The sequence below is a fragment of the Archocentrus centrarchus genome, chromosome 24 (assembly GCF_007364275.1).
Source record: "Archocentrus centrarchus isolate MPI-CPG fArcCen1 chromosome 24, fArcCen1, whole genome shotgun sequence".
NCBI lineage: Eukaryota > Metazoa > Chordata > Actinopteri > Cichliformes > Cichlidae > Archocentrus > Archocentrus centrarchus.
In genome coordinates this window covers 16,737,495-16,808,576 of record NC_044369.1, presented here as the reverse complement: position 1 = coordinate 16,808,576, position 71,082 = coordinate 16,737,495, and the positions used below count along the sequence as shown (strand labels likewise).

The 71,082-nt window shown below is 39.3% G+C and overlaps 4 protein-coding genes across 15 annotated transcripts; 2 read left to right on the top strand and 2 right to left on the bottom strand.

Moving 5' to 3' along the window:
• The first annotated feature begins 12,689 nt into the window (after nt 1–12,689).
• ylpm1 (YLP motif containing 1) lies at nt 12,690–46,377 on the top strand. 7 transcript variants are annotated; one of them, XM_030720879.1, is made up of 24 exons: nt 12,690–13,563; nt 14,415–14,639; nt 14,731–14,781; nt 15,388–15,426; nt 16,532–16,720; nt 17,272–17,783; nt 17,943–20,618; nt 20,830–20,953; nt 21,206–21,347; nt 21,433–21,522; nt 22,532–22,703; nt 22,814–22,837; nt 22,954–23,144; nt 23,246–23,406; nt 23,493–23,555; nt 23,759–23,878; nt 23,962–24,138; nt 24,219–24,302; nt 24,422–24,505; nt 24,620–24,694; nt 37,096–37,147; nt 38,251–38,378; nt 38,810–38,994; nt 39,468–39,717. In XM_030720879.1, exons 1-23 carry the CDS (start codon nt 12,964–12,966, stop codon nt 38,954–38,956), a joined length of 6,126 nt encoding a protein of 2,041 aa, XP_030576739.1. In that variant the 5' UTR covers nt 12,690–12,963; the 3' UTR covers nt 38,957–38,994; nt 39,468–39,717. The 7 variants fall into 7 exon arrangements, with proteins under 7 accessions (XP_030576739.1, XP_030576741.1, XP_030576740.1 ...); XM_030720881.1 differs by lacking the exon at nt 14,731–14,781; XM_030720880.1 differs by lacking the exon at nt 22,814–22,837.
• Nucleotides 43,267–48,527, bottom strand: LOC115773938 (prospero homeobox protein 1-like). The gene is made up of 4 exons (XM_030720886.1): nt 47,178–48,527; nt 46,613–46,714; nt 46,077–46,271; nt 43,267–43,434 (listed from the first exon to the last, which is right to left on the bottom strand). Exons 1-4 carry the CDS (start codon nt 48,525–48,527, stop codon nt 43,267–43,269), a joined length of 1,815 nt encoding a protein of 604 aa, XP_030576746.1.
• Nucleotides 48,528–49,375: 848 nt separating this feature from the next.
• Nucleotides 49,376–58,089, top strand: LOC115773939 (dihydrolipoyllysine-residue succinyltransferase component of 2-oxoglutarate dehydrogenase complex, mitochondrial-like). Its single transcript, XM_030720887.1, has 15 exons — nt 49,376–49,505; nt 52,887–52,920; nt 53,214–53,256; nt 53,581–53,645; nt 53,741–53,815; nt 53,936–53,991; nt 54,083–54,191; nt 55,403–55,549; nt 55,705–55,784; nt 55,917–56,014; nt 56,096–56,226; nt 56,321–56,394; nt 56,524–56,607; nt 56,739–56,906; nt 57,032–58,089. Exons 1-15 carry the CDS (start codon nt 49,443–49,445, stop codon nt 57,164–57,166), a joined length of 1,362 nt encoding a protein of 453 aa, XP_030576747.1. The 5' UTR covers nt 49,376–49,442; the 3' UTR covers nt 57,167–58,089.
• Nucleotides 58,090–62,752: 4,663 nt separating this feature from the next.
• Nucleotides 62,753–68,356, bottom strand: LOC115774731 (leucine-rich repeat-containing protein 74A-like). Of its 6 annotated transcripts, none has more exons than XM_030722124.1 (13): nt 68,120–68,356; nt 67,455–67,621; nt 67,142–67,249; nt 66,913–67,006; nt 66,727–66,776; nt 66,519–66,597; nt 64,537–64,622; nt 64,254–64,448; nt 64,057–64,152; nt 63,710–63,838; nt 63,447–63,551; nt 63,219–63,304; nt 62,753–62,837 (listed from the first exon to the last, which is right to left on the bottom strand). In XM_030722124.1, exons 3-13 carry the CDS (start codon nt 67,172–67,174, stop codon nt 62,801–62,803), a joined length of 990 nt encoding a protein of 329 aa, XP_030577984.1. In that variant the 5' UTR covers nt 67,175–67,249; nt 67,455–67,621; nt 68,120–68,356; the 3' UTR covers nt 62,753–62,800. The 6 variants fall into 6 exon arrangements, 5 of the variants coding, with proteins under 5 accessions (XP_030577984.1, XP_030577981.1, XP_030577985.1 ...); XM_030722121.1 differs by lacking the exon at nt 68,120–68,356 and adding an exon at nt 67,710–67,720; XR_004019206.1 differs by lacking the exon at nt 68,120–68,356 and adding an exon at nt 67,710–67,720 and having other exon boundaries at nt 62,781–62,837; nt 64,031–64,152.
• Nucleotides 68,357–71,082: the final 2,726 nt, after the last annotated feature.

Below are 71,082 nucleotides of genomic sequence, written 5' to 3'. Positions count from 1 at the left end.
TTACAGTAAAGAGTCACCAGCACATTTGGTTTTGTGACGGGAAGAGAGGACTGTTGTGTTTAAAGTGGAAGTTGTTCACTAATTGCTCACGGGTCACAGTTTTTGCTTGTGTGCATGCTGATTTTCTAAGCCAAGTAAGATCATTACACACTCTGTGATTAAAAAAAGAAAAAAAGATTCAGTTCAGATTATCAGATTGCAAGCTAATCTGCTTTGAGTAATATATTACCTGGAAGAACAAAATGGAAGACAGGTTAGCATATGAATATACCATTCACATAGGCAATGTTAAATAACCTATGGCTAGACACTACCTGGATCTTCATAAGAGTAACACATCCATATTACAAGTACTGACAGCCCACTTTACATCTACAAAGGTGAAAGGCAAAAGCAACTTAAGCAAAGGCAAACGTCTTTTCCTCATATCACTAAACCTCCTTTAGACCACTACACCTGGCCCAAACTTTGCACTTTCATCACAAGATTGCTACTTAATGACAAAAGGGCCATTGATCTGCAAAGTTAAAGTCCCTCACGAAGGATTCAGCTACACCTCAATGTTTTTAAGGCTGTGCATGACAATAAGGCTCTTTCATTGCTAGCCACTTGGAGTTTTTCAAGTTAAGTGAGCCACGGACAAATCCAATCAGTAGAGCGCACACCTTGCCCACCCAAATTTTCTATGTGCCGATACTACGCTACAATAGATACCACCAAATATTGTCACACTCCATCGGGTTCAGTTGTATTTTGTTTTGGTGTTAGTTGTATGTCACTGGCTTTATTTCTTACTTTACAGAAGTGAATCTTTTTTTTACTTTCTGGATCATTAAATTCAGAATCTTCCTTCGATTGAGAACAAACTTTGTTATATGACAGAATTCATGTTGCACCCTAATTCTTTTTAAAGGATTCTGACTCATCCTCACAAGGTTAGATGCAAATATATTAATATTGCCCCCAATCTCACAATGTTAAAGAATCTGTTTTAAAAAACAGGATCCAGAACGTGATCCGGATCAATCAATTTTCTCTTGTACCACCCCCAACAACTCCAGAAATTTTCATGAAGATCTGTTCATTATTTTCCGAATTATCCTGCTAACAGACAGACAAACGTAACCAAAAACATAACCTCCCACCTTGGTGAAGTAACCAGCAAGAGCTGCAGCTATTCAAACCTCTGACCATGATACACCAAATCTCTATCTGTTTGTTTTATTGGACGCCAACTCCTCCCACACAATCAGGAGATGAGCGACTAAACTCGGCACACAGGTACATTTTAGTCCCCCAAAGGTTCCTATCTACAGCAGATGTTATGATGTCATCATGTTGCACAGCAACCACCCAACAAACCTGGTTTTAGCACTTGTGTCCCTACAACACTTTAAAATAGCATCCTAACATTTTTCTTCATCACAATAACAACTAATTTATAGCCACAAAACTTCAGTTAGTCGAGATATTTTATGATATCATCATGTTGCCTGGCAGCCACCTAGCAATGTGACCTGCTTTTAGCATTTATACACCAGGAACACTTACAAAAGCATAGGATTCCTTGTGGTTTGCATGCGTGACATGTTATGATGCAATCTTTTAAATGAATTTTATTTTAGTTTACTTTTCTCAGTGTATATGTATAGTGTTTCAAAATGGACACAGCGTGCTTGCTTAGTTGGTGATAATGGTCTTGAGGTCACTTTTTATTATTACAGTGTAATTTTTCATATTCATAGCAATTTACTCTGTGGAGGTGTTATGTTTAACATTTATATAGCATAATTACACCAAAAAAAGGGAACACACTTGATAAAAGCTAACATCAAATCAAATGAACAAAATAAATTGCCATTCAGCTGAGAAACTTCTCTGAGAAAAACATTACAATTGCAATTATATGCTCTGTGAATTATTAACGTTTCCTCGTTTCATAAGGAATCGGGTTGTGCATATAGTATGTATGAAAAAGAATTGTAGCAACAAGTAATGGTAAATACACTCACTCATACACACACATTATATTACCAGACTGGGGGGTGTGGCAGGTAGCTGTCTGCACTGTAGTTAATTGCGCAACGGGAAACGGTTCTCTAATTTATTTCTTGCCTGTCCATACAAGAGTGATCATGAAACCCCATTCATTTCACAGAACACAATTTTCATATTTAATGAGCATGACTCCAATACAATTACAGTAATTAGTCAAATCTCACTCACGGCCAATGGAGCTCGCCACCATTATTAGTGGATCTTATTAATGATGTTGCACATGTGGTGCTCATAGGGTAATTGAGGGCATGTGTGGGTATGGGAACAGGGCTACGGGAGATTGGAAGGCAGTGCCGCTCTCATCCTGCTTTCTGTCTTTACCAGGCCTTAAGTTAAATGGAGGTCTGCTTGATATTAACTGTGCGACGCTTAAACATGGCAGCCAGCAGCAGTAAGTTGCCTTGTTGTCAGTCACTATTAAAGGAGCATAGGTTGAATTTTACATACATTCAGTGTGCTTCGATCAAACTGCACCAAGAAAAGAAAGACAGATCGGCTTGTTGCTCTACTTGTCTTGTATTTCACATCCTGTTTTATGTCATTTCAGGACAGTTCAGAGCATTACTGCTGTGCACAAGATCCCAGGGGATCACAACAAAAAAAGAAACAAAAGGTGGAAATCGAAGGAAGAAGCCTATTTACTGTGAGTGATGATACTGCAGTGTCTGACATTTTGGAGGTTTGCGGAGCTCCTCTTTCTAGACTGATCCTTATTAAACCTGTGAGCAGTGTTGGTATCTGCAACAAGCACGTGCTCTGCAGCAAGTGACACCCCTTACATGGAGCCATATTGCTTTGCAGGTATCTATAGTTCTAATGAGAGTATTTTCTAATGAGGAATTATATTCAGAAATTTGACATATGTCAACTTTTTAATGCCTTTCAAAAGGGAAGCTGCTGCTTCCTGGTGTCTATGTTCATGTTTATAAGCAGGCAATCGTTTTAATCAAAGAAAAGTGACTTAATGGCCTTTTATCCAATTAAGGGCAGTGTCACCGCTAAGTTAATGGGTGTGACGCTGTAACAGAAAAGCCTCCATTAACACAGCATAATTAGCGGAACATAGTGGAATTAGACAGTGCTTTGGTGTTTTTATAATTAAACACCGGAAAAGACAACAATTAAGCCAAATCTTAAACCCTCCCAATCCCATTGAAGCCAGAGAGGACATGTTTTGTTTGTGGAAAGCTCTTGAGATGGGGCTGGCTGCCACCACCGCGTGAAGTTTGAATTACAGTTCAAAGACAGGAGCTGAAAGTTGAGGGAGGTCATGGCAACAATGTGTGGGATTACAGTTTGTTATGCACAGTTTGTTATAGAGGCCAGAACAGCATCTATTGTGAATTTCACAATTTTATTCCTGCCTGTGGCACTCTGCATAAAACTGTTTGTTTTTTTTCTCACTGGAACACAGTTTCAGTACAGAATGGACTTCCATATGGCGGGATACTGCTGCTGCACAACAAACAGACAGCCACAAGACCTAGATCTATTTTAGTTCAATCCAAAATAAAACTTCACGAGACATTAATATGTCCGACAGCCCACTGGCTATTATGCTCTTCAGTGCCATGTGCCAACACAGTGCAGAGCAGCTACCTTAACTCTGCTCCCAGTGAGGTCGATTATCTCGTCAATAGTTTTACATCCTCACTGCGTTCGACTTTGGATACTGTGGCTCCTCTGAAAAGGAAAGCCTCAAATCAGAAGTGCCTGACTCCGTGGTATAATTCGCAAAAGCACAGCTTAAAGCAGATAACCCAAAAGCTGGAGAGGGAATGGCATCTCACTAAATTAGAAGATGCTCATTTAGCCTGGAAAAAGAGTTTGTTGCTCTATGAAAAAGCCCTCCGTAAAGCTAGGACATCTTACTATTCATCATTAATTGAAGAAAATAAGAACAACCCCAGGTTTCTTTTCAGCACTGTAGCCAGGCTGACAAAGAGTCAGAGCTCTGTAGAGCCGAGTATTCCTTTCACATTAACTAGTAGTGACTTCATGGATTTCTTTACAAATAAAATTTTAGACATTAGAGAAAAAATTATTCATAACCATCTCAAAGATTATTCTTCATGTTCGGCTGCTTTCAGCACTGCTGGTATTTGTTTAGACTCTTTTGCTCCAGTTGATCTTTCGGAGTTAACTTCAATAGTTACTTCCTCCAAACCAGAAACATGTTTGTTAGATCCCATTCCTACTAGACTGTTCAAAGAAGTCTTTCCAATTATTGATGCTTCTATCTTAAAAATGATCAATCTGGCTTTATTAGTTGGCTGTGTACCACAGACCTTCAAGGTGGCTGTAATTAAACCTCTGCTTAAAAAGCCATCACTTGACCCAGCTGTCTTAGCTAATTATAGGCCAATCTCCAACCTTCCTTTTCTCTCAAAGATTCTTGAAAGAGTAGTTGTAAAACAGCTAACTGATCATCTGCAGAGGAACGGTTTATTTGAAGAGTTTCAGTCAGGTTTCAGAATTCATCACAGTACAGAAACAGCATTAGTGAAGGTTACAAATGATCTTCTTAGAGCCTCTGACAGTGGACTCATCTCTGTGCTTGTCCTGTTGGACCTCAGTGCAGCTTTTGACACTGTTGACCATAACATTTTATTACAGAGATTAGAGCATACTATAGGTATTAAAGGTACTGCACTGCAGTGGTTTGAATCATATTTATCTCATAGACTCCAATTTGTTCATGTAAATGGGGAGTCTTCTTCACACACTAAGGTTAATTATGGAGTTCCACAGGGTTCTGTGCTAGGACCAATTTTATTTACATTATACATGCTTCCCTTAGGCAGTATTATTAGAAAGCACTGGATCAATTTTCATTGTTATGCAGATGATACTCAGCTTTACCTATCAATGAAGCCAGATGACACACATCAATTAGTTAAACTGCAGGAATGTCTTAAAGATATTAAGGCCTGGATGACCTCTAATTTCCTGCTTCTAAATTCAGATAAAACTGAAATTCTTGTTCTCGGCCCCACAAATCTTAGAAACATGGTGTCTAACCAGATACTTACTCTGGATGGCATTACTTTGGCCTCCAGTAACACTGTGAGAAATCTTGGAGTCATTTTTGACCAGGATATGTCCTTCAATGCACATATTAAACAAATATGTAGGACCGCTTTTTTGCATTTGCGCAATTTTTCTAAAATTAGAAACATCCTTTCTCAGAGTGATGCTGAAAAGCTCATTCATGCATTTATTACTTCTAGACTGAACTATTGTAATTCGTTATTATCAGGCTGTCCTAAAAGCTCCCTGAAAAGTCTTCAGCTGATCCAAAATGCTGCAGCTAGAGTACTGACAGGGACTAGAAAGAGAGAGCATATTTCTCCCATATTGGCTTCTCTTTATTGGCTCCCTGTTAAATCTAGAATAGAATTTAAAATCCTTCTCCTCACATACAAGGTCTTGAATAATCAGGCCCCATCTTATCTCAAAGACCTCATAGTCCCATATCACCCCAATAGAGCACTTCGCTCTCAGACTGCTGGCTTACTTGTGGTTCCTAGGATACTTAAGAGTAGAATGGGAGGCAGAGCCTTCAGCTTTCAGGCGCCTCTTCTGTGGAACCAGCTCCCAGCTTGGATTCAGGAGACAGACACCCTCTCTATTTTTAAGATTAGGCTTAAAACTTTCCTTTATGATAAAGCTTATAGTTAGGGCTGGATCAGGTGACCCTGAACCATCCCTTAGTTATGCTGCTATAGGCCTAGGCTGCTGGGGGGTTCACATAATGCACTGTTTCTTCTCATTCACCTTAGTTACTTTGTTTATACTCCACTCTGCATTTAATCATTAATTGATATTAATCTCTGGCTCTCTTCCACAGCATGTCTTTTCTCTCCCCTCAGCCCAACCGGTCGCAGCAGATGACTGCCCCTCCCCGAGCCTGGTTCTGCTGGAGGTTTCTTCCTGTTAAAAGGGAGTTTTTCCTTCTCACTGTCGCCAAGTGCTTGCTCATAGGGGGGTCGTTTTTGACTGTTGGGTTTTATCAGTATTATTGTAGAGTCTTTACCCGCAATACAAAGCGCCTTGAGGCGACTCTTTGTTGTGATTTGGCGCTATATAAATAAAATTGAATTGAATTGGATTGGCTGACCAAAGACTCAGTTATTGCTGTTTTAAATCATATTCTATATGACAATGGAGGCCTTGACACTGACGTTACATCATGATCAAATGTAAATGGACTGGTTTGTGGACTCAGCATCAGCTTCCACACGGCTTTCAGGCTCACCATGAACAAACCAATTATGCCCACTGCAGCATACTGCGGGGCAGGCCTTATTAGTGATGTGCTAATGTGACATTAATTGCTTTAACTTTTTCACTCCATTAAGATGCTGCTATCTGTTCCAGGAGTCTGGCCAGATGGTTTATCGGCCCTGCTCCTGCAGTGGTGCTGCTAATGGACTGAAGCGTGGTGTAAAACAGCAACAGGCCTCCCCCCCAACAAATCTTGTAACTAAATAGCAAATGTGGAGAGATACAAAATACCTGTCTTACTGTGAGAACAAGGATGGCTGAATTACATTTCACTCATATATTGACCTCGAAAGAAAAAAAAATACCCTCCAGTCTCAGACGGATGACATTTGTTGTTTTAGGGCACTTTTAAGATTTTGTTGCAAGCAGCGGCAAGTCTTCATTCAAAATATTGGCAGCCATTGACTATATGCTGAAAGTGAAGCTGCTGCATTGAGCAGTAAAGCCAAGACCAGGGTCAAATGCTAAATAAGAGGAAACTGGCACAGGAAACACCCAGGGGAAGAGTCTTCCTCTGTGTCCTTATTCTCTTCTTCTCTTCTCTGGCCTTCCTCATGTGCGCCCCTCCTCCATTCAACCTCTCCACCTCCTCACTACCATGATGTCAAACCTCCATGACCTAGGCCAAGATCGATAGAACAGTTTAAAGAGGATGGACTGCGCAAACAGAAACAATAGATCCTGCCAATGAGGGTGCCTTGACCACTGATGGCCTCTGACTATTGTAGTAGCATTTGATCAAGTCTAACATCGATGGCTGTCTGTACTTTGGGACAGATTTTGGATCTTGTCAGTGGGCCATCAGGATCATGAAATCTACAGATATTTGGGCCCAAAGTTGAGTGGTCGATTTGTAGATTATTTCCTGCTATGGATGAGGATGAACGAGGAATCCGGAGCTGCAGACAGGTATCGGCAAATCAGCATCTGATAACAGCGTCCAGCTGTACAGTGTGTACATTCACCCTGTAGAGTCTGCATTGGCTAAAGCATTTGTTTCTCCTCGTAAGAAAAATTTAGAATAATCACAGCTAAAGCTGCAAGAGATTTGGCAAATATAACAGCTGATCAGCAATATAACCAACAATATTTATTCGTCAGTAACCATTCAAGTCATTGATCAAGTGTTTCTCATTTTGGACCATTTTAAGCTAAAGTGTAATGGAATATTTTTTAGGAAATAATATGGAGATTATTTTGGTATAAACATGATCTTTAACAGCTTCCCTAATCGCAACAATCAAGGTATAAAAGAAAGGTGATGAAATGATGCAATAAAACTATAGTCAGTGATTGTTTATATATTTTATGAGTTTGATGTCATTACATCTACAGGCCCATCTCTTGGTAAACAGTCACTAATGTTCAGCTGTAAGTGTAACCTGCCAGTGGGAGGGATGAAACTGGACTTCAGCTGGGAACAATAAGGGTATGTCGGGCATTTGGTTGTATAATAACTGTCAGACTTTCAGCAGAAGCTGCAGCAGAAAAAAAATAAAATTGTCTTTCTATTGCTGACTGCTGACTGTTTACATCAAAACTATAATCAACCAGTTTTGCAGAAGAATCAGAAACAATGAAGCAGAACCGGAGACATTTTTATTCCACATATTCTTCTGCTTCATTAAAACCCGACACCTACGTTTACTGCGATGCAACTGAAGTGCCATTTCTGTCAGAGACTGGGGTGTCTTACGTGAGCTAAAACAACGTCAAGTGGGATCTGCAAAGCTCACATTTCTTTATATTTAATTTTTTTTACTTTATCCCAAGCAGTTCCTGAAGCCACACAAACTTGATAATATTTTTTTCAAATACACATTAATACGGCCTGCTTTACTGGTAAGCACTCCCTCCACATAAAGGAATATACTAAGCATATAGACTAAAGCTAAGCGGCCAATGCAGTGAAAACTTGGTGCAATCCATTCAGGCTGCATAAGTATGAGCAAGATTTATAGGGTTTTTTTTTTTTTTTTTAATGTGGAACACAACCATTCCTGCACTTTTATACAGACCACATTAGCAGATAGCATCTTTCTGCTAATGCATACATTTCTTTAGTGAAAACAAAGACATTACTCACATACATTTACACAGCATGCATATCAAACATAGCACTTTGTAAATGCACAATGTGCTAGTCATAATTCTGCTTATCTCACATGTGTGGCAGGTCATATTTTAGTATATATAAGCCAGCCCATTACTGCCTCTGTAAGTTATATGCAACAACACATTCTGCTGAACCTGGAAGCAGCAAGCTGCTTGTATTAATCAAAGAAGCCACTTCCCTTTTTGACACAAAGCAAATAGTCATAAATGCTCGTATCAGCCTTTCTAATAGTGTGAACGTTGCAATCAGATTCATGGTGGCATAAACTATTACATTTCACCTTTATCATATCCAACAATCACTTCTTTTCCCCCAGTATCGTTTATAACAGCCAGACAGCTTGTTGCTTAATGAAATTCAAAGCACTCTATCGGCTTGAGGGATCTCACACTCCGTTTACTTATATTTACATATATTTTTGTTTTTCAACAGCAGGCAAGCAGGTATGATGAATGTTTGGCCGCAGTCCTGCTGAGACATGGGGCTCCCCACAGAACTGATCTGTGATCAGGCAACAGTAATGCTTTACTGTGAAGTCTGGGGAGGTTCACACCGTTTTATTACGATGCAAAAATAAAAACTTTTTCCTTTAAAGCAATGTGTGAGTGATGGAAAATATAGGGTTTTAATCATTCAGTTTAAGCAAACAGATTCAAAGAAAATTATAGGAAAAATGTAAGCAGCAGCTAGAAACTCAGATGTCAGTGAACGCTTTGATGCTGTCCGTGTTCCTGTGAAAGTAACTACAGCGCATTCTTCTAAATCAAATGTGGGAGGGACTCATCAGACCTCTGCTTTGTATACTCCCCACATAATTTGTAGGACTTTGATTAATCAATTAATATTCTTTTCTCAAGGTCTTCTCATAGAGCTCATCATTAATAAAAACCAGACATTCAATTAGCAGCCAAATCTTGATTGCCAATTTTGTCACAACAGTCTCCTTTTGTATGCCGTTTTCCCCCTTTCGTCATAGTTGGGAATATGGCAAGGGTAGGAAGAATTAACTAATTTCATTAATCTAATTGTCATCGCTTTCAACCATCCCACTAATAAGTACAAATTAATATGATTAATCAATTTGACGACGTAAACTCATTCAATTACAGTTTTTCAAAGGCAAGTGGGTGTGTTGGGGTGATAGGGAGGAGCGGGCTGGCGAAGGGAGGAGGGCGTGTGAGCAGCTTGCTCTGTGAGGAACCCAGCCCACAAAATTGAAGTCAAGTCGGGCAATTAGTCATTTTGAATGATAAATAAAAGGTGATAAAATGTAGCGGGCAGGCATCCCAGCAACGACAGATCTGATTTAGTGAAACATGTTGCTTTTCTTCAGACCAGTAACAGACTATTGATGGTTTTCGGTTCGTAGACCAGCTTGTCTCTATTTTTTTTTTTTTAAACACAGATGATCTGAAGTAAGAATCAGAGATTGCAGTGTGTGTGTGTGTATGTGTGTGTGTGTGTGTGTGTGTGTGTGTGGGGTCATCTGAACATCTATTGCTTGGGGTACTTTAGAAATGTGTTATCACAGTTTGTCTGACTGAGTGGTCCTTTTATATTTTACACACTGTCTGCAGCGCATGTAACAGAGTACACAACAACACAACTGAGCAGACAGTGCTGCAGAGGCACACTATTGTGTGAAATCCTTTGGTGGGAAGTCAATAAATGTCACAACATTGAGACTTTAGTACTCTGCGCTGTCACATAGAAAAGCAAAAGCATGACCGTGTGCTTACAGAGCAAATCAGAGAGCTACATGCATACATTGCAAGGTCATTAATGTACATGATTTGCTCTTTTGTTCTTTCCTTTAATTTTCTTCACAAAGATTCACATAGTATGAGCTGTGATAGACTGTTGAGTCCAGAGTCTGTTTACTGGCTACCGGGATCTGATTTGTATATTTTGGATCTTCTGTGCTGAGAGGAAGATTTGCTGGAGCAGCATTTTGGGTGATGCCCTTTAATGCACTCTATCTTATCAGCCCAGCATCACTCCTATTCAAACCAATGTCTGATTGAGCAGCGTGATGTTGTTTGGGCCTTACATGGGGAATAGTTTATAGAGGCACCGTCTCTAATTTGTGAATTGAGGTATTATAGAGGAGACAATTAGACAGAGGTTCGATCGGCACATAGAGGCTTGGATGCTGACAGTCAAGAGAAGGCTTTCAGATGTCATACCAATTAATCTATCCGGCCATCAAACAATATTCTGGAAACAAAGTCAGGGGGGGCGATCAATCCACATCACTTTTCTCCTCACCGGGTTATGGGAAAATTGATTTGTCAAACAAAGCATTTTGGAAGCAGTGCATGGACTTGTTCGGGATCCATTAGCCTCCATTGAGCATTTTGTTTAACATAGGATTTTCATCACAGAGAAAATGCCATGTCCTCAATACTGTGAGCTACAACTTTACGATTTCTGATTTCTTTGTTCTTGCTTAGAAAGCTTTACAAACTGCTGAGGAAGATCAAAAAGGGGCTAACTTCTCCGCTGTTGTTTTTCTTTACATATCCAAGAGTCAATAAACACTTCAAATGTTATAGTTGCTTTTAACACACCATAAAAAATATATAACAATAAGCTTTATTCCTCCTATCCAAAAGCATTAGTCCCCAGTGTCACTAATATTGTACACTGTGGGGCTATCCTGCCATCCTATACAGCATGGCTGCCCTGAGCTGTATCATGAATCCCTTGTGCACTGTATTGTCCTAAGACAGAACTGTATCACATTGTGCCCGTCATGCTGTTTTAGAGGGGAGAGGACTTCCTCTATGGGATTTCTCCCACCCCCATCCCCTGATAATGTATCTCTCCCTAAAGGCTAGGCCTCCGTGACCTTGTCTTATTCATCGAGGGCGTCTTAAGTGAAAGAACTGAATCCTGAATGGGCCATTTCCCCTCTTTTAACACCCCTTGAATGTCATCAGTGAAATATGAAGTCATTAGGCGATATTAAAACACTGCTGACAAACTAATTAACGGGAGACATTAAACAGGACCAGCTTGATTAATCCGCTTTAACGATTCTTTTTAAGTGGTTCTGGTCAAAATTAATACAGATTTAGTGGTGATCTTAAGAAAAAATACTCTTATGTGTATCAGACCTCAAGGGCAACCTAAAGTCACTGGTCTTTTACCTACCACAGATCTCATCCTATATGTTGCTAAACCCACTTACAACACAGCCTTGTACTCACTAAGTTGGTTCCTCAGCTGCTGGATGAAACTTTCTGTGGACCATATGTGTATGGACACACACACACAGACACACAGACACACAGAGAGAGAGAGAGAGAGAGAGAGAGAGAGAGAGAGAGAGAGGAGAGAGAGGAGAGAGAGAGAGGAGAGAGAGAGAGAGAGAGAGAGAGAGAGACTGTATATACAATCTTTGAACACAGCCGTGACAGGTGGACAAGTGGTTAAGAAATGATGGCTGGAACTGACACTGCAGAATAATATTAATAACGCAAAAATCCTGAGTATTTTCAGATTATTTCATATTAAGTATTTGCAATACAATATTGCTGTGCATTATTCTTATTGATTTATAATTTTGTTTAGTGATGACTGGTACAATTTGCTTTGTGTCAACTTTCAGTACAAAATTTTCTAATTTTTTGTATTAATAGTAGTAGTAGTAGTAGTAGTAATAATAATAATAATAATTTTTCTTTTCATATGAGATTTTTTTGGTGTCGCTGGTCCCGTTTTTAAGAGGAATGTGCTTGTAAATGTCTCCCTCTTGTGGTCAAAGGACAAATCTGGCAACAGCATAAAACACCAGCAAAAGTATTTATATTGAGCAGCTGTGAGAACACCGCAAGTGGTCAGAAACCAAAGCAAACAAAACAAAAACGTACAATTGCTGATTGGTGTGTTGGTACAAATGCATGGTTCAGTTGATATCTACAGTTACAACAGATGCTCTCAGTAAAGACTTTTTAATTAATCACTGGGCAACAATTATACAATAATAAGAAAAAGACAGTAACAAAAATAGAAAGTAAAAATATTTTATAAATAAAACATTATTATTAAGTTATTATAATTAGCAGTTATATTGTGTTTTAAAGAATTAAAACAAATAATATATTTTAAATGTACTGTTAATTTAAAAATGCGTATACTGCAAATATCTTTGTAAAATACTTCATGACAAAAACGTAACGTTTAGATATCGACCGGATGTCGTCATCTGGCGTGTTTCCGTCATCGGCAGCTCGGCGTCTATTGTCGGTGATTCAACGACGAAACCGTATGAACTTTTAAACATATTTTCACAACGTTACATACTACCCTCGGACGAATAACTGTTACTTAATCTGTGTTGATATCTTTATTCAATGTGTCGGCTCCCGGTCGGGAAATTAAAATGTAGCTGTCGATTTGTTTAAAAACCGTACGCCGACGTTAGCTGTTAGCTTTAGAAGCCGCTCCGGGGTGGACTTTATGTGCCCCCACAAAGGCCGTGTTCTGCGTTCTTTTTAATGATGTATCCCTCTTGGGGAAATTACGGCGCACCTCAGTCCCAAAACTATGGAGGGTCTGGGCCCCGTAAACCGCCGACTGGCAGCCACACCGGCCAGGCTGCCGGGTTCGGCGGTTTCGAGGCCTCGTCCAGCGGCTCGCTGTTTTCCAGTTTGCAGGAGCAGCACCTGCAGCAGATGCAGCAGCTGCAGATGCTACACCAGAAACAGCTACAGTCTGTGTTACAACACGGTGCTGCTGCTGCTGCTGCTGCTCCTCCTCCTCCTCCTCCACCTGCTCCTGCATACAGCGCTGGACTCTCTGGTGGGTATATGGGGTCGTCGTGGCATTCAGAAGGATCTGCACATGTAGACAGCGTTGCTGGCGCTCAGTCTTACTTTAAACAAGAAGAGACTCCGGCACCGACGACGAGAGCACCCCCTGCTCCCAAACAGGGTCACCAGCAGCCTCCTCCGCCTCCACCGCAACCGCATCCCACGGAGACCCAGCCTATTCCTCCGCCTCCAGAGCCGCAGCCGTCAAAGCCACCGGAAAACAGCGGCGCTCCCAAACCCAAAGAGGCATCCACGGCAGAAGACGAGAAATCCTTATTTTTGCAGGTAAATACCTTCTGGTGTGAATTACTCCTAAAATACAGTAAATGGGTTAGTAGGAAATAAAGTGCCCTCATAAGCTTACATTACACTTTTTAACAAGACAACACCATTCAGCAAACGTCCAAGCCAGTGACGAGTAAAATTGATCACTATTATTAAAAGTAAATTTTTAAATTGCTGGTGAAACTTGGAACCTAAATGGATATCTTACTTTGACACGAGTTTAAAATTAAGACACATGTAACATATTCAGCTTGCTTATCTGTTAGTTATAAACACTTTAAAGATAGTGCAACATAAAGGGGCTGCCACAGTGGGTAACTCAGCACGCTTGATTTGGCAGATTTTTATATTCAAGAGATTTAAGAGCATTTTATTGTCATGTGCGCAGTAAACAGTCAGTTACACTGAACAATGAAATTCTTATATAGACTATAGACTCAAGCATGTACACCAGCTTTCCTAGTTCATCAAGAGGTGTATCTGAAGCTGTATTTGCATGCCAACATTATCCAACAGAGGTGCATGTGAAATTGCAGAAGTGGATTGGATCAGAGACTATTAGATCCTTAACTTGCTAGCTCCCAAATAAATAGACTGTGTGATGCAAGATTGTGCTGGTGTGAAAATAGTGCCACCAATATTCTGGTGTGCTTCCAGGTAGCACCTTCACAGAACAACACACAGTTTTTCCAGTAGTGTGAACACAATTAAGGCTGATAATTTGCTCATGTAAAGAAGGAAAACTGTAAAAATAAATAAATAAAAAATCCTGACCTAATTCTCCTGAAATTGTCCATAGTTTATGTGTGAAAAAATGGCTTGACAGATCTTCATGTAATCGTTTCTCCCAGGAGCAGCAGCAGCTCTGGTACAAACAGCATCTTCAGAATCTGAAACTTAAGCAAGAGAAAGCCAAACAGAATCAGAAAGAGGGAGATGGTTCCGTGCCGCCGCTGCCACCCACAGGCAAAACAGTGCCTCCACCTCCTCCATCAGAACCACCAAAAAGCACACCACCACCACCACCTCCTAACGAGGAGCCTCCAGCACCACCTCCTCTACCTGAGGAAGTAAAGGTAAGAATTCCTAAACTGTTGGAGAGATCTGTATGCAGTGAACGTCATTAATTTGCACATTAATATCTGCTTGTCTTCATTTGTGGAAAAGTTGAATGAAGCTATTGCCAGAGAGGAGGCTGTTCAAAATCTGTTGACCTGTGTAAGTGATGTCAGTGTTAGTTGAACACTACAAGTAGGCTTACCCCACAGACCTGTAGCATTATCATAATAATGTCTACTTGAGCCTAGCATGTCAAGGCTTCCAGTTAAGCTTTTGAGTTGCTTTGTGGGTAATGTATAAGGAATAACATAAATGGTTGCCTAATTTGATCATTTTTAAATGATCTGTGATAGGACATACTATTAAATTGGTGCATAAGTCTTAAAATGCATTTTAAAAAGCAACATGCTTCTCTCCTTGTGAATTAAAAGTTGGTGTGTGCTCAAAGGCTATGTGGTAGGTTTTTTAAAAACATAAAAATAATAATGTGCTTTGAATGCTGTAGTGGACAATTTACATTTTCTGCAGGTAATTCTGTGGAACATCTACTTAAATGCAGCGATCATTCATGAAGTAGTTACAGATCAAGTAAAATATCTGTCCCTTTGCCTGGGGATTTAAGAAAGTTGCTTAAATTTATGTATAATGTTTACATTAACAGTGTTTTATTGGATAACCTTTAAGGACACACCAAAACCAGCCTTAAGAGAAATCAGTTTGTTCCTGGATCTAAACATTGTTTTTATTGTTTACATAAATTTACAGAGTGAAAATGTAGGAAAACCACCTACATTTACAGACACAGTAAGTCATACTCCCCATTCTGCCATTATTGTAGTATCCATAGATACACTCACCAGACACTTTATTAGGTACACCTTGGTAGTACTGGGTTGGACCGGCTTCATAACCACCTTAATTCTCTATGGCATAGATTCAACAAGTTGCTGGAAACTGAGATTTTGGTCCATGGTGACATAATAGCGTTACACAAATGCAAATTTGTCAACTGCACATTCATGATGAGCATATCCTTTAACACCACATCCTATCTAGTCTCAGTTTCCCGTTCTTAACAGACAAGAGTGGCACCCAGAACAGTCTTCTGCTGCTGTAGCCCACCTGCTTCAAGGTTTGGTGTATTGTGCGTTCAGAGATGCTCTTCTGCATACCTTAGTTGTAACAAGTGGGAATTGTTGCCTTTTTATTGGCTTGAAGCAGGTCTTCTCTGACCTGTGGTGTAAACAAGGCATTTTCACCCAGAGAACTGCCTTTCACTGAATATTTTTTTTTTTTTGGCCCATTCTCTGTAATACCTAGAGATGATTAGGCAGGAAAATCCCAGTAAATGAGCAGTTTCTGAAATTCTCAGACCAGCCTGTCTGGCACCAACAACCAGAGTAACTTACATCACCTTTCTTCCCCATTCTGGTGCTCTGTTTGAGCTTCAGCAGGTCCTCTTGACCATGTCTTCATATCTTAATGTTTTGAGTTGCCACCATATAATTGACTAATTAGATATTTGCATTAATGAGTAGTTAAACAGGTATACCTAATGAACTGGCTGGTGAGTGTACGTTATCCCAATTCCTGTGTTAACTGCTATGTCATGAATTAAGCAAGAGGTGCAGGACTCAAACACTTTCGTTCATTCTTCCCACTGTAATTGTGATAGTGTTCATAATGACTCTCCCCCAGTTATAACACTTAACCCATTTGTCCAATGTTTAAACAATATGAGCAGTATTTTAAGGAGCTCTTATTGAACATTGTGTTCTCAGTAATGTCTTGCATCCATTGTAAAATAACTTCATCCTCTTCATTATAAACTTCACACAGTTTTGTTCATAATATTCTTTGTGTTTTAGTGTTATACTTTGCTCTAATATTTCCTTGTTTCTGTTCAAAGCCTGAAGTACCAAAAGACCCAGAGGAAGCTGCTCGTCTCCAGCAGTTACAGGCTGCGGCAGCACAGTGGCAACAGGTGCAACAGCAGAGAGCTGGCTTACAATACCAGGCTCTCATGCAACAACACGAGAAACTTCAGCAGATACTGGAGCAATACCAACATCTGATTCAACAGCCTCCAAACCTACAGGTAGGTAAATGGTTAGTGGCATCTTGATGGCCAACAAGTTTTCAGTTTTATGTGTAATGCCTGAGTAATTACTTTGTTTTACATATATAATCTGAATCTGAACACACAGCATATTCCTATGCATGTCAGAACTCAATAGGCTGCTACTGTCGCATCATCACTAAACACAGTGAGCCATTGCTATTAAAGATGATCTGTTTCCTTGCATTATGAGCTGATTTAACCTTTTGTTGTGCTTTTACAGCAACAGCTTTGAATGTAAATTGCAAATTTTGAATCATTTCCAGACCTTTTACCTTCTTAATTAATTTAGAAATAACAAAGGAATAGCTCCAGTCTCTCCATAAAATAGCTTTTGAGTCATTCAGCCCATTGCCTTGGATCTTACTTAAAAAAAAAAAAAAGGTGTTTCATATTAAAAAGCTAAACCCTTCTTTCAATATGTATACAAACCAAAATATGTTTACTAAATACTTGCAATACCAGTATCTATGGTACTATCTGTATGTAAAAGTAAGCAATAAATTATCACCTTAAATCCTCTTTTGTAGTCAATGTCTGCGGAAATGCAGCTAAGGCACTATGAAATGCAACAGCAACAGTTCACACCTTTATTCCAAGACTGGAATCACTCCTTCACCCTGTGGCATGAGCAATTCCAGAACTATCCTCATAAAGACCAACTGCAGGACTATGAGCATCAGTGGAAGCAGTGGAAAGAGCAGATGAATGCAACCAATGCCCATCTTCAAGAAAGAGTTGCCACTCTCACTGCCATGGTACCGTTTGCTTCAAGCCAGTATAATAGTGGAATGTTGGGACAATATGGCCAGTACCCTGCACAAGATATATCTTTGCAACAGCCAGTAAACCCAGGTATGCAGCAGTCCCCTGTAGCTGTTGGTCCAAGACTTCAAGGTCCACAGCCTGCTAGCTTTGTAACACATTCAGAATCACCTGCTGGACCTTCAGTTCGAGGAAGTGGCCCGAGTGGCATAGCAGTCCGACCCCCAGTTTCCCAAGTTGTCCAGCCACCAAGTTTCAACAATGTCAGAGGTCCACGGTAAGGTGTAATTGTTTATTACTATAATTTGCTGTGCTTGGTTATACATTTAGTTATATTTATCTTTTCAAAGGCACGTTTTTAAAAAAAATAGCATATGTAACTTTGTTTTTTGGTTTGTTTTGGTTTGGTTTTTTTCCCAATTTTTTATATTTCCAGAGGAAACAATCCCAGATTTGACCAGCCACAGCAGCAATTTGATGGACCTCCAAGGTTTGACCAGCCACAGCAGCGATTTGATGGACCCCCAAGGTTTGACCAGCCACAGCAGCGATTTGATGGACCCCCAAGGTTTGACCAGCCACAGCAGCGATTTGATGGACCCCCAAGGTTCGATCAGCCACAGCAGCGATTTGATGGACCCCCAAGGTTCGACCACCCACAGCACCGTTTTGATGGTCCCCCTCGATTTGACCAACCGAGGCACCGCTTTGATGGTCCACCTAGATTTGATCAACAACGGCAGCGCTTTGATGGACCTCCCAGGTTTGATCAGCCTCGATTTGGGCAGCAGCCTAGGTTTGACTCCATAAGGCACACTGGCCCTTCACCTCGTCTTGAATGTCCACCAATGCCGCTAGAAAAACAACAGCAAGGTACCCAACCTAAGGTGGAACCAGCCGCTTCACAACCTCCCACTGTAGAATCCAAGACTCCAGGAAAATCAGCTGACAAATCACAGTCTGAAAATGAAAAAGGTGAATCAAAATCAGATAATAAGAGTACTTCTGAAGATATGACAGATGACAACTTGCTTGGAACTGAGGGTTTTTTTGTCCAAAATGACCCAATTCCTCAGACATTACAAACAGACTCAAAACCTGATGATTCCAATGGCAATGATACTTCAAACAATTGTGAAAAACCTGATTCTGTTAACAGTAAGCCATCTGTAACTGCTAGTTCTGTTGTTACATCAAGCACTACAACACAAAATTCTCACAAACCAGATGGAACATTGGTAAACAGCAAACCACCACAGATTCCAAAGTCTTCAGGAATCCAACCAGAGCCACAAGGTTCTGTTCAAAAACAGCCAAGACTAGACCTTCCAAATCCCCCACCTGGTCGGGGCCGAGGCCAGCCCCCAGTGCCTAGCCAGGTGCAAGGACGAGGACGTGGGCAGAGGGGCAGCGGAGAGTTCACGGGACCAAATGCTGTACCAATTGCGGAAGAGTTGGGAGACATGCCTTATGATTACATGCCCCCTGAAGAGAATTTGGGGATGCAAGAAGAGCAAGAAGACTATTATTGGCAAGATCCTTCACATGAACTGTTTGGTGGTGAGGAATCAGAAATACCCCCGGAAGAAATGTGGATGCCAGAAGAACATCACTTTACAGAGGAAGAGTATTATCAAGAGCCAATAGGAGGACCCCACAGGGGGAGAGGCGGGCCACCAATGATGAGAGGAAGGCCTCCGATGGGAAGAGGTGGTCCTCCGATGGGAAGAGGTGGTCCTCCGATGGGAAGAGGCGGTCCTCCCATGGGAAGAGGCGGTCCTCCCATGGGAAGAGGCGGTCCCCCTATGGGTCGGGGAGGTCCACCAATGGGTCGGGGAGGTCCACCAATGGGTCGGGGAGGTCCACCAATGGGTAGGGGAGGACCACCAATGGGCAGAGGAGGTCCCCCTATGGGCAGAGGAGGCCCACCTATGGGAAGAGGGCTACCCATGGGAAGAGGAGGACCACCTATTGGAAGAGAAGAGCCAATGGACAGACACTGGGAAGAACCTGAGTCAACTGAGTACTTGGAGGAAGAAGACCCTTACTGGATAGAAAGGAGACCCCCAATGAGAGGCATGAGACCTCCGTTTCCACCTGGCCGGGGTCGTCCCCCTCGTGGTCACCCTGGTTTTATGCCTCAAGGACAAGGCCGCCCCCCTTACCCACCACATGGGCCAATGGACCATGAGCCATTGGGCCATGGAATGGAATCTGATGATGCCAATATGGATCCATCAAGGCACCCCATGTACCATGGACATGAACCTCCGAGCCATCCAATGCATCCTGATGTGGTACGAGGCAGGCGTCGTGTGCCACCACCTCACGAAATGATGGATCATTTAGAGGAGCCATTGTACGATGAGGAAACGGAGGGAGAATTAGGTTGGCAACCACCACATGGCAGAGGTCCACCACCACCTCCACATGAGATACTAGATCGGGAAGGACTGAGGAGGAGGCCTATGGGTCGAGGAATAGCAAGGGGCATGTGGCGGCCACGTCCAACACATGAGGATTATGAAGAGGGATATAAAGAGGGTTATGCTGTAGATTATGATCATGGGGAAGATGGGTATCGTTGGCGGCCACCACCAGACTATCGTCCTGATGACTATCGTCGTGATGCAAGGTACCATGAGTCTGAGTGGGACATGGAGCATGCTCTCCCAGAAAGGGACTATCCCCCCCGCATGCCACCACCAGAGCCATTCAGAGAAACCCACTGGCAAGAGGAAAGAGAAAGAGGTCACCCATATCAATATGATGAACTTGACCGGGGAAGAGGAGAACTCAGAATTCGTGAATACAGGGATGAGCCACCTTACCGGAAGGATGAGCCACCTTATCCACCCCCTTCGGACTGGGATAGGCCTTCCAGACTTCCTCCACCACTAGAAAGAGGGTATCCAACAGACTATGAAGATCGTAGACCTCGCTATGAGGAACAAAGAGAAGAGCTTCCTTTGGATATACCTCCACCTGCTGCTGCACCTGTCACAAACCTGCCTGAGAGTTCAGTTGAAGCAAGTGGAGCAAATGTACTTGCCCTCTCCCAACGCCAACATGAGATCATCTTGAAAGCTGCTCAAGAGCTTAAACTAATAAGGTAAATTATACATTTACCATTGCTTAGGCTAATAAAAAGCAGTATCTAGCCATGGATATTACAGTGATGGTATTTGCCTAGATTTTGAAAAAAATGTTCTCACATTCAGTTGTTTTGACCTTTTGAAGCTCTGTCAGTTTACATATAGATTTCTCACTTTACTTTATAGTTAAATCTTTTTTTAACTTAATAATTACTTTGGGGTCTACAGGGAATTGCAGGAGGGAAAGACCCCTAGTAGTGAATCCCAGCCTGCACAAACTGATGTTATGCCAGATCTGCCTGCTGGTCTTCTTGGTTTAGAGATCCCACCAGAAGTCAGGAATGTTCTGAAGGTAAATGATAACTATTAACTTCATTATTGTAGTTTACTTATTATGACTGCATTGATGTAAAAAGACTTAAGATCATTGCTTTTTGCAGATTCAAATCCAGTCTCTTTTGCAGGAAGAAGTTAGTAGCATGGGATTAGATCTTTTTATTCTCATTTTTAGAAATTCTTTTTCATGAGTTTTTTTTTCTTTTGCCATTTTCCCCATTTTTTTTATTTGACTGCTAGATCCTTCTAATATCAGTTATGTTCTCAGGGTATGACTGCAACAACTCAGACTGCAGCCGAACCTGTCTCTCTTGATACGAAACCTGCTGCCACACATTATAAGCCATCTCTCCCTACTGTACCGGCAACACCGGTGATTCCAAAGACGGTTGATTATGGTCATGGACATGGTATGAGCAGCATATAATACCTTTTTGTTTGTTTGTTTCCAGATGTTATTGTTGATTTAGTACTGATGAACGCTTAATGTTTTAGAGCCTGGAACCACTGTTGAGCGAATATCTTACGGTGAGAGAATTGTGTTGAGGCCTGACCCAGTGCCATCGGACCGTGGCTATGAGAAGGGTAGGTGTCAGTTCTGTAAAATGTAAGGTTGGGTGATCTGCTCAATAGTCTAATTATCCTGTTGAACCACCAAGGGATCACAGGGTCCACTATTCAAAATGCACAATGTCTGACCAAAACACAAAATTCAGTAGCATACTGGAGAGAGAAAAACATACAAACTGAGAGTTTATTTCTCACTTACAGCATAAGCATAATGCTTGCACATGCCCAGACACTGTGTATAGAAGGTGTTGATCATAAATTTAGGAGTGCAGCTAGGGATGTGCACAACCAGTCGACTAGCCAACTAATCATCACTGTTGTCTCTAGTTGGTACCAGACGTACTAGTCGGTTAACCTAATTGTTAAGATTTTAATTGATGACCATTGCTGGTAAATGGGTGTCCTAAATGTTATGCAGCCATCTGTCACCAGATAGATGTGTAAAGCATGAACATTGTTTGTTGTAACACGTTTTTTTATCATATTTAATGTCAGTTTGTTTTTTTCTTTGTTTTCACTTTGGAGTGTAATGACAATGTACATAATGCACGAGCACAGTGACACGCAGTTAAGCAGTATTTAAAGTATGATTCATTATTGAAGAATACATTCAATGGTTTAAAATGCCTTTGTTTAACAAGTTTTTGACATTGTCCATTAAACATTCCCAAAATTTAACTTGATATCAGGTTTAGACCAGTTGGTTAGTCTAATTTTTTTTTTTTTTTTTTTTTTTTTTTGTTTAGTCAACTAAGAAATTAGTCTCCAGGAACATCCCTAGTTGCAACATGAAGCTATATATAGTGAGGCACACTAAATTCATTATGAATCTCATAAAAATCATATTAATTTAAAGAAAAATCAATAGAGAAAATGGTTAAAACACCCGTACTTTGACTTACCATCTGTCACTAACATTATCTATTAGCACAATTCTAGTAAAATGTATCTTTTATACTTGAACTGAACTTGCTTTTATAGTTTTCTGACAAGTGGTTATTGATTAACTTCTTAATTCTCCTAGAACCACTTGGTCCGAGAGATCCTTACAGCAGAGACCCATATTATGAAAGACGATCAGACCCCTACATGGACCGTCGGGAGTACAGCAGAGAGAGGGAATACAGAGAGAAGCCAGATTACGAACGAGAAAGATTTGACAGGGAGCGCTATCCCATGAGAGAGAGAGATGACAGGTAAGGAGTTTCTTCAGTCTGACTGACAGCCCTTTTTCCTACCTCTGGAGTAGTGTGCTGCCTCTTTACATATTTAATATTGTTTTCTATTTGTCTGTTTTTGATTCAAGCACTCAGACCATGAATGATGAAAGGTACTATATCGCATTGTGTCATACGTTGTGATAGGTCTTAAGTGTGCCTTTGTGCTAGTTTGAACTGTGAAATTCTGTTATGAAATTAAACTTAATAAGGCCCCTATTTTCTGCAGATCTCCACTGGCATCATCTCTACGTTCTGGATACAGGGAGAGGGACCGGGATGCTCGAGATAGGGAGCGAAGTGGCAGTCGTGATCCAGATGAACATTATGGAAGGCCAGGTTATGATAGACCTCCATATGAGCGTGCTGTACTTGATCGCACTGGACCCGAACGTTACAGCCATAGCCCCTCACCTTACAGTAAGTTGAGCATGCAGTAATGCACATTAAACTACCAAAGTAAATATGTAATAAAAAATATGGGGTTAAGAGATCTTTAAATTGCCAATCATATCATGCAGTGGACAGAAGAAGTTATCCAGAAGACAGAGGGCCCCCCACTGCACCTCCAATCCCACCTCCACCTCCTCCACAGCCACCCCCACGAGTCGAGAAGAAGCCAGAAATCAAGAATATTGACGACATCCTTAAACTACCAGGCAGATTATCTCGTCCTGAAAGGGTACCAGTTCCTGCTTAATCTTAATTCACGCATCAATATCTCCTCTTATATTGAGGAGTGCTGATTTAAGTTCTCTATTTAAACAGATTGTCATAATCATGAGAGGGCTTCCAGGAAGTGGAAAAAGCCATGTTGCAAAGCTCATACGGGTGAGTCCTACGGGCAAATTATAGTTTTATGTAATTCCATCGTAAGCTAACTGAACTTTAAGAATAAGTACACAAACAATGAGACACTTACTTATAGACTCTCTTTATGTGTTATTATGTTTTAGCATAAATGTTTTGGGGGGTTTTGTAACAGTGCAAATAAAATCTAAAACACTCTTTTCTGTCTGGTTGACAATGTTAAGGACAAGGAGGTGGAATGTGGTGGTGCACCTCCCAGAGTTCTTGTTTTAGATGACTATTTCATGACAGAGGTTGAGAAAGTTGAGAAGGATCCAGACACTGGGAAGAGGGTCAAAACCAAGGTGAGTCTGACAGATTAATTGCACAGAATATGTATTAAAATAAACATCATGCACAATGTAATGCAGGAAAACCTGTCTTGTAGGTTATGGAGTACGAGTATGAGCCAGAGATGGAGGATACCTACCGGAGCAGCATGCTTAAAACATTTAAGAAAACCCTGGATGATGGCTTTTTCCCCTTCATCATTTTAGACACTATTAATGACAGGGTAAAACATTTTGATCAGTTCTGGAGTGCAGCAAAAACTAAAGGCTTTGAGGTGAGTAATATTCATGAGTGAGTCAGAAAAACATTTCAGCCTGCCCTGTGTTAAAGAGGATTTGTTTCTCTTGTTTCAAGGTGTATTTGGCTGAAATCACTGCAGACACTCAGACTTGTGCAAAGCGGAATGTCCATGGGCGCATTCTTAAGGATATAATGAAGGTCTATAAGATCACTTAACTGATCTTAAATACAGAGATATCTGTGTATTGTGATTGCCATAAGACTAATGTCTACTATAGAGGCAGTGTACACTTCTCAATGGTACATTTTGTATACAGATGTCCAACAACTGGGAGCCTTCACCACGTCACATGGTGCGCTTGGATGTCCGGTCCCTGCTTCAGGATGCTGCTATAGAGGAGGTGAGGTCTTTGAGTCTTGACAAGAATCAGAAAATGACAGTTCTTTGTCATTGATTAAGGTAAACCAATACGTGCTTGTGTTTTTTTTTTTTGTTTGTTTGTTTGTTTTTTTAGGTTGAAATGGAAGACTTCAATCCTGATGATGAGCCCAAGGAACCCAAGAGAGAAGAGGAAGAAGAGAGTGATCTGGTAGGACATGAAAAGCTTAAATTTATAACTACATAGTTCTCAGATTCATATCCACTATTTGTTTTCCCATCTTTCACATAAGGCTTATCCAGTACTTTTACACTAGTCATTAGTGTTGTAATCATGCTGTTTCTTGTTTCAACAAGGTGAGTTTTGCCTCAAAAAAGTCATAGGTTTATTCAAAATAATTTGGCTCATGCTTTCTTGTTAATGTAGTAAAATTTGCAGGGAAGACCAGAGAAAAGCAGGGGAAATAAGTTAGGTCCAAGACTGAGACAGTCAAAAATACTTATGTCAATGCGCTCAGTCTAGTTATAGCTGCAGCAATCCATTAACTAAAGGAGGAAGGTATCCCTTCAGTGTTACTCTTTTATTTTTTGAGGATTTGCTCAAGTGTACACGATTGACTTAGTTCAAAAAAATTTATGCTCAAAGATTACAAAAAGTGAATGTTCTAAATTTTAAATGGTTGCTACCTCATGAGAAATTGTCTTACTTAAGTGTCATGATTTCAGTGAAACCAGACTCTTGTGCTCAGTTTTGATTTTACTTTATTTTTAAGGCACACTTTTATCTAAAGAAATGAAACAAACAAAAACCTTCAGAAATGTCTCATTGTGCAAAAATTTTTAGTGTCAACCGCGTGCTTAATATTTTTCTGTAATTACTACAAGGTAAAAAATTTTCTGATTTCAAAAGGAAGAATTTTAAGTTTTCTGCCAGGTCAGGGCATTTTATGGAGCTTGCTTTGTGCACTGGGGTACAGTTATGCTGGAACCTAAAAGGGAATTCCCCAAACTGTTCCCAGGGCTTTCAAATTATGCCGGCAGCAGGCGCATTTTCCACCCACTCCACCACTCTGCACCGTCTACTTTTTCATTTTCCTAAAAAAAAATGTTTGCGCCATCCGCCGTCTCCATTTCCAGCGCCATGTCGACGCACGTGGCAATATTTACGTTCTTTCAATCTGAGCCATTTGATTGGTGCCATGTGACTAATTATGTCGTCTGCTGCTGTCATGGCTTCGGTCTCGGTCATGAGGCGCCTGCTACTTTGGCATGCCCCCCTGCTACTCCAAAACAATTTGAAAGCCCTGCTGTTCCTACAAAGTTGGAAGCACAGAATTGTCCAAAATAGCTCAGTAAGCTGAAGCATTAAGTTTTCCCTTCATTGGACCTAAGGGGCCACACCAACTCCAGAAAAGTAACCCATATAGCATTATTGAATTCAGTGAGGTGTATCCTAATACTTTTGTCCATATCAGGGTTATAATAGTTTTGGATTTTACATTATAGTTTAGTTTTAGTTAGTTTTTACTTTTTTTTCTCTAATTCAGTTAGTTTTAATTAGTTTTCAGAGTGGTTTTGCTCGTTTTTATTAGTTTTTATTTTTGGTTTCATGCTTAGTTTTAGTTAGTTTCAGTATTAGTTTTAGTATTTTCATACCTAATCAGGTGCAAGATTCAAGGCGCAAAAGTGACTATTGTGTAATGAAAACTTGACAAAAGATACAGTTTAAAGAAATATAGTCAACAACCAACTGTTCACAAGACATGCTAAATTTGTGTAATATTAAGGACACACATGAGCATAACCAGGGAGAAACAAAGAAAAACATGAACTCCCAAACTCAATAAATTCTACAATAAACTCCACAATAAACTTCAGCATCAGTGCAGCAGATTAATAACGCCTACATGTGGTGTTAAACAAAAACAAACTCTTTGAAGGAGTCAAAGCTCAAATCCAGCTGCATCCTGATGTTCTCACCACCTGAAGCTGCTTCTGTTTTGGAGCTAGCTTGGTTAGATGCTCGCTAATTAAACCTGCAGGGTCTTTGCGGCCTCTGTACACAACCTACAGAAGTTGCCGACCTCATGTCCGCATTTATGCTTGTGTAGCTGGATTGTGTGTGTTAATTACCTTGTGGTCGTGTGCAGGTGTTTGTACTCAAAGAACCTCCATACGGGACTCTGCCGCTTTCTCGGCAGACCGCAGCCATTACTTTGCGGACCAGCGCGGTGAGCGCACGCACATGCGCACTCACACAGTTGTCCTGTGGCGCTCCCAGCTTAAACTCGGAGAGCGGAAACAATGATTTCATATCAATCCACAAGGCTTAAAAAAAACCCCAAAAAAACAAGTAAATGAAAGTAAGTTTATCGATTATTTCAGTTAGTTTTAGTTAGTTTTGTAAACTCACAATTCAGTTTTAATTAGTTATCGTTTTTTCCTTTTAATTATAGTTTTTATTTATTTCAGTTAACGACAATGTTTTTTCAATTTCAGTTTTCGTTATTTCGTTCGTTTTCGTTAACTATAATAACCCTGGTCCATATAGTGCATACTTTCATATGAGCTTTTCTGAACTAGTACAGGCAGTCTTGGGTAGAAAGACTGACCTTAGTTAAATGTCTTTCAGTTATATGCATTTGATAAATACATAAATATTTACCATAAAATACCTAACTGAAACATGTTCTGCTTACAGGAGGAAATGGCTCATCCATCAACATTAAAAACAGTCAAAATAATTACTACATAATAAATTGTACTATTTTAGTTTATTTTTCATTCGTTTTATTTGCTCCACTGTAGTACAAACATGAGCTCCTGTCTCATGTTATTCATGGAGACATCTGGTTAAAATTTGTGGTGTCAGAGCAGCTGGCTTTTTGCAGCCTTCGTTTTTCATGCCAAATTATCTTTATTTTTGTATTTAGGTTAGTGGTGTCTTTTTGTTGCTTACCCATTTTTGCCCTTTATGATTTATAATAGTTTTAAAAAATATGAATTATATGAAATTTATGCTATTAAAGCTACAGAAGTGCCTCGTGGTACTATATATCAGTTAATATGTAGCATGAGTACCTATTTAGAGTACCAGTCAAAAGTTTGGGCACACCTTCTAATTCAGTGGTTTTTCATTATTACTATACTAAAGTCATCCAAATGATGAAAGAATATATATGGAACTTTTACATACATATGGAATTATTTAGTAAACAGTGTTTAAACAAACTAGAATATGTTTTATATTTTAGATTCTTCAAAGTGGGCACCTCTTGCTCAGATGTCAGCTTTGCACATTTTGGCATTTTCTCAGTCAGCTTCATGAGGTAGTCACCTGGAATGGATTTTAGTTAACAGCTGTGGCTTGTCAAGAGTTTCTTGAATTTTTTGCCCTCTTAATGTGTTTGAGACCATCAGTTGTGTTGTGAAGAGGTAGAGTTGGTATACAGTGAATAGTCCTATTTGAGTAATGTTCTAATTCATATTATGGCAAAAACTACTCAGCTAAATAAAGAAAAACGACAGTCCATCATTATTTTAATAAATGAAGATCAGTCAATCCGAAAAATTTCATGAACTTTGAAAGTATCCTCAAGTACAGTTGCAAAGACCATCAAACATTATGATGAAACTGGCTCTCATCAGGACCGCCCCAGGAAAGGAAGACCAAGAGTTTCCTCTGTTGCACAGGATCAGTTCATCAGCGTTACCAGCCTCAGAAACCGCAAGTTAACAGCACCCCAGATAAGAGCCCAGCCAAATGCTTCACAGAGTTCAAGTAGCACACACATCTCAACATCAACTGTTCAGAGAAGACTACGTGAATCTGAACTTTATGTTTCAATTGCTGCAAAGAAGCCACTTTTAAGGAAGAGAATGGCTTGGGCCAAGGAACACATGGAATGGACATCAGACGAGTGGAAATCTGTCCTTTGGTCTGATGAGTACAAATTTGAGATTTTTGGTTCCAAACGCCATGTCTTTGTAAGATCCAAAGTACACTTAACCAGCATGGCTACCACAGCATTCTGCAGCGATATGCCATCCCGTCTGGTTTGCACTTAGTGGGACCATCATTTGTTGATGACCTCAAATACACCTCCAAGCTATGTAAGGGCTATTTGATTAAGAAAGAGGGTGATGGAATGTTGCCTGATCTAAACCCAACTGAGATGGTTTGGGATGAGTTCGACCACAGAGTGAAGGCAAAGCAGCCAACAAGTGCTCAGCACCTCTGGGAACTCCGTCAAGACTGCTGGAAAACCATTTCAGGTGATTACCTCATGAGAGAATGCCAAGAGTGTGCAAAGCTGTAATCAAAGCAAAAGGTGCCTACTTTAAAGAATCTAAAATCTAAGCCATTTTTTTTTAACACTTTTAAGTTTACTACATGTTTCCTTATGTGTTTCTTCATAGTCAGGGTGACTTCAGTATTAATTTACAATGTAGGAAAAAAAATTGAAAACCGTGAATGAGGTGTGTCCAAACTTTTACTGGTACTGTACTTAACACTTGACAGTGCAGACCATTATTATGGAGGTGTTATGTCCTTTGTGTTCAAATATAATTATAAATGTGCCAACTTTCTTTGCATATGGCTTCATCTCATTGACATCGACATGATTTTACTGTATGTAAAAAAGATTTTTTTTTAAATCCATTCAATTTTTTAAAAATATGACTTCCATTAACTTTAAAGTAACAAGTAAAACAAAATGCACTATCGCAGTTATGGTAATGTTTGCATGTATGCAGTAAGTCAAAAAAAATTCCAGTGTTTTACACAATAGGTAATTGACAAAATTTTTGAAGTTACCTTTGTTCTTGGTTATTCGTTTATGTACCTGAGTACCTAAACCACCACATTACTGATTTATCTGAGAAGCACCTCTTTGAGGATGGTCTGCTATTTATGAGATTAAAAGATAAAATTATGGATTGTGCAGAAATGTTCTGTGCAGTCAGTCTGTTGACAACCCCCCCCCCCCCCCTTTTCAGGGCTTTTTTGATCCGTTTTCTTAGTTCTGACTACCTAAGACCTGCAGTCCTACATAATACAACCTGTGTGCTGTCGCTTCATTTTTTTACCACAGCCTTACCTTAAACTAAACTGAGTGAATTGCAGGTCTGAAACTGCACCATTGTTGCTCTGAAGTTAAATCAAATTGGGCGAGTATTTGAAGGCCATACTGTTTGATTGTCAAAGCTTTTACAGAAAAAAAGAGTTCTTTCCATTTGTGCTTGTTAATGCCAGGAAAGGTTGAACACCTAAACTTCAAAATTAATTTTAAACAAACAAAACATTTATTGTTTACTTAACCTCCTGAGAACTTTCTGCACCTTATACTTCATTTTCTCAGCAGTGTTTTGTCCTTTGTTAAGCAATGTTATTGTGTTGCTTTGTAAAATAAACCTGTTGCCCCCATATGAGGACATACTTTATTTCTTTAAGTATGTAGCAACTGTGTAACAAAGTAACAACTTCTCATTCAAAGAGGAAGTCTAGTTTTAACTGTCAGCATAAAAAGGTTGATGGGGGGGGTTCGTTGCCCTGATGGCCATGCGGAAGGCAGGCATGTGGCCAATTCTCAACTTTGTGAATGTGATAACTTGAGAACCATGTGACCTAGGACGTTTAAATTCTCACACCATAGATGCATTTACTAAAAATATCGGATGATTTCGAAACTCGGCGACCTTGACCTCGAGGTAAACGTCAGAGGTCAAGGTTTCTGAAAATCTTGTGAACACAATAACTTGACAGCGATGTCACCTATGATTTTCAAATTGAGGCCATAGCTGCATCTACTAAAAATCTTGGATGCCAATCACAGAAGGTGACAGTATTCTCAGGGGTTTATATTTATTATGATTTTAGCATTTGTTATTCCTGTTTCTTACTTAGGCATTTGCTTTTGAATTGATATGGTGAATAAAGTAACTAAGGTTCATGTGCATTCTATTATGTGTTCTAACACTTGTGCTTCCAGGGGATTTGTGCCACCCAAACATTCTACTGCCAGGAGGATGATGAGTAGCAGTGGCAGCTGGCATTATTTTTATACTTAACAGATCCAGCTAATCCCAGATATCTAGGAGAAATTCAAAATGTATCCCAAACAAGAGCTCAGGTCTCAGAACGATAAAACGGCTGCAAGATACTTGAATTCAAGTCACATCAAAGTCACATCACATGTGACTTTGTTAAAGTCAAAGTCACATTTGATGTATTACATTTTTTTCCTTCATTTAAAGCTGAATCCTTAGGCAATGTAATGTAGCTATGGGAAAGCATTTCATATAATCTAGTAAAGGCTCAGACATAAGCTGTGTATGACAGCTCACCTGTCTAAAGTGAAGTGCACAATGGTGTCAATCTGGTCTCTGTGTTGAGGATAATTTAATGTAAATAGATAATGAAGTTACCACTGTTGTGCCCAAAGGTAAACTCACTCATACAGAATTAATTCAGCTGCTGGTCTCTAAACTCAGATCAACAACTACTATGAATACCTGGAAGCTACCGGCTAGCTTCAGCTCCTGTTAATGTTCTTGTCAAAGTTTGGATTATAGCCCAATTAATAGTCTCACTCATTTAGCCTGTCACAGATTTCATCATTGTATTATAAACTACCGTATTTTTCGGACTGTACGTCGCTCCGGAGTATAGGTCGCACCAGCCAAAAAATGCATAATAAAGAAGAAAAAACATATATAAGTCGCACTTTTTTGGGGGGGGGGGTTGATAGAATCCGAGACTCAGAGCACAAATTCCATCTTGAACGGCAATTTAAAATAATAATGGATTAATGAACAGGACGAACACGGTTACACCTACGTTATGCTAACGTAGCACATTCAGCTACATGACGCACAACGAACACGTGTTCGGTATTGTAACGTTGTAAACACACTTCCAAAGTCGGCGATATTCACAACAAAGGTCGTCTTTATTAACAGAAAAACGGCTGCTGTAGGCCACAGCCACGCCAACCACAACTACAACAGCGGAACAGCAACACACACACAGGCAAGCTCTCGGTCTTTTTCTCTCTCCCCATGCTGCCTTCACGAACCTCCCGAACAGTCCGAAATCCCACAACATCAACACGCTCTCTAACTAAGAGAATCGCTACAGTATGTTAACGTAACATTAAGTTATTCAGATAACCATAGCATAAAGAACATACTAACAAGTTAACCAAACCATCAATCCATTGAATTCTTCATCCTCGGTGTCACTTCTAAACAACTCCGTACACTCCGTAGACGAAGCGCCGCTTCCTCTTCTGTGTCGCGTTAGTCAGACTCGTCGTCAGCTGCAGTTCCAATTATTCCAGCCTTTCTGAATCCCAACAGGATGGTTTGTCACTGAAGCCCATGTTTTCTTGATCCATCCAATGACTTCCAGGAAAGTTGGGTGGCGCATTCTCCCAGTTGCCGTTAAGCTGTGCTCTCCATCCATCATCCACTGCGCCCACAGGTTACGCAAGACTGCCTTAAAGCTGCAGTTCACGGAGATGTCAAGTGGCTGGAGTATTTTGGTTCATGTGTTATAAATGTCACATATACGTCGCTCCGGAGTATAGGTCGCACCCCCAGCCAAACTATGAAAAAAAGTGCGACTTATACTCCGGAAAATACGGTAGTATTTTACAGATATTTCAATCAGTAACACATGCAAAATCTTGGAGCAATGTGTGCATGAGGGAAAACTCAACATGTGTGACAGGATTTGCTGATTTTGAAGTGGGTTTGTGTGTGTGTGTGTGTGTGTGTGTGTGTGTGTGTGTGTGTGTGTGTGTGTGTGTGTGTGTGTGTGTTCCTCCAGCAACTAAAGGGATGTCAACTAAATCTTTTGCACTCTTTGTAATGTTTAGGGATCAGTGTATGTCTGGAAACATTGAAAAAGCCTGATGTTCACAAAAGAATCTGTTCATCATATATAACTACTGGCTTCAGGGCTTAAGTGAGATTAGATTGGGCAGAGTGAAACAGTGGTCATCTTGTCCTTGCTTGTCTGCATAGCCATGGGAACATAGTTCAAGTTGGGGGTGCTTTTAGGGTGAGTGTGTGTGAACATGAAAAAGCTCTATATAAATAGTATTTGCTGTTAAATGTATATGGTCCTTAAAAATAAGTCATAAAAATACAGTTAGAATCATACAGATGCATTAAGCTATGAAAGGATAATCGTCTCACAAAATGTATATAAAATATACACTACACAGTTTCATTAAATATGTATAGTGTACCTGGGCACTGGCTCATCAAAAAGCTAAATGTACACAATACTTGTTAAGCTTCCACACAAAGACAGCACTTTACGTGCAATGACTCACTCTTTGGCAAAGCTGACAGTGTTCCAATGTCAAGCATACCCAAAGTACACAACGATTATACAACAGCAGCAAAGCAAGGTTATTATGAAAGATATGATTTATAAGAGAGCATCGACCACTGTCAGATATGCAAGTGAAACAAGGCCATCAGATGATCACCCAACAATTAATATTAGGCTACTGTGTATTTAGATTTGTGCTTTGGCGAAAATGTGTTCTTAACCTCATTCTTAAACTCTAAAGTGCTTTTTATTTGTGATTCACACTGATGAAACTTTTCATCATGTGTATCTCCAGTTAAGAGTTAGCAGAGATACTTGGGCCATCATTAAGTTAACTCTAGGTGCTGCTGTCAGGTATTGATTATCTGCTCAGTTTTACTTCAGTTCGTTCTCATGCTGTGAGTTTAGTCTGGAATAATTCAATAAAAACCACATGATAATGATGGTAGACATGTCAAAACCCAGCTCAGCTCCAATTTACATTCTGAGCCCAGTTTGGAATTACTTTGGATTTCCAAACTGGAAATCTGTGTCTTGTTGGAGTGCTCTTTTGTGGACGTGCTGTGCAAAAAACAGTATTGAATTGATTTGAACCAGTCTGTCTTTAAAAAAAAAAAAAACAACTTAAAAACATCATTTTTGACCAGGTTTTACAACCCTTCAGAAGCCAGGGTTTTTCTGTGCATATATATATAATGACACCTATTTAAAAAAAATTTTTGCACTCACAAGTTTCATATGTGAATAGATTTAGATGTGTATATAGTCAAATTATCTCTTTAGTCTTTATATCTTTATATTTTTATGCCTTTAGTGTATGTTATTGTGTTTTTGGTTTACTCATTTAAATGAAATGGTTGCAGCTGTAACAACAGAAATTTCCCTCTGGGATCAATAAAGTATTCTGATTCTGATTCTGATATAAGCTCGTATGGCCCTGAAACTGTTAATGCAAGAGCCTGTGTTACCTTACTTAACCGTAGTCTATGCATTTCCCTCTTATTTATGACTTTTTTTTTTAACAAAAATATATTCTTTGTTTGAGCAAAAAAAAAAAAAACACAACTTTAACCAGAAATGTTAAAAAATATTTTCATTAAAAACCAATGATGGTCTCTCGGGCAAAGGCCAAAACTGCCAGAAAAACCCTTCATAAAAGCCAATATGTTCAAATGCCATCACATTAACAGAAAAGCAGTTGGATTGCATCAAAAGCTCTTTTACTTTTTTCCCCTAAGATTTAATCTAATTTAATCTGTTGTACAAGGAATAAATTCACATTTACAGCAAAAAGAACATGCGCATTTATGATTTTACAAGATCATAATTTACTTTTTTTTTGTGATGTTTGAGATGAGCGCTTGAGGCTGACAAAAGCTTTAAACACACTTTATTAAAAGAGGTTCCTCTAAAATGATACTAAACGCAAAGCCATCAAATCGCCAGTTGCAGTTTAACTTTTCCAAAAACCTAGGGAACATTTCACAGGGATTTAAAGGCCCTGCAGAGAATATATATATATATATATATATATATATATATATATATATATATAAAAATTATTAAATTGCAAGGATCATTCAAAGCAAAAGGTTACTGGTTTTAAAGAACTGTGCACTTAAATATCAAAAGAGCAAATGGAAATGGCTCACATCATTCACAACAAGCATCATGAACTCAGTCTAGTAGGAGCATTTGTATACATGAGGATGCTGGTGATGATTTTGGTGTCTTTGATTAACTTTCACAGAAAAAAACTTTTTTGTTTTGTCTGCCACCCCCCACCCCCCAAAAAAAAACCAAAAAAAAAAACAATTTTTTTTTACAACCAATAAATATTTGCAATAACATCAGTAATTTTAAAAAGGGAGTTGGCACTCATTCAGTGACTTCAGTAGGTAATATCTAACTGAAAAATTGAAATAGTTGTAATTTTTTGTATATTTGTCTGTTCTCAGGTTTCCATTTTTTTTCCTTTCCGCTCATTGAACCACATTTGCTGTTGGGGGGTGGGGGGTGCACTCAGTGGTCATATTAGTACTGACTGCTGAGCTCTTCCAAAATGATGATTACAAACAGCTTTAATCAATGAAAGTTTCCTGTGGAGCGGAGATGGGCAATTAATTTTCCCAAGGGGCCACATAGAAAATGGAACTGTTGTGGAGGGCCACACCAATAATCTTACAAAGAGATGAAAAATTAATATTGGGCAGAATTGAGTTCAGCTTATTGGTGCAGCCATCCACAGAAGTCCTATTTTCTATTTGACCCTTGGGAAAACTAATTGCCTACCCCTGCTGTGGAGTGTACAACAAACCACTGTAAAAAAGCAAAAAATGCATCCATTGTTTTCCATATTTACTAGCTAGATGGTTTCTGTTTTCTTGCCTTTGTTGCCACATTTTTGCATATCTCCCAAACTTGCCTGGATTGTGACTATTAATTAATAGTTCAGGTATCACCAACACTTGGTTTCAGTTACAACCTAGCTGATTGTAATGCATTCCACATTAGCTACACTGCCTGTTGTCATGAAGCATTTTCCCATTGTTGTGGAAACATTTCCATCTAAAATAAAGTAAAATTGCTGTAAGAAATTACAATGGGAAACTGTATCTGCAGGTCATACTTTGTTTAAAGGCCTTTTTAAAACCAAGTTTCCAAGCAGGCATTGTGGAAACATTTCATGGTGATGTGGATAAGTTATGAAAGAAGAGCATGGTCTTTTCTGTGGGAGAGAACAGCTCCACCACAGTGCTGGTGCTGATTTTGTTTTTTGTAACTTTGCAGTTACAAATAACAAGTCAAATAAAAAAGACAGCAACTAATGTCTGCAATAAATAATGCATACTAAATAAATTCCTAAACGTTGATATACATAAAACAAAATCATATTTTACTGTGCTCATTTAGAGGCTGCGTTGCGCATTTATAATGGATTTGAGCTAGTTTTTTGTTTGTTTTTGTTTTAAAGAAAAACCTTTTTAAAGGCTCTATACAATCATTAAAAGCAGTATTCAAACTGTATGTGATCTGATTTTGATGCTGTGTTTTACAGCAGTTGTGGTTGGACAGTGTTGACAATGTTGCTCAGGCCACTGAGAAATCCAGTATTCAGTATACCCAATCCAGAAGATCCAGTATTGTTTAAAAGCAAAAGACTTAAAAGCAAAGTTGACCAAAGAATCAAAACAGCCAATGAAATCAGTGCTGATAAAAAATAGATACATTAAATATGTGCCAGGTGATCACCAGACCCTAAAAATTCTGGCATTAAATTGTGACATTTTTAATTGCACACACAGTTGATGATTAATTAGCCTTATTCACCACTTTTCTCTTTTCAGTGTTGAGGTTCTTTAATCTCATGCAATAAAAGTTTCATTTAAAAGTGTGGGATGTCTTACATCAAATAATTTACCTGTTGTCATCAGTAAGCATCAGCTCAGCTGTAAAAAGATGCTTTGTCGATCTCTTTTACGTGTTGTACTAATAATATCATGAGCACTGTCGTGCAGGCTAACAGAAATGACTCCTCCAGAGATTAACAAACAATCCTGAAACTACTACCTGAACCAAACTACTAATTAAATAGTAGAGCATCAGCACTTTGCTTTTGCTACTCCAGATAGCATTTTATTTATTTATTTTTAAAGGGCAGCTAAATACATGGTGATAATACAGCAGGGGAACACATATATGATTTCCTGTTTAGTAATGAAAGCGAGATCTCTTCACTCTTAAAACCTTTTCACAAGCAGCACGAGTGCAATCAAGCACCTTTGTTCTTTGTAATGTTAGGTATAAGTTTATTAGTGTGTAGAAAGTAACATATAAAATGTGTTAATCACATAATCATTAGCAAACTAGTCTAACTCTGAATTTGATAGACTACTGTTTGACTGTTATTTTGTAGAAAGCTTCAGTGAATGAAGTTTGTGTTCTCTGAAGCAGAGCACAGTTGTCCATTTTTCATTTTAAGCATGTAACAGAAAACAAAGGCTCAGTCTGAACACATCAGTTTGTCTCACCTTACAGTAACACAAATTAAACTGTCTGCATGCCAGTGTTAGTAGTTACTGTATGTCTTTACTAAGTATTGCAGTTTCACCCTGCAGTTGTGCTTGTGTTTGTTTCTCCTAACCTCTCATAAACCAGTTTCCTCTTTTTTTCAGCCAACCCCTTGCCCCACTTTCTCCACCCTGCCCCTTTTCCCTGTATCACCCAGATGTTTAACCATTGCAGTGTTTCTTTATGTAATATAGGGCTACATTCCAAAAAGCAAATGGGAGATGGACACATCTGAGGCAAAACTTGGTAGGTATTCCAGTATTTTTGATGTTTATTTTATGACTGATGATCCAGATGTATGCCCTTGTCATATAGAGCCTTCTGTCTAATTAAAATGCATTTTAAGTGTGATATAGCTTGATTTGTGTAGTTTTATAGCTGTGTTTTTGTTTTAATATGTGATCTTTGTTTGATTGTGTGGTTCTGTTGTGATTTTCTTTTTTTTTTTTTTTTTGCTGTCAGGCAACTGATAAATGATGCTCTGAGCATTTAAGGAGAATATGTGGCCACTAAATAGCTAAATGAGTCACTTGTGGACTTTGCTAAGTTTCTGGTCTAATGCTTTGCTGCTGATGAGTACCTCCTCTTAGTTTCTATTTTACACCTGTGATTGAAAGCATCATTTCAGCAGGTCTCTGTACTTAAACAACAGCCTCATAGCTCAAAGTGTTTGTCCAACCAGCAGCCTAAACCTCTAAAATTATTAAAACAGCAAATAAACATTTAAAAACCATTTGGTATATTTTTTAGATCTTTTAGCTTTACTTCTATATGTAATTCTTTAGGAAAGTACAGGTTTGGATGAGTGCACTGTTTATTCTGACGAGATTTATTGAGTCAAAACTACTTCTGACTGCTCACTTATTCACGAGGGGTCACCAGAGCAGGCAGCTCCCCATGTTTAATTTGGCAAATTTTTACACCGCATACCCTTCTTGACACAACCCCAGAGGGGTTTGTGTCGCCTCCTGGCATCAAACTGGGTATTTTTTAATTATTAAGTCAATGTGTAATCCAGACTACAAAATCATTCACATGCACAGTTTATGAATTGTGCATGTGGAGAGGGTGAATTTATTTGAAAGGACTTGTGCAACTCCTCTTAATATAGTTGGACAAGTGGTCAGATAAGGATAATGGTGTTATTATTATTACCTTCTGTTCCTGTACAAACACTATGACAGCTGTTGTGATTGTAAAAAAAAAAAAAAAAAAAAACTGAAATAAATAAAAAGTTCAGGTCCTGGATCAACTGTTTTTGAGCAATGCTAAAACAAAAGGTTTTTGAGGCTCAAAGTTGTTTTTATGAAAGTAGAGGTAAACTGAACAGTAATCTTCTATTTAAACAGACAAGTTGGACGGTCTGGGGAGTAGTGGGAAGAGGAAACGTGAAGGCGAACACATGGCAGGCCTCGAGGACTACCTTCAGCTGCCAGATGACTATGCCACACGCATGTCCGAACCTGGAAAGAAGAGGGTAAAATTTGCCCTGGCAATCTATAAGTATATTTGTTTGTTTTGTTAGTGAGGAAAACAAAAAGTCTGAGTTTAAAGTCCATTTATGTGCGGGTTGTGGTTTTTTTGAGAAGACCATTTATAGAGATGCACTGATAGATCAGCCAACTAATCAGCAATTATGATGTTTACTGATTTCAGAGGCTGCTGTTTATTTTTAATGTCAGTTGTGAGCTGGTTAAATGTTTAAACATGGTGAAAGACAATATTTAAAGAGATGTTACATTGCTATTTATTGCGAAGATGTACAAAGGATGGTTAAAAAAAACCCATAATTTTATGATACTGAATATTAAAAGATGTTCCTGAATTATCTGAAGTCATTTATCCATTTCCTGTTCAGAACACGGCACCCTGATTTTTCTCCCTCTTTTTTTTTTTTTTTTTTTAAAGGTTCGATGGGCTGATCTTGAAGAGCAAAAGGATGCAGACCGAAAGCGCGCTATTGGTTTTGTGGTGGGTCAAACGGACTGGGAGAGAATAACAGATGAGAGTGGCCAGCTGGCACAAAGAGCTCTCAACCGTACCAAGTATTTCTAAGAAGATAATCTTGCCAATTTTTTGGGTTTCATTGAAAGGTTTGTACGTTTCCTATTCTTATCAGGTTGTTAGAACAATTGTAGATGTTCTTTGTGGCTATCAAGTCATAATATTCTACAATTTTAAATAGTTTAATGGTAATTTTTTAATGACTCAATAAAGAGAAGTTTGAGGCCCTTCTTGCTATATCACCTCTTTTGGAAACTAGACTGTGAGAAACATTTGGTTAATCAGCCAGCCTTTTCCCCAAAAAGACTCGTCTTACCATTTCCAAAGTAATCTTATTGAGTTTGATTGGGAGCATACAGATTAAAAATGCATAAAATGACTCATATGAGGATGCAGGTAACAGTATTATATTCTGTATTGAAAGATAGTTAACAGATCATCATAAAATACCTGAATTTATAAACATTTTATTTATTAATAAAGTCTTTATCACGTACAGCAAATAAACTTGATTGAAATCTGACTGTAAAATTACCAATAGCATGCTTTTTTTTTTCTGCAGGTGTCCAGAATGTGAAAAAACGCTGAAGCTTATTGGCAATGAATGCTCATCGAGGTGATTATACCAGCTGTTATCACTTTCTTAGCTTACAATACAGGCTTTTATTTCTCTGGATTTTCACAATTAAATATGTAGTTAGTAATTCTGTACTACTTCTTGCATCCTGTCATAATTTTTATGTTTTTTTTTTTTGTTTTTTTGTTTGTTTTTGTTTTTTTGCTGTTTTATACTCTTATGAATTCATGTACTGTATACCTGTAGCACTGTTTTTTGGTCCATCTATAGTTATAAAAACTACAATAAAAGCTACACAATGTAAACTTTGTGAGTCTTACTGAATTTATCAGTTGGATTTTATGATCTACATGCTTTGTGTAATAGGAGATTTTGTTAGAAATGACCACGTAGGTCCATTGGGCTGTTAATTCTTTCAGTTAACATTGTATATGATTATTTTAGAATGACTGGCTGTGAACAATACCACAAAATGTTGTTTTCTGTACACGTAAAATGCTTATTGTAACTTTCACAAGGCAGTTTTCCTACACCAAGGTAGATTTTATGGAAAATCCTTTTGCACTGTGGATTGCTTTACCAGTTCTTTTACAGCATCTTCAGAAGAAGCTGCTGATTTTAAGTCAGTTTGAAATAGGAGTCTAGGCAGCATCTGTGGTTAATCTTGTGTCTTCTATCCAGAAATGGTTTTCAGTGCATTCCTAACCCTGAAACAAATTGTAAATAGTTCTTAAAGTATGTTAATACTCTTAGATGTCACAGGGTTAGCTGGAATAGTCGATGAGAGTATACGCACAAAAATACTGGGAGCATTGGCCTGTTTTTATGTCCATGTTAATGTTTTTCCCCCAAAATAATGAAATATCAATTTTTTTTAAGTTTTAAAAAGTAAAAAAAAATATATATATTTTGCAGTCACAATCAAAATGATTTTACCTGTACCACATTTAGCTAATTACTATACCTTCATTGGTTTGAACTCCCTTTTTCCTTCAGACCTGCATAGATTCAAGCAGGTGCTGGAAACATTCCTCAGAGATTTTGGTCCATATTTACATGATAGCGTCACAAAGTTGCTACAGATTTGTCAGCTGCACATCCATGATGTGACTCTCCCATTCCATGACATCCTGAATGTGCTTTATTGGATTGAGATCTGGTGACTGTGGAGGCCTTTTGAGTACAGTGAACTCATTGTCAGCTTTGTTACATGGTGCATTATTCTGCTGGAAGCAGCCATCAGATGATGGGTACACTGTGGTCATAGAGAGTAATCAGGTAGACTGATTTACCCTTATAACACTGGGCGATTGCCACTGATGCACCTGTGACCTGCCCTTACCTGCCATGAACAGCTGGTTAACACTGAGCATATCAGACGTCTGATCAAACACACTTTGAATCACCGTAATTATACCTAACATTACAGAGAACACCATAATTACGCAACAGTTTCTGAAAGCTGACAAATTGTGCTTCACACCCGGCATACGGTTATTATGGTAATTGTTCCTGGAAGTCCGCAAACAGCAGGACATTTGAATTATGCTGTGTCCCCAATGACAGATTTGGATTTATAGGATTAAACAATCCTTATTTGGTATTAAGGAGCCCAAGGTGTGCCAAGAAAACGTCCCCCACGCCATTATACCATCACTTGCCTGAACCGCTGATACAAAGCAGGATTGATCCATGTTTTCATTATGTTTACGGCAAATTCTGATCCTACCATCTGAATGTCACAGCAGAAAACGAGACTCCTCAAACCAGGCAACATTTTTCCAATCTTCTATTGTCCAGTTTTGGTGGGACCATGTTAATTGTAGCCTCAGTTTTCTGTTCTTAGCTGACAGGAAAGACGCCCAATGTGGTCTTCTGCTGCTGTAACCCATCTGCTTCAAGGCGCTGTGTGTTTAGAGATGCTCTTCTGCATACCGTGGTTGTAACAAGGGGTTATTTGAGTTATTGCCTTCTTGTGAGCTCAAAGCCATCTGGCCATTCTCCTCTGACCTCTAACAAGTCATTTTCACACAGAGATCTGCCTTTCACTGGAAATTTTTTCTATAAACCTCAGAGATTGTTGTGTGGGAAAATCCCAAGATGAAAAGTTTCTGAAATACTCAGACCAGCCCATCTGGCACCAACAACCATGCACCATTCAGAATAACTTAAATCACCTTTCGTCCCCATTCTGATGCTCACTTTGAGCTTCAGCAGGTCCTCTTGAGCATGTCGGCATGGCTAAATACATTGAATTGCTGCCATGTGATTGGCTGATTAGATTATTCCAATAATGAGCAGTTGAACAGTTGTAAAAAGTGGCTTGTGAGAAATATATAGTTCCACAAACTAGTTTGGCTGTTTGGCCCTTGTTTTCATGCACTGCTGAGAGCAGTAAAATAAAATGTAAATTCAACTGCTTTTAGATACATTGTCTTACTGTAGTTGAGTTCAGAACTGGTGAAAATTCCTTTCTGCACAGTAATGATATAGTAGAGTCAAAGTATTCTGACATATGTGTGCTTTGAATTTTACATTTTACTTGAGAATTTCCCATCATCCTACACTTAATATCCAATAATCACAAAGTGAAAAACTGTTAAATAATTCACAGCTGATTTCATTGCCAGATGTATGCAGACTCTGAATTTATTATATATATAAGTCCCATTTGGAGCTATTACATTTTCAAGTCTACAAGGTTTGAACAGCTGGATTTGAACATGTAAATTATGATTTTTTTTTTGCAGATATTGGTCACCTTCCAAGGCCAGGGCAGTGACACCTTTTACTCACTCTAGCTGGATGTTCAATTCTGGAAAGTGTTTCTAGACTTCTTCCATTTTAAAATTATACAGCTGTCTAGTATCTACAGAGACCTTGGAATTTGCTGGACCTTGTGACTTGGTCATGGCCTTGAAATGCACTGTTGCTTGTGGGGCATCGGTGTGGTCTTTTCTGAGATACAATGACTCATCCGATTTTAGACACATCACACGGATAGTTAAAATACTTCTGACTTTCATTTGGAGTGCCACATCATAGCCTCTGAAAATATCTATAAAACAGGGTTGGGGGGGGGATTTTCAAAAATTCCACAAGTGAAATCAAGCACATCAGAATTGTTTACACATCAGGATATTTCATCTGGATTACCATCCATCACTATTACTGGATGAACTGAAGGCAAGACAAGGATCATCAGACACAAACACATCCCTCCTGATGAAGAATTAAATTGCCTTTGGACCATCATTTGAAGTGTGCCATTTGGAAAATAAATGGATGGATTCAGGTGGTAAGTATGGAGCGGTTTTAATGGGTTTTAGGAGCAGTGTTTTCAATGATTCAGTAATTGTAGAATTAAAGTAATTTGTGTTTTATATATTTTGTATGTATGTACAATTCTGTTCAATATTAAACATTTTTTTTATTCCTGCTTTGGACCTTATTTTGTGCTTATTACAGAAAACAAAATGTGATCCCTGTGACTTGTAATGTCATCAATAAAACTTTCAATCATGCAAAATATGTATTATTGCTATATATTAATATAGCAAACTACATATATTAAACCACCAAATGATGCAAAAGTATCAGCCGGTGATAAACAGCAGATATAATGTACTCTACTGACATCAGTATGCCATGTGTGTGGATATGTTCAGAATCTACGTTACTTTTCAAATGATCTTTTTTATTATTATTTTTTTTTAAATTCCATCAAGAAATGAGTAAGTCCACATTGTGACTCATCACTGTGGCACACGATGTCTGCTGGTTCTTATCCAGAGTGAGGACTTTTGAATTCAGCTGGCACATCCATGTCCAGTTTACAGATGACCTTGTAGATTGCTTTCTTCCAGGATGGATCGCGATCTTTGCCCATTGAAATGGCAACGTAGAACTCTCTCAGTGTAATCTCAGCAACTTCCAGGAATCTCTCAGGCACCTGTGAATCCACAGAAGATTTTTTTTTTTTTTTTTTAAATATATACATATCATTAAGTGCTTTGGCAGCATCCTGTTCAGTCTGTGTCTTAAGAGCATGGATTGTAGATTGGCATTATATTTTAGCTGTGACTATGACCAAGCAAATTCAGGTAAGTCATAAAATTAGCATAGAGATAGAACAATATTAAAGGAACTGAAATTATCAAGAACAAATATAATTTTAGCAGGTTTCCCTGACACTTATTCACTGACACTGAAGTGCAGACCTCCACTGAGACAGGTTTATGGTCTGGGATTAGGATTAATCCATGTGTGGGAGTCTGAGCATACAACTGCCTGTGCTGCAGTCTGCTGTTTCAGATTTCACAGTGTGAACCTTTGAGTGTTTAAAACAATTTTCATGTAATTAAAGGACATAAACAAAATTTCATTTTAAGACTTATATTGTTGAATTTGAGCAACATGGTGCAACATCAAGTGCTTAACTTCAAATGAGTGCAGTGAGAATTTAAGTGATGACGAGTACCATGGGGTTTGGTATGGATATTTGCTAGTAATGTTTTTTAATGTTGCCTTACCGCTTTCTAGTAAAAAAGACTTAAAATGTGCAAATATTAAAATCTAATAAGTCCATTTGTACAAAATCATGAGTATATTTTTTTCCCAAGCGAATTTGAGGAATATGTCCAAATTCAAAAGATCTTCTTGCCTGAGGGAAAACATGTTTTTAGCACCACAATGCAGTTCTGCAAAATCAGCACTGATATTTTATTTTTAGTAAGTCATGTTGGTGGGTTTAATGAGCATTAATGAATACAAGTATTTATAACATTTTTTGGGGGGGGGTTCCAGCTATTTATTATTAAACATGTGCATTAAATGTCAGTAAACACCGACAGTGTAATACTTGAGGTGGTCTTAACAATAGTTGTGTAATTAGTATTTACCATATATGGGCCCTGTCAAAATTTCATTGTGCATAAAATACCATTCTTTAGTTTCTGTTCAAATGGAAGCTACTAGTTTTACATGCTTACTCGCTGTAGCTGCACAACTAACACTATTGCAAGTGTGTCTGATGAAGGAGCCCTGGACCATAGTTTCCCTTTTTTCTGTTTGGCACACTTGAAGCTCCTCCACCCACTCTTATCGTCTTTTTGCCCTGCTGTCTTTGTCTTCTGCCACTCAGAGCAGAATTTATAGGTTTAAAGTGTCTGCAGCTCATTGGGAAATACAAGCCACGCTCGTTTTAAAACTCTAATGACTAGATTTTGAATGTGATGTTTTTGCAGATAAGTCTGAGTTAATTAAAGTGACGTCATGATGATTTACATTTTATTTAATTTGATTCTGAGTCCTATCAAAACATGTTAAGTGTCTCAACCTTTAAGCTCTGCACAGAAATGTTTTGACTTTAAATGCATATAATGAAAAAGAAAAATAGCTTCTTGGTGAAGACCATTCCCTTTTTCAATTGCTGAAGTGTGGAATAATCTGCTTCATTAAAATCTCAGTTTTAATAGTTTAGATCCTACTGAGCACAGAATTGTAACAAATTTGCAAAATATCTAAAAGTCAGAAATCAATTTAATTTTATGAGTAGAATCTGCCTTTTAATTACCAGTGATCTATACTTCACAGTACAAACTGAGTCATGGTCAGCTGATCAGCTCTGATGAAATTTACTATATTAATAAATCTGCATGTCACAGCTGTTTGATCAAAGTGCAACAGTCGTGTCAAATAATATTTAAACCTATCTGCCTTTATATTAAGTCTATGAAAGAATTAATATGCTATCTGACCTTTTATGGTCTGTGTGCATATGAAGAATTCAACACTGACAGTTTTTAACTGCATAATTTTACAAAAAAAGCAGAAAAATAAAATCAGTCACTTTTTGAATGCACACCCCTCTGTTTCTTGTTAATGCTGCATATTATGACCTTGGGAGAAACGATAAAATTGCATTATGCCGTTTTCTGCCTTCATTAATATAGTTACAAATTAATAGGTTGTTCATGGCTTTGCAAAGTTATAGTTAACTAGATGAAACAATACTCAGTGTCATATCCTTTTCTCTTCTTTCATTTACTGCAATCAACTTCGATTAAAAAAAAAATTTAAAACATTACATTTTTATTATAAATGGGTGAAAATGATCTCTCCACTTTACTTTTTTTATTTTGCAATAGGACTGAGTCTGCCTAAGTTTTACAGTTGGGAGCACTGTGATTTGTCACATTTTAATGCGCAATTCACATGTTAAATGGTTAAATGTTTAATTTAAAAAAAAAAAAAAAAAAGATAAAGGAAAAATAAAAGATGATACATCTTGATGCTTATGTAATTTCCATAAATGTTACTGAAGTACTTTATTACATGTTTATTACATAAATTTGACACAATCGTATTAGCAGTCATTAAATGAATCTTGTGAAACCTGTGCAAGTAACAAAAGCAGCGCTACAGAAGCAGTGGATACAGTAAAAATATTGACACTATTCAGAAATACAGTGGTCTTAATGTAAGGATGACACATGGTCAAAAATGAGAGCATAAACTAACAAATATCTGAGCGACACTTAAGGACTCATTTTAGGAAGCAGTGTGTTGTAGAGTCGGTATAGAGGTTCTCACCTGGAAGTCACTGCCTTTGTTGTAGTGCCTGTTGAGAGCCCTGAAAAGTTCTGATTCTCTCCCCACAGTCAGACCCCTCACGTCCGCCACTCCTTCAATGAGAGCGTGTCGAGCAAACTTCTCCATCTGGATGTAGTAAAACTCCCTGAAGTTACTGAACCACTTGATGAGCTGAGAGGTGATGGAGCGTGTGAACTGAGGAGGACAAAAGGTAAGCTCATGAAATGTGATGATGAATGTTGCCGTTTTCATATCTGTACATTTTGCAGTTCGCACTACAACATGTGAAGCAAATAAAATGACCTGTCAAACTATTTTACCGTGTTGTGGTGTTTTTAAACATTGTGCTTTACAGAAAATTCCCTTTTTACATAACAGTATTATATCATTTTTATAAAGATATATCTATCTTTTGTGGATTATGATGCTGACAGACATGTATTCACAAGACGCATCGTGTTTTCTATTCTGTGATTATAATAAAATGACACGTGTGAGAATTGAGCTTGTGCTCAGTCTTTCAAGCAGTTTCTCACCTGTACGTCATGGAAACACATCTTCAGCATCAGTGAACTCGGGTATCGAGTGTAGAAGAACATAAGCTTTGCTTTCTTCAGATGGTTTGTGGTCAGACCCTCCTAAAATTCAACAGTGTTAAGGACAAAAAAATGCAAAAACAATTTTTTTTATAGCCAATATCTCAAGGGATGAAAAGGTTTGTGGCACAATGAATAGTTTGTTTTTTAATAAAGGAGTGGCTGTGGCTCAGGCAGTACAGCAGGTCATCTACCAGGTCAGCGGTTCAACCCCTGGCTTCTCCAGTCCACATGCTGGTCAACATCCTGAACCCCTATATGTACCTTCCATCTGTGTGTGTGCTTGATAGAAAGCACTTAAAGATGGAATAAAGCACTGTATGAATGTGGAATGAGGCTTGTTGTGAAAAACACTTTTGCCTTTTTGAACCTCAGCTAAGCACAGGTAGAAATTATTTGACTCCAAAGGCATCCGCTTCAGATGCTGCAGTATTCAAAGAGGTGTTTTGTCACTGCCAAGTGCTATTTAAAGCCACAGGTAAACATAAAGACTTGTAAAGGATACATTCAGCATGTACAGGTTGCTTTTCACCAGGCTATCAGACTCGGTCTTCACATGAGGAAGTTGAATGCTTTCCAAAAGCACCGGATCCACGGACACAGCACGAGTCTGCGGACTTCTCACAGATCTGGAGTTGACCTTTGATCTTACTTTGACTGAATTCCAGTGCACCTCAGTTGACTTAAAATTTGACTGACCATCTTCAGAGCATCTGTCCTGCAGGCATCTGAGAGCATGTTGATGGTCCATGCTGTGATTCTCCTCCAATCCTTGATCTTCCTGCAGAGCGGCGTCATTGCTGAAGGAGGTTAGGGATTTTGGATGGTGGTGAGCTGCCGACCTGGATCTTTCCAGTTCCGGTTTTTGCACAACCAGAGACAGAGCTTCTGTTTGAACATCTGGGATTTGTACCTCTGGAGTACCACAGTATGCAAGTCTTAACTTATCATCACTGCACACCAGTGACTGAAGAGGCGTATCAGTCTTGACATTTTCCACATCATATGGTGATGTCTGTAAAAACGGCACGCTTTTGAAAATGGAGTCGACGCTCTTGCTGACAACCCTGGACAGTTCATACTTCAAAACATCTGCCATCAGCTTTATCCGTTCCGGTTTGGATTGGAAGTAGTTCATCAGCTTAACCTTTTTCCATCCTTGATATTTTATACTTGAGCTGCTCTCAAACTCACTGTATGAATCTGTAAATGCATCACTATGAGATATATTAATGGGATCATTCCAGTTTGTGGCTTCACTTTCTCCATCCAGGTGAGTCAACCTTGTTCTGAGCTGTCTGAGGTGCTGATGCTGGTTCTCGAGCTGCTTGCTTGTTACCTGTCTTGGAGCCGTGCTTTCCATGTGTCTCTGAAGGAAAAGCGCTTCTTGAATCTTTTCATCATCATGCACACAGTCAATCTCTTCATGCTCGTTTGTTGTCACTTCTGGGCCGTACATGCCAGGAGGGCTGGTCATACCTTTGATGATATTTTCTACTCTGGCACGCTTTGCCTGATTGCCTCTGTTCGGGTTCCAGTCATGATGACCATAAGAAGTGGGTGCAGGAGACCGGTGTCTTCTCGTGGATAAATGTCCGCTGGTGCTGCCTCTCGATGAAGTGAGATCCAGCTGACTGGAATACATCAAGCCAGCATCTACACTGCTATAATAAGCACTATCTGATAGTGTTTTCATGTTCTCACTGTCTCTGTGTAAGGTCAAAGAAACATGTGATGCATCTGAATTTGATGGCACAAGGTCAGGCTGAAAAGAGGAGAGATGCTCTGCAGCACAGTCATCCAGGCAAATGTTGTTGGAGGAATACATGGCTTTGCTCCAAACTCTCTGATTCATCTTTTTAGGGTTAAAAAGACAGAAGGAGAAAAAAAATCATTATGAATCATGAAAAGCAAGTAATAGTAATAGGAAAGAGAGTACAACTTTGATACTCTGACTACTGGATTGGCTGGTTTAGTTGGACATCTAGCAGAGACACCATTCTTGCATATACATGATATCCTTTTAAAGCTGTGGGTTACCTTACAATTTTCTCAAAATAAAAAATATGTATTTTTAATTTAGATTAAACTAAATTAGTAAGAACACAAACTGAAATGTTAAAGGATCGGCACAAACTGCAAACATTTCGCACGTTTACTAATAATAAATATGCAGTAAAAAAAAAAAAAAAACTTACCTGGTTTGTGCTGCAAAGGACTCAGAGGGAGGGCGCAGGTCTGGGACCTGCAGGAGGAGACTCAGTTATTTGTAGTGGTGCAGCTGAGAGCGCCTCCAGAAAGGAGGAGGTGTGTTCTAACATGCCAGCCTATCCCGTCCCTGTAGCCGGCCACACAATATTAAATATATGAATCACAGAACGCAATTAAGGAATAAATGATTACTTCTTTATGAGGGTATCCATTCATTCATTCATTGTGTCTGTTTTCTTATGTGGTTGCCTGATGTCTTGTAAGTTATTTTAAAAGAATAGTATTCAGACATGGTACAGTCCTGTTAACATTGAATTAATTTTATTGTTATCATCTGAAGAAACACTCAATTTATTTAAGTTTAATCACACTAATCAAAGGATTAGAGTTCATGTTAATGCGGACTACGATGGGAATGAGAGTAATAGCCACTCCGCCCGCTACACTGGACCCCTCCCGACCAGCCGCAGTGGTTCCTCCCACTGCAAGTGCCCCGCTGGGCTTCCGGACCGCCGCTTCCACCGCTGCCAAGACCGGGCGGACACTCCTTGGGTACGCTATGTTATCGCGATCTCCGCGTGTTTACCGGACGCTGTGCCGTTCCCTGTCAGCGGCCTGTCAGGTAGGTTGGGAAGGCATAACCACACGAGTCTCTGTTTTCACCCTAAAACATTCGAGGACTTACAACATGGCTAGCTGCTAGCTCGTGAAGCGGGGCCTCGTTACCAAGGACAGACCTACAGTCAGGGTGACAGAGGCAGCACAAGTTTACGAAGAGGTCCAGCACACCCACTCCATTAACTGTTTTGTGTTTTGGTAGTTATAAAAGCCTAGTAGTTGCTGTACATTGCTATATGTGGCAGGCACGGTCTGAAATAGGATCATGTTTGTGTGTGCAGGTGAGCTGACAGGAATAGCCCAGTGTAACTGGGTGGTGGTAGGTGTCTCCTCGGGGCTGAACTGTACTTCTTTGGGGTCCCTGGTGCGTTGTTGTCAGTGTGTTCAGTCTGCAGAGCTGTGCTGATAATTCTTATCTGGTTTATCAGCACAGCTCCTGGCAGAGCAGTTGCTTGGATAAAAGTGATGAACAGCTCAGCCCTCCTGGAGTCTCAAAAGAAGTGTGGAGTCCTCCTTAAGAAGTCATGTTGGTGGCTTTGTGATGATGCAGAGTTGTATTGTAAGCTTATTTTTAATGCTGCACACACACCAGCTGGATGCTTATAATCTGGATGCACAGATATTTTAAGCTCATATCAACCTTTTTAAATGATACTATGGGAAAATAAGCTGCCCTGCAGATGGCAGTAACTCATGTTTATTTGCCCTGTTGCATCAATTTTGGGTTTTAAAGATGGCCTAATGGAGAGATTAAAGACATCAGGGCAGTTCAGTTCGAGAGGTAAAAATAGAATAAACAAAAAAAGAATAAAATCCTGCCAAACGGTTTGTTTGGGTATCAGTGTCAGGCCAGAATTTCACAATCGGTACATCCCAGATTTATGAGCAGGGCTTTGAATTGTTTTCATTAGTCTGCCTAAGTTATGGTCACTCATTTAAAGACAGAATATGGAAAATCTCACCATGCGATATAAGTAAATTGCTGATTACAGTCCACTGAATTCTGTTTTCTTACTCCTCCTAATTCAAGTGCACAATCTTAGCTAAGGTGGCAACTGCTTTTGATTAATAGTTCAGTAATTATCTCAGCTTTATATATATCATAAGGAAGCTGTGTTGAGCTGTTTTCATGCACAAATTCCAGCAAAATATCTTGACAACCAGGTTTGGGCACTCTTTCTCACATGGAGCACAGAGCAGGAAATGGTCAGCTTCAGTCATGTTCTCACGCTCCAGTTAGTGTAGGTGTGGTACTGCAAAGGGAGGAAAAGGGAGAGCCACCTACTGTCCGATCAGACCGGCATGACATTTGTGTTCTCACATGTGTGGCTGTCAGGTGTTTAGGATATCTAAAACCTGCTTTAGATTACAATAGTTAGAGCAGGGTGTGGCAAATACCCAAAAGAGGTTGTGTACTCACACAAAAACATTTTTTGTTTTATTTTTATTTGTTTTTTTTTTTAATGTTGCATATATTGTTTTGACTGAAAAAACACTTCAAATGGGACAGGCTGGAAAAGGTATTGCAAGATGAGCTGGTCAAGCTGTTTAATCTTGAACTCTCACCTTTGAGGTATTTTGTTGTTTTAGAGAGTAAAAACTTTTGACAGTCACTTGGTTGCATGCCTCCACATCCTTCCATGGATTATTTCAGTCATTTTTGACAACTCCACCCACATCAGTAGGTTTAACATGGGTCACAAGTGACCCCCTCCACACAAACATGACTGTAAAAGCAGCCAGGACTAGACAGATCTCTTCTCTAGAGGCCCTGCCTCTAAAATACACACACACACGACTCATATCAGGAAGCGGCGGAGTGGCCTTACAGCTGCCTGTGTCGTCAGCACTGGAAAAATACTGCAGCGTAACTGAGTGTTGAAAGTATGAAGGCTTTTCAGACTCTTATTTTCCACTGAGGAAAAGCAAAAGATTGACCATCAGGAAGCTGTTCAGCCATCCTGATCTTAAGGTGTCCAGTTTAGTTAGTAGGAACTAACCATTAAATTTATAGGGGTTTGTTTTGGGGTACAGCATAGTATCACAGTATTTTGCGTAGTGGTATTGTATTGATACAGACACCCCAAATATTGATAGTTTATTATATAAATTAAAATATTCTGGAAATACTACGAACAAGCGAGCTCATCTCATGCAACACCATCCTGATGTTATGGTTACTATTTTATTTATGATGTTCTTTCCACTTCTGGATTATGGCCCCAACAGTGCCCTCTGGAACCTTCAGTAATTCTTCTGTAACCAGTGCCATCGGTGTGTTTTGCAACAATAAGGTTGCAAAGGTCTTGAGAGAGCTCACTGGATTTTACCCATCATGAGATGTTTCTTGTGTGACACCTTGGTAACGAGACACCTTTTCATAGATCATCAGAATAGAATCTTTATTGTCATTTGTTACACAAGTTGCACAATGAAATTTAAAATGCAGACCTTCCAGGTTCCTCAGCAATAAATAATAGAAAGTATGAGTAGTAAAATTGTTACTAAAACACAGTGCATAAAATTAGAAGAGACCAGTCCCAATACACACACACACACACACACACACAAAAAAAACACTACTACCCCACTTTCCTTTTAAGAGCAGAGTTCAGTTCAATGATGGCTCTGGCATTAAAGCTGTTTCTCAGTCTATTTGTTTTGGCCTTCATTGACCTGAAATCTGCCTGATGGCAGCAACTAAAATAAAGAATGTCCAGGGTGTGAGGGGTCCTGGAGGATGTTCTGTGCCCTCCTTTGGCAGCTAGCATGAACAGTTCCTGGAGGGAGCACAGGGGCCAGCCTATGATCTTTTAAGCCACATTAATGACTCTCTGGAGTGGTTTTCTGACTGCTGCTGTGCAGCTGTTGAACCATACACGCAGACAGTAGGTCAAAGTGCTCTTTACAGAGCAACGGTAGAAGAGCATTTCTCCTGCAGGTTTCCACATTTTAGAATAGCAACAATTATTCAAATATTTTACCTAAACTGCAGCTTGATTTGAGTTTTTTCTTTTTTTTTTTTTTTTTGGAAAAACTTTGATTTAAATTGGATAAACAGTTGGATGGATGGATGGATGGATGGGTGGGTGGATAATTGTAAAATTAATATCTTCTGGATTTGATGGTAAAAAAAAAAAAAGAGCCTCTGTGAAGTTTTATCAATCAAGCCGTCAACTGAGAAAACAGTCTGCAGTTTGAGGATGAAAATAATTCCTAGTTGCAGCTGCTCTAATTAATGTGTGAAGGGTGTGTGTGTGTGTGTGTGTGTGTGTGTGTGTGTACTGTCTGTTATAATCAAAATGATACATCAAATTAAACTGTCAAAACACAGCATATAAATGTATAGCCGTGAAATTAATTTTCTTTTTTCGGATCTTTTCAGGTCAGTAGTGTGCTGGTCCCACAGAGTGCTTCAGGTAAGCAGGCCGCGCAGTGGACGGAGCATTTAGCTGGAGTTTAGACCCTCGGTACTGATGTAACATCTAAGGCTGCTCTCTTTATTCAGCCTCTCATGAATATCCATGCTCTATTAGTGGGTCGTACGAAGCAGAATGAGTAATTCTGTTTGAATGGCAAAGATGCCTGAGGAGCCCACAAGTGGTTAACTGCAGCTTTCAGAAGGCTTCACTCATATCTAATGTTAGAGCTGAAGGAAAAGCAGGAGCAGCAGTTTGTGCTGACTGTCTTTTTTTGTCTGTTCTTCTTTAAGGTCACGCTGTCTGCAGCCAGATAGTTTACAGGAAATCTCAGCTGTAAGTTCTCTCCCCTCATCTTTTGTCTCTCCGTGAACACCCCTCAGTAAACACTTGTATTTTGTACTGTGGACATCTGCACAAAATTTTGTCTGTTGTATGGAATAAACCTAAATATTGGATAATAGTGTGGTTTTGCTCTGTGTGCTTTTCAACAACCTAATCCAGCTCATAATCTAATATGAGTTAGGCCTAATCATAAATATATCCACTGGTTGATAAATGATGCCAATAAATTAACTGAAGCGCTAAAGAAATTTGTAATTTTGTTGTTGTTAAATTGTTATCAAATCAAAAGTAAATGCTCTTCTTCTTGACATTTAGATGCGATTTTCCATCATCAGTCAATATCTCCCAAATAAGATACTTTAAGACATCTGCTCTTCACAGTATGTATCAAGTCTGTGTCTTTAACAAATCGTGGATATAAACGATCTCTACTCTGTGTTTAACTGATGGCAAATCCTTTTTTTCCTTTGTGTAGGGGATGAAGTGGTCACAGTCAAAACTCCTGCATTCGCAGAATCAGTTACAGAGGGGGACGTGAGGTGGGAGAAAGGTTGGTATGTGTAAATATGTCACAGGAAAAATATTGAGAATCAGTCAGATGTTGGTGGTAAATGTTCAGCACATACAGTATATGCTCTTCGATGGATTGTTTTTGTTTTTATTTTTAAAGCTGTGGGTGACTCTGTGACAGAAGATGAAGTGGTTTGTGAAATCGAGACTGACAAGGTATGCCGAAGGAAACCTGAGATCATCCGTGATAGTCTTTTTTTTTTTTTTTTAAGAAATTATGATGGACTTCTTTGTTTTGTGCTTCCAGACCTCAGTGCAAGTCCCCGCTCCTGCCACCGGTGTAATCGAGGAATTACTGGTGCCTGATGGAGGGAAGGTAGAAGGAGGAACGCCCCTCTTTAAACTCCGGAAAGGAGGTTTGCTTATATTCATTTATTCATTTACAGTAACATGAACACAGTTTGTATTACATAGGAAACATGTTGTATAGGTTCAGTGCAAAGCTTTCCACTGAAGTCAAATGACCCTTGGAGGTGCACTGTGGTGTGAATGAGAAACACTTTTGTAGAACCTAGCTAAGATTAAATAGTGTTATGTAAATGCAGAGCCTTCATTATTGTTACAATACAAATTTAATCAAATGCAGTATCTTTCATGTGGGGCTACTTGATTTTATTTAATTCTAATACATATCACATGACAAACTATGCTTGGCAACAGCATAGCATATCACTATCACCGGTCAGGTAAATTTTTTGCTAAAAATATTTTCTGCAACATTTCTCATTTTGTTGAAAAGAAACACTTCACATTTGGCTTAAAATTTGCTTTTTTTTATATTGAAAGGTAGTTCATTCCAAAGTTTTGTAGCACAATATGTTTTTTAGCCATTGAATTTTCTAAATTCACTTCTCCTCAGTCATTTATAATTGAAATTTTCTGAAACTTGTAGAGCCTTACCATCTTTGGAGACTGATTTTCAATTTTTGACTTTTTAATTTTTTTAATGAATTTTTTAAAAAATTCCAAAAATTCTATACATTGATGTTTACCTTTACTTCTCCCATATTCCTTGGCTGACTTCTTTGAAACATGGTATGAGTATTCAAAATGTTTCAAATTTTAGATTTAAATTAAAAATCTTTTTTTTTTTTACAAATTTTTTGAAATTTTGAATATAAACAGTGCATTCATATTTAACTTCAGTGACTGCTTTTCCCTTATTTATTGACCGAATCATTTGAAATTTGCTCCAAGTATTCATTGGGGCAAATCTTAACAAAATGCTGCATGAATTTTTTGACTTTTTTTTTTTTTTTTTTTTTTTAACTTCTACAAATTAAAAAAATTTTCAAGACATACTGTAGCTTGAGACTGAACTTAAATGGCTACTCCTCTATTGAGAGGTGGCATGAGTATGCACTGGCAAAATTCTATAAAAATGGTGGAGTCTGATTTTTTTTTTTTTTTGGTACAAATGTTTTGAAATTTTTGAGCAATAACATTGATGTTTAACTTCAGTTGCTACTCCTCCCTTTTTTATTCTTATCAGGTTTTTAAAATTATGAAAATCTGAAGCAAAATGTGCAATCATTGCATTTATGCATTTGTACTTCTTTCTTCTCAGCTGCTGCTGCCAAAGCTGCCCCCTCCCCAGCTACAGATGCACCACCTCCAGCAGCCGAAACCTCTCCTCCATCTCCACCCCCTCCTCCACCCTCAGCCCCTGCTGCCACACCTCCAGTGCCACCACAGCCCACCCAAGCCAAGCCTGGTGTGTAGTTTTTATGTAGTTATGGACTTTGTACCCACATATCTTTTTAGGTCACAAGCAATTCATGTTGGCTCTCCAACTCTCATCTTGCAAGAGCTATGTATTCTTTTGTTTCTTATTTAATTATTAAGATTCATCTTTCTCTTTTCACATAGTTGCTGCTGTCAAACCCAGTGCTGCAGCTCCAGCCCCCACAGCAGCTCCTTCAGCACCAGGAGTCAGAGGAGAAAGCAGGGTAACACACATGCTGATACAACATTTGATATATTCTTTTGTTACATTAATAATTTGGCTTCATGCTGCAGTTAGATGAAAAATTAAGGCGCATAAAGAAGATGGTTCATAGTCTGTCATTTCTTGTGTCCAGGTGAAGATGAACCGTATGAGACTGAGGATCGCTCAGAGGCTGAAGGAGGCTCAAAACACCTGCGCCATGCTGACCACCTTCAACGAGGTGGATATGAGGTGAGCGTCAGTCCGGTTTTCTTCCCCCCCAAAGCACCCGATTTCCATCTTCTTCTTCTAATGTTCAAAATTTTTCTCCAGCAACATTCAGGAGTTGAGGAATCTCTACAAGGATGCTTTCTTAAAGAAGCACAACACCAAACTGGGTTTTATGTCAGCGTTTGTTAAAGCTGCTGCGCACGCTCTGACCGACCAACCTGCTGTCAACGCCTGTAAGAACACACAAACATCTCTCCTCACACAGAGCGCAAGCAGTCAAATGTACTGAATAAAACTTTTTTTTTTTTAAACAAAATGTTTTTGCAGTTATTGACGACACAACCAAAGAGATTGTCTACAGAGATTACGTAGATATTAGTGTTGCTGTGGCCACTCCTAAGGTATCATGTTTGATTCTCTATAAACTGCTGTTACAATTTGACTCTTTATATTTTTGCTGTTAAATTCTGGCTAACATTAATATGCCTGAATCATGTATGATTAACCAGGCTTACGCCTCTCACATTTAGGGGCTTGTCGTACCTGTGATCCGTAACGCTGAGACCATGAACTTCGCAGACATTGAGAAAGCCATCAATGCACTGGGAGAAAAGGTCAAACTCTTTATGCAACATCAGACGGCACAGACATACTAGAATGAGTTTGCTTTGAACCTTTCACTGTGGATATTCGTTGTTGTGCAGTGTTGTATAAATGAGAAGATCCTTTGTGTTGTGTTCCTCAGGCTCGTAAAAATGAGCTTGCTGTAGAAGATATGGATGGAGGCACTTTCACCATCAGCAACGGTGGCGTGTTTGGTTCATTGTTTGGCACACCCATCATTAACCCCCCGCAGTCTGCCATCCTGGGCATGCACGGCATCTTTGACAGACCTGTGGCCGTTAATGGCAAAGTGAGAATTGTGTCCACTGATGAAATACCAAGACCTTCTTTCTTTAAATCCTCATAATAAAATAAATGTACTTTTTTCCCCCCATATATAATGTTCTTAAGCCAAACTACTTTCTGCTTTGGCAGGTTGAGATCCGGCCCATGATGTACGTGGCGCTGACATACGATCACCGACTCATTGACGGCAGAGAAGCCGTCACCTTTTTACGTAAGATTAAAGCAGTGGTAGAAGATCCACAAGTGCTGCTCCTGGACATGTGATGCTCTCTTCTAAAAAGATTCAGCTGCATAAAATGAACTCAGCATCACAGAAAACGCACAGTCGCTAGCCTGTACAAGTATTTTTTTTTAACTATTGAAACTACAGGGATGTACTGAGGTTGTGTTCCAATGATCATTGCACTTAATGTTGCCTAAATTGATAAAACAAAAAACCTGCTACTTTGATCAGTAATTCTTTTGCTACATTTGAATCACTCAGATGGAAAACAGCTTGCCAGTAGGTGCGTTATAAAGCCCTCAGATGGTAATATGAAGCCGTTCATAAACTCACTGTATTCTCGTCACAGTTGCATAATCATAAAACAGAAAGGCTTTTCCAGACAGCAGCTTTTTCCCCTGCTCGTTAGTGCTCTTGTGCCACTTATTTTCCACAGTGGAGCTAAAACAGGGTTAATTCAAATTAGTTCAAGATGTTTGATGTTAACACAGCTTTCACAGATTGCTTTGGTTAGATGCCGTAACCAGCAACAGTCTGGGAAAAAACGAGTCAGCAACCAGGAAACGAGCTTTTTATGGAATATGTGTACGGCGGTGCCACGTCGACTCTGTTTGACTTGGTTTAATCATATTCCTGCTTGTCCTGTATATCGTGATCTAGTATAAACCTGCCTCACTCATGGTTGTCAAGGCTACAAGCTTTGATCGAACTGTTAACAAACGCACATCATTTCATTGTTTTTTTTTTCTTTTTCAGCAGAGACCGTACAAAACACAAACCTCGTGCTTTTTTTTTTTTTAAATACACATTTTGTTACTTTATGAAAAATGTTGGAATTAAAGTTCAAAATGCTGATTTTATGTTGGACCATTCATTGTCATTGTCCTCTCATATATGAAATGCTTCTACCTATTTAAAGAAACAATTTTAAACATTAAACTTTCTTCGGTTTTATGTACTGAAACTTGTCTCGCACTTTTCTTCTCCATGTTTGGATGTAGTTGGTCTACTGTCCTCCCACCTTTGGGTGTTTTTTTTCCTCTGAGAGCTGAAGAAAGTCTGTCAAATCTATTAAACAGAGTACAATTTAATGATGTTTTAGTTACAAAAATGCCAAAATCTTATAGTCCCAGCTTCTGCAATATGTTTTCCAAACAAAACTTCTCAAGTTGTCACATCTGGCTCTGATCATTCTTTGCTGTTCTGTGACTTTAAGATAAAAATAGATTTTATTTCTCCTGAAAGGTGGGAAATGCTGTTAGAGCAGGGAAAACATTAAACACAATAAACAATATCCTTCTAGACCATGTGCATGTCATGTCGCCATGAGAACCACTCTTATACAAGCATTGTATTATTTTAATTTCACAACAGCAAAATCTAACTTATATCCCCAAAAGTAGAATTATACATGCCTAGCAACCTAAAAAAAAAACAAAAAACTTAGCATATAAACATCTGCCACGCCTTTTTTCCCCACTGTTAAGTATGTCTGCAACAGGAAAAAAACATAACGGAGCTCCATGAGTAAAAATATAAATAAATTGCAATAGAAAATCAATGAAAATGAGCAGATTCCTTGCAGCCCTTTGTTTTCTGTTATGTGTGGTCAAGCATGCACCGCACTGTTAAAATCTGAATCCAAATATCTGAAAAATAAGCCCATATTATATTATTGGAGCGTTTAACATGCTTTGGGCTCCTGAACTATTTGAATAACTTTATAGCTCCTGAGTTGGATCCAGTTACTGAGTACGTTGATTATTCATGCTAAAATTACCAGAATGAAAAGCTGTTTGATCGACACTGATGAATATCAAACTATTGCTCTGTCAGAATTTCTCATACCAGGCATCTTGTCTTTTTTTTTTGTCTCTTACTCTCTTCAAACAGAACGACTTAATGGAAGTCGCCGTCCTGTCAGTCTCGCAGCGCAGCGTCCGTGTATTTCTGTCGACATAACACAGTACAGAACAAAGGCAGGACTGAAACTAGTGCTTGATCTGATCAGCCTGTTAAAGATCAGCCTTTAAAAAGGCAAAGTGGCTCAGCACTGGAAACAAATGTTGCCATTACATTTCTGTGGCCAACACTAAGCAGTGATGAACACAAGGAAATGATAATTTTGTACATCTTGATATATTTGGTCTGACAGATATTTAAGAAAGCCAGAGCAGGCAAACATTTTATGGAGATTAGCTCAAGTGTTAAACATGCTCTTTCATGCCAACCTGGTCAGTGTTGGTACCAGTATGTTTACACTACTGTTGCTCAGGTCTTAGTGAAGCTCTGATGCCACGACTGCAGCGGGACGCAGGTTGATAATCGTGTTGGCAGAACAGAAGGCTGTCTGCAGTCGTGCGTTGCTTGTTGTGAAGATAATACTTCAGACTAATACTTTACTGCTCTTCCCTCAAAAAAGCTGGCCTTTTTTTTTTTTCTTTTTGCGGATGAACTGGACGCTTCGCCTTGACATTCATCTCCTGAGAAGTCTTTGTCTCTTTTAAAAGGACTTGGAAATGCAATGACGGCAAAACAAAAGCAGAGCGCTGAGGCAATGGACGTCTTCATGGTCGATCTTGACTGAAACATTTCATCTCCTGCCAGATTCTATTTCGCCCCCCGAATTCTCTGCCGCATGAGAGTTGTGCGCCAGCGATGGATCTTCAAAGCCTCATTAGCCGGCCTGCCGCTCAGCTCTTGAGAAGCTTCAAATAATGGGATCATCTCTGACAAAGTCTTGAGGGTTGCTTGGCCCCTTCTCCCACTTCACAAACGCCGGCTCAAGTGTTTGCAGCTGTGTATGATACCTCTTCAGTATTTCTGTTTACTTAAATAATCACAGGGGGGGACAATGGGTCCTAATGTACGTCTTTGTTTCTCTGCCAGCACCTACACAAATGTCTGAACAACACTGTTTGGAGGAAAAACACAGAATTCATTACGCGGACACAAAAAAACCAAAACATTACATTACCATGAGAATACTGGAGGTTCTAATGGGCCTGAATACAGCAAACAATGATACAAGGGCTCCTTTAATTTAATTATTTACTTTTATTACCGCTCAAGATTCCATTAGCGCTTTTGAGATCATGGTAATTGGCAGCGTATGCCAGTGGGTGCATAGATATCTGAAGGGCCTGTTGGCAGGTTTTATGTTTCGTCTTCAAAATTTGGCCAAATCTGTGAATTTCCAATGGGACTGCTCAACAAGACGTGGGTTTCAAGTCTTTGTGTCCATTCAGATGAAAGATGGCCCATTAGAAATTGGCAGCTAGCTGTTTGTTTTCATTAAGCCACATCAGAGAGATAATTTACCTAAATTATTCTGTTATTTTTTTTTTCTGTTTTTTAAATAAGCTGATTGTACTGTTATATAAAGAATTATATTTTAGTAACTGATGTGTTTTGAGATCTCTTGCGCCAATCAAATGTGTCCATTACTGGACAGCTGATTTAAAAACGTTGAGTGCGCTCAGGTATATGGGTTTTTGAGGGGCAGCACTGCATAAAAGACTGAAGCACTTAAGATGTTTTGTTTGGGCTTTTATTTATTTTTTTTTTCCCTTTCAGACCTTCATTCAATGTGATCAGAGAGCCATCTGACTGGTCCCAAATTCATTGTGCAGCACTGAGCATGACAGCAAACCCAAACAGAGCCAGATAGCAAATGATGAACAACAAGAAGACAGAGTCCTGTAACAAGGACTCATCTTTTTTTTACAGACAGCATGAACTGAGCCTGAAATTCCACAGAAGGCCCATGGGCAAGTTCTTCAAGATGCTTGGAACAATCTAGCTGCCAAGTACCAGATGCAGGTAAATTGCTGCTACACCAACTACTGATTTAAGCTTCCTCTGTTTGTGTGAAGGTTCTCTCCTTTTAAGGATTATTTTTGAAAGCAGCCAGGGTCACCTACAGGAGCTGCTAACCCATGGAAACCCTGCCATGAAGCTCCCATTGCACTCCCATTGTTTTTGTGCTGATGTTAATGCCAGAGGAGGTTTGGAGCTCCACAGTTACTGAGTCAGCAGAGCGTTGATGCCCCTCAGCACTCAGTGACCCGGCTCTGTAACTTTACGCGGTCTGATACTTCATAACCGAGTTGCTGTGCTTCTAAAACACTTCCACTTTGCAATAACAGCACTTACAGTTGATGGTGAAATATCTCAGAGGGAAGAAATTTCCCAAACTAACAGTGGCATCCTGTTACTACAGCACCACACTTCAATTCAGTGAGCTCTTCAGAATGACTCATTCTTTCACAAATTTGTGTTTGTCAAGGCAGACCTGCATGGCTATGTGCTTGATTTTGTGTGGTGAAAGAACTGAAAATACCTGAATTCAAAGATTAAGAGGTGTGGCCCAGTACTTTTGTCCATATGGTGTGTATACCAAAGCTGAAAGATGGGCTCAAAATTTGGATTTGGTGTGAATCTTGAGTCTACAAAACTTAGTGCTGACAATTAAAAACCAGGTGTTCACATAGAAGTCAACAATCCTGTTTAAGGAGATCAGAGAAGAGGGGAAAGCAAGATGGTGATAAAAGTGGGGGGATAAAAGCACCAATCAATACAGACTGCAACTCATCTCCTAGACCTCAAGGTGTAGATATAACTATGGGGCTGTTACTGAAAGTTTTAAAATATTCTTCTTAATCATTTGAAGAAGAATTTCAATTACATTTACAGTTGCTTTACAATGAGCCCCTTTTATTTAAAGGACCCAAAGATATTCCACAGGCTTCTCATCACATCAACAATGTGTAGTTAGTCCTTAATAAGTTTCTGTAAAACTGGTGATGTGAAGATTTCCTAAAGCTCTGGGAAAAATATATACGAACGAATAATTATAATCAAACTGTCAGTTTAAAGAATTACGCATCTTCTGATGACCCATAGTTGTATCACATCAAGCCGTTTAATTGTGACACAAAGAACAGATGGAGGTGAGACTGTTTTTTATAACTGGAGCCACCTGACAGGAGCTGATTGCACTGCTAGATATCACACCTTGAGACAATTCATCTGCACACTCTTAATAATAATAATAATCCTATTCGGCAGGGCTTGCATAAGTAATGCTGCACATGCATATTCATAAGTGTACCATTTCCTTTGCAGTCCATTTCATTCAAATCTAACAAATGTGGTGAAACAACTGGCTCGCATCTGGCCCTATTCTTTGTGTCGCCTCGGTCCTTTGATATGGACGTCGGCTCTCTTCTTCCTCCTCCTCCTGTTCTGTTGTCATACCAGAAGATTATTTTGGATGAATGAGAATGAGGCAAAGGACCCCGTGGCCCAGCCACAGACACAGCTCACAGCACTGAGGTTGGTGCAGCTGGTTGATGTCAGAGGTTCAAGTATACACACTGGAGTGGACAGATTCTGGTTTAGCTAAAACTACCGCAGAAGGTGGGTGGGTGGGTGGCAGATGTCACAGGAAGCTGTGATTTGGATACACCTGCTGTGGTGCACAATGCATTTGGTTTTGTGCATCAGCATAATTAATAGTTTCCAAAAAAAATTGTGAATCTGGGGTTTTAGCTGAGAACTGTACTGCAAAAAAAAAAAAAAAAAAAGAGGATCTACTGCATAATAAGGACAAGATCAAGTATAAACCAATAACTTTTATTTCAAGATGTACTCTGCCTTCATAGATCTTCATCTTAGTAATTCCACACCTCTGACAGCTCAGCTGACTGACTGAAAAAAAAAAACAGACACATTTTAAAGAGACAACCTGACATTACATTGACAGCTGACACACAGCCATGAATGTAATTTTCATGGCTGGAGATGCTTCTGACTCAGGGAGTGTTTAGACTGCACTGTGTTCTTATCTTACACTCTTGGACTGATGAGACCACCCCAAATTACATTTAAAGGGTTACTTCCCACCATAGACTGTATTTAAAAAATGGATGTAGCCTTTATGGAAGTGCTTTAAACTTCCAGCTTCCTTGTCTGACGTCAGTAATAGCTTTCCTGATGAGATTATGCTGTCAGTCACCAATTTTCAATCTAATGTGTCTAATGTGTGTTCAGTTTGTACTGCTGTTTACGTGTTACTCTTTGCATACTAACCTGTACACTATGGTGGCCGTGCAGTTCTTCTCCAATTTCCTGATCAACCATTCAAGCTGCTGCTGACTCAGAGGTATTTTAGCTTCCTGCATGTGTGACAACGTCAATTTCCCCATCACTCATTCGGGCAAGACTGAGTACTGCAGCTTAGTAAAGTAGATTTGTTATAGTCACTCATGAGGTGTATTACTACATTATCAATGCAGCATGAGAAACCCTTAGCCTGACCTTTACAGCATTCCTGAAGGCAGAGGTGGAGACTTTCATGGTTCCTTCTTTGTCCAAAGCCTGGAAGAAATCCATGACGCTTTTATTTTGCTCTTCAAGGAACTTCTATGGAAAAAACAGATCATGTTTTATACTTGGAAACATTCTGAATATCCTGCTAAGACTTTTGTAGTATGAAATGTAAAAGTGGTAAGTATATCTCTTTAGAATAACTGGCACAATTAAAATTTTGTTGATATTCCCATCACCAGTTGACCACATACCTTAAAGATCCGGGGGGCAGCCAAGTTTGTGGTGACATAGGCCACTGCGCTATATTGGACACACAGGGCAGGGCGGCTTCTAAGGATTTCTTCCGGCAGCTCCACAAAGCCCTCACACACGAACACACTCTGCACTCACACAGTCATATACATACATTTAAAATAATGTTAATGTTAATAATGTTTTCAAATGAATTTTGGGGGACTATTTACAAAAACTGCCGTAATTCCTGAATGGCTACTGCAAATTTTTTGGTTAAAAGTGGAAGTCTTGACTACTTGATTTAAAATCCATCGGTAATACTTTTGTTTACATCTCACCTCAAATGCTCAGGTGCAGCACTTACAAAAACATCGATGTCCTTCAGTGCCGATTTCATGTTGTTTTTAACTGTTCTGAGCAGTGTGAGAGCGCCAACTTTCCTGATGGGGTTGTAGGAGAGCTGAAACATGCACACACACACCAAACAGTCTAAAACTTCATAGAATGCAATGATTTTAAAATCATCATGATGAAAAATGACTACAGGAATCATTCACTCACTTTAAGAACCTCAAGGGTTTTGTTGGTGGCCAGGCCCTGGCAGATCACCTTCACAGCTTCATCATCTACACGGTTACTGCTGAGGTCCAGCAGCACAAGTGTGTGATTCAGTTTCAGCGCTTGGGCCAGTGACTGTGCCTCGGTACGGCCAAAGCCATTGTGCGACAGCTGGAGCTCCTTCAGTGTCGAGTTTACCTGAGGACAGAAACGAGGAGAGAAGGTTAGCGAGGAAAGTTAACAAAAATAAACTGAACTCTTTGCCTGAGTGTGCCATTTTAGTCACCTTCAGACCTGCAATCAGAGCCACGGCTCCAGGCATGCGAAGACCATTCCAGCTCAGATCTAGCACTTTGATGCTGATATTGTTTGCTATGAGGAAGTGGAATGCACACTTTTTAAAAGTCATAATACATCTGAAATGAATCTACATGTTACATGTAAAATTTTCCAAGTCCAAGTAAAACTAACTTTTTTTTAAGTAACACTTTAATAAGTCCATTAATTGGCTTAAACGTGCTTTTTTTTTAATATTTAAGAAGGTCTGTACAGCAGCCATTCCCAGACTTCAGAGTGCCATGACCCCATTTCAAAATCTGAAAAGCAAATGCTGCCCACCCCACACATTCAATCACAACTCTGATCAGCACACCGGCCTAAGATGAAGTATTTACTGCTTTATGTTTTGATTCATTTTGATCATCTGATAATTTGCTTGCTGAGGTTGATTCTCCATTAACGACATTACTTCTGCTACCAGACACTGCTTTAATTTACTTCTTCCCCAATTCTGATGATATAAAATGAGTCCAGGATCTAAACCAGTTCTGTTTCTTATTTAAATGGGAGCACATGTTATAAATATATGTAAGTAAATACATAATCTAACTTTTTAACTAAATTACAATATTGAAAATTTTATTTTCACTTATTGAAAATGACCCACCTGCAGTCCCTCCACAGACCACCAGGAGGCTACAACACCCACTTTGAGAATCAATGCTGTAGGGAACACTTCCTTTTTCTCCAAAAATACTTAATACTACTACTACTACTACAACAATGATTTAGTATAGTAAAATATCCATTGTACTTTGGCCACCTACACTATAAGCTGATTGTATTTCATAATGGGATGAAACTCAAGAAAATAATTATTCAACAGCCCTCAGAGAATATCTATGAATAGCGAGTTTTTATAGGATCCCGTCTACAGCCCTCAGCTATATAATCAACCTTCTTTCCTTGAATCTTATTTAATGATCTATAAAAGTCTTTCAGTCCTCCCAAATGTTGACTAAATGTCAATAGCTGTTGATCAAGAAGTGGGCTTCAAAATAGAAGATATATTTTGGGTTGTGCTAATGGTCTATACTATTAGCCTGAAGTCATATCAGCTGATGATTTGAATTCAATCCAGGTTTATTTATATAGCATCAAATCACCTCAAGGTGCTTTATACTATAAGATAAACATTCATATTACTGTATTAGAGAGGCAAAACCCAACAATCAGATGATCCCATGTAAGCGAGCACTAGACAACAGCGGCAAAGAACAACTCCTTTTTAACCGGAAGAAAACTCCAGCAGAATCGGACACAGGGAGGGGCAGCCATCTGCTGCAACCGGTTGAGTGTGAGGGGAAAGAGAAACAGGAGAATTCACGCTATGGGAGAGACAAGACAGAATCTAATGGCATGCTGCAGCATGCACAGCAGTCTGAGCCTACAGCAGCATAACTAAGGGATGGTTCAGGGTCACCAGATCCAGCCTTAACTATAAGCTTTATCAAAAAGGAAAGTTTTAAGCCTAATCTTGAATGTAGAGAGTGTCTGTCTCCTGAATCCAGACTAGGAGCTGGTTCCACAGAAGAGGGGCCTGACAGATGAAGACTCTGCCTCCCAGTCTACTTTTAAAAATGTCCAGGAACCACAAGTAAGCCTGCAGTCTGAGAGTGAAGTGCTCTATTAGGACAATATAGTACTACAAGGTCTTCAAGACATGACGAGGACTGATTATTCAAGACTTTGTATGTGAGGAGAAGGATATTAAAGTCTAGATTTAACAAGGAGCCGATAAAGAAAAAGACATTTACAGCTGAATGTTCAACAGTGAGGAGCTGAAAGAAAGCTGGCAGTTTGGGTGCATCTCTACTGCTACCGAAAGGCTGCTGTATCATTGCAGTTTGTATTTAACAGAAAAACAAAACTAAATCTGTGTATCAACTTGAAGGCTCTAGCATGAAGAGAAATAGAAATGATCTGTACCTAACATGACACCCAGATCTTCTCCTGCATTGCAGAACTGGTTGTGACTGAGGTCCAGCTCTTTGACCGCACTGTCAGTCTGTTAGGTATGAAAGAAAATTCTGAACTGCAGTTTAATGCGCATATAGACATGGCAGCTGTCTCGTTCATTATATGTGCAGGACTTAAAATACTCACATAGATTCAGTATTCAGCAGTCTGCACTCACCTTTAATGCTTCTGCTAAGCATTTAGCTGCAGAATCGTCAAAGTCATTTCCTAAGAGAACAAAGGGAAATGACTGCATTTGTCACCCCCCCCCCCAAGAAAAGCTCCCTTACCCTCTTCATTTTACTGCAGTATTACAGTGATGAACAGGGGTGCACATTACATAGCTTAAGACTTGGCTGAGCACCTGACAGGTTGATGGATTTGATGTAAAAATTGTCTGACAGCATTTTGGAGATAACCGTCGCTCCTTTAAGGCCCAGCATGTTACTGGAAAGGTTCTGAAGAAAAGACATTTTTGAGATAAAAAATGTTTTTAAAATAAGCATTGACGGTGTTCCCCTGGCATGTCAGAGGATTATATCGAGACTTAACAAAACCGAAAGCCTTGAAAGTGACTGTTTTGAAATTGTTACTAGACTCTGAATGCGCCTGTTTGTGCGAAGCATCTCCAGCAGATACTGTGCCCCTTCAGCCTGAAGCGCGTTCTTCTTCAACTCAAGGGGGGTGACCACGCTGTGACTCTAAAACATTTTTTTTTTTTAATTAAACAAATGATAAGACACACAATAATCATTTGAGAAGTACAAAGTGGATGATATATCTCTCTAAATATCTTTTACTTATTTGAAATATATTACAGACTCATTACCGGATCAGTCCCTGATCTGACATGACCTGCACCACTTTAATTTGGTGATCATGTGAATGACTAGAAAAAAGGATTACTTTCAGAAGAATAGCCAGAGCTTTGGCCCCCCGAGGTCCCAGCCCATAGTAATTCAGGTTTAGAGTGGCATCGCCAAAGTGACGGAGGATGTAGGAAACAGGAACGACTCCTGTCTGCCGGCAGGCCTTCAGGTACAGCTCTGCTGGGGACAAACTAGAGGTGGAAACTGAAAGGAAAATAAGAGGTGAGCGGCTGAAAATTAGGTTTCCACTCTTTACATTAACATACTATCTTCTTCAAGATCAGTGTTGTACTCATCACTGTGCCCCGCACAGGCAACAGGATTGACCGCAGCCTTACTAGGAATGGGCTGAGGCTGGTGTCAGTGCTTCAAGAGCCAGCACCCCATTTTTTAAAAAGAAACGCCCCAGGCCATGGCCAGCTTCCATGAGAGGTGTAAGCGTGACAGAGAAAACTAGAAATAACACACACAGGTGCTTTTATAGAAAGTTTAAAGACCTGCTGAACTTAACATGACTGTTTACCCCGCATTGATTCAACAGTGAGGTAGAAGCTGCCAGTTAACTAGCTGCTACTGGATTTCATGAAGCAGTTAACAGTTAGCCCCGGAGGGGTATTCCGGATTAAAAACAAATATTAACTTTTTAATAAGCTGCTGGTCAAATCATCTTTATTGTTCGAAGCAAGGGAAACAACAGCCTACCTGTGAGAGGTTTGTCACTTTCTAGTGTTCAAAAGATGAGCCGACGGATAAACAGGAGTTAGTGTGCTTTCCAACGATGAGCACAAGATGGCGCTGTTGACCGTAAACATTCTCTAGGGGAGACCGGATGTGGTTGTAACTTGGAAAGCAGTATTTTATGCAGTCAGTGGGAGAGAGTCCTGATCAATACTACCAACTGGGCATAAAATAAGCACAAAAAAGGCATTTTTTTTCCTAGGGTATTTTAATGCTCTGTAGCGTTCAGACGGAAAGTTATATTATAAACAGCCCCTCCCCAATCTATTTTGTAGCCCATGCAATCAGGTTTTAAAGGGAATACGGTTTTAAATTCATCTACGGTACTGGGCAAAAATCTTGAGCTACCTTTCATTTCTTTATATTTTGCTTCCAAGGAGCCAGACTTTCAAAAAAAAAAAAAAAAAAAATGGCTTGAGAAATAGTTCTCCAGGTTTTCTGAAGGTCTAAGTTTTTCATTGGCCACTGGCTGCTTTCTCACTCATTTTCAGAGGCATGATTCTTGTTAAGCCATTTAACGCCGACCTATGAATCATTCATGCATAAAAGGCACCCAACTCAAGGGATGAACCAGCATTGTGTCTACACATAGCAAACAGCAGAACCAATTTTAAGTTGTATCTCCAGGCACTTTGTTACTAGAACCCTGTCACAAAAACACAATTGTTCCCATTTCTTTAGCTGAATTTACAAAAAAGATAACAGTTTGACAAGCATTAAATAATCTTTTTGCAAAGTGATTGGCAAAGATTTATTGGCAATATTTTTGACATTGTGTGCAGTGTGTCCTTTAAAAAAAACACTTGAGGAAACTGGAGAAGTGGCAGATGTAAAAAAAAAAACAGTTTACATCAGATGAATAGTATCTGAAAGTCATGTCCTTAAGCAATGGGAATAAAAAGAAAAGACCTGACACAGGACCTGAGAGATGCATCTGGCCCTTCTGTTGATCCATGTACTGTTCACTGAAGCCTCATCAGAAATGAGGTACAACAATGTCTAAAACATCCATAAAACACAGGGGAGACTCAGCCATGGTTAAGGATGCATTTCAGCCAGCGGTGTTGGTGGAAACCACAGACACAGAGAATAAGGACAGCCAAAGACAACAGCACAACAAAGAACAGGAGGAGGACACAGACAATATATACACACGAGGTAATCAGGGCGATAGGACACACCAGGGAGCACACTTGAACTGAATCTAACCTACGAGACAAGGGAAGCAAAACTGAGTACAAAGAACACGATACAAAGGAGTGCCAAAGTAAAACAGGAAGTAGACATGGAAACAGAAACACAGACATGACACAACTCAGGGAGGTAGGCACACTGAGGAAGTGAACATCTACACTAGAGGAACATAAACTAGATGTAGGAAACACAGAGAGAAAAAGACACAGAGATGGCAGCAGGAACACTCAGAAAATAATATAAACAGAACCCACGAACAGAACTAAGGAAGAACCAAAACCCTAAGAATTTAAATATAAAGAGCCAATCCATGAACTGCGGTACAAAGCTATTCCAAAACCCGGGGTCTTAGACCCAGGGACCATGACACATGCAATACTATGTGGAAAGCATCTGATTGGAAACAGCTCCATTCACACACTGTCAGTGCAGTAAAAGCATACCTGGAAAGAAAAACACACGATGCAATACTGTTAGTGTCCTCATCAGTGTTGAAGCAGTGTGGGATCATCTCGACTGAGAACAGAACACAAGGCAGCCAACATCCAAAGAAGAGCTCTGAATGTCCTTCAAGAAGCCTGGAGAACGATTCTTGAAGACTGCTTGAAGAAACGACAAGAAAGCTGTGCTGAAGAATAAAGTTGCTCATACCAAATATTGATTTTCAACTCTATTTTTGCCTTATATACTGAATACATACATGTCCATGTATGTTTGCATATGTTTAATAAATCGCTGCAGCTATTTCCCATTTCTTAGGAAAATATAAACAAGAAGCACTCAGAGTGCAAACCTCCACAAAGGCAGCTCACTCTATGGAAAGCATTTACTTTTAAGGGAATAGTATTGAATTTTGTATATATATTCATTTTGGGTTTTTTTTAAGATGTTTGTGGGGCAGTGAAAATAAGACAAGGGTAGCATAACAGATGCTTACTTTGATTACACAAACATTATGTAGGAGTAGGTAATGGTTAATAGATATTGATATGTAAATAAGTGGAATTCATTAAAAACCTTTGTAGCTATCATGTTTATAGACAGAATGACACACACACACACACACACACACACACACACACACACGCTACCAAAAAACCAAAACCTCCTTGGTGGAGGTAATGAGGTTGTGGCTCAAGACTTTTGCACAGTGCTGTACATTAAAAGGAAAAGGATTCTCAGGGAAATCAAAATGTATAGTGATATTTTCCGGCTGTCCATAATAAAACATTAAATGTCAATATTTCGGTGTAATGGAAAAATCTATATTGTTTTTTTTAAATGTACAAAAACAAGAGTCACATGGCAAAATTTGAGTTTCGGTCGTATGCCTCCACCAATAAGTCAAACTGCAGTTTATATCTGTATCTATCCAGACTTCCATCCATCCTCTTCAGGGTCGCTGGAGCCTATCCCAGCTGTCATAGGGCGAGAGGCAGGGTACACCTAGTACAGGTTGCCAGCCTGTTGCAGAGCTAACACAGAGAGACAGACAACCATATGGGCAATTTTGAATCACCAATTAACCTAACCCCAGTAACTGCAAGTCTTTGGACGGTGGGAGAAAACCCACACAGACACGGAGAGAACATGCAAACTCCACACAGAAAGGCCCGGGCCAAGGTGGCTTCAAAGCCAGACCTTCTAGCTGTGAGGGAGTAGTGCTAACCCCCACGCCACCGTGCTGCTACTTCCACACTTGACATTTTATATTAGAAATGTCATCACCTTAT

Excerpts from the sequence above, each read along its gene's own strand:
- ylpm1 (XM_030720879.1), top strand. The coding sequence starts at position 12,964 with ATGATGTATCCCTCTTGGGGAAATTACGGCGCACCTCAGTCCCAAAAC. Across the intron at positions 13,564-14,414 it reads AGAAATCCTTATTTTTGCAG|GAGCAGCAGCAGCTCTGGTA; the intron begins GTAAATACCTTC and ends CGTTTCTCCCAG. Across the intron at positions 16,721-17,271 it reads AACAGCCTCCAAACCTACAG|TCAATGTCTGCGGAAATGCA; the intron begins GTAGGTAAATGG and ends CCTCTTTTGTAG.
- LOC115773938 (XM_030720886.1), bottom strand. The coding sequence starts at position 48,527 with ATGAATCAGAGAGTTTGGAGCAAAGCCATGTATTCCTCCAACAACATT. Across the intron at positions 46,715-47,177 it reads GCAACCTGTACATGCTGAAT|GAGGGTCTGACCACAAACCA; the intron begins GTATCCTTTACA and ends GTTGAATTTTAG. Across the intron at positions 46,272-46,612 it reads TGTGTTTCCATGACGTACAG|TTCACACGCTCCATCACCTC; the intron begins GTGAGAAACTGC and ends TGTCCTCCTCAG.
- LOC115773939 (XM_030720887.1), top strand. The coding sequence starts at position 49,443 with ATGTTATCGCGATCTCCGCGTGTTTACCGGACGCTGTGCCGTTCCCTG. Across the intron at positions 49,506-52,886 it reads CCCTGTCAGCGGCCTGTCAG|GTCAGTAGTGTGCTGGTCCC; the intron begins GTAGGTTGGGAA and ends GGATCTTTTCAG. Across the intron at positions 55,550-55,704 it reads GCCCACCCAAGCCAAGCCTG|TTGCTGCTGTCAAACCCAGT; the intron begins GTGTGTAGTTTT and ends CTTTTCACATAG.
- LOC115774731 (XM_030722121.1), bottom strand. Across the intron at positions 63,839-64,056 it reads TGAAGGACATCGATGTTTTT|AGTGTGTTCGTGTGTGAGGG; the intron begins GTAAGTGCTGCA and ends GTGTGAGTGCAG. Across the intron at positions 63,305-63,446 it reads CCTTCAGGAATGCTGTAAAG|GAAGCTAAAATACCTCTGAG; the intron begins GTCAGGCTAAGG and ends TCACACATGCAG.